Genomic DNA, 59,625 nt, shown 5'->3' with positions numbered 1-59,625 from the left:
AAGAAAAATAGATTTGGTAATATAAAGAGAGAATTCCAGCTTCACATAGCCTGCCTTTGGAGACACATTCTCTTGCATGGTTTGCCATACAGCCGTGACCACCCCCATCCCCCACCATTTGCCTCTTTTTCTCTGTACTCTAGAAGTGGGAGAGGGGTTTGGATTCAGACTACAGCTCTTGGATTTCAGAAGCTCTGGGAATTTTGGAAGAGGAAGCAGAGTAAAATTCCATTGACACCTCACTTGCAGGCAGCTAGGACAGTTAAATTCTGTGGGAGAGGGGAGCCTTTTGGGGGTTAGGGAGCTGAAGGATAGAAGGTGGGAGCAAAAGAGCCCCATGATTCTGCAGCACCTCTGAATTCAGAGGTGTGTGCATCTCCTTCCTAAAGCAGTGTATCTACTAAGCAAGAGTAGGCTCCTATTTGTGTTACTAACTCCTCTTAATTTTCCACTTTGCAGGCCATACATCAGATCCAAGGGCCGCAAGTTTGAGCGGGCTCGAGGTCGCCGTGCCAGTCGAGGCTACAAAAACTAGATTGGATTATTTGAAGGCTGTGGTGTGCTGGATTAAATTTGCTATTCTGAATATAGATTAAAAACCCCATGTCGTGTCATTTGTTAAGACAGTCAAGCGTAGGAAGATTGTAAAGGCAGGTTGTAGACCAAACGACGTCTGGTTTGCCCAAACATCAGTCTTTCTCAGGATGTCTCTCCCCTCCCAACCTGCTTTGAATCTTCCCACAGTCTTTACTGAACATGGGTGGATGAGATGACCCAGTAATTATACGTTGTTTTCTTAAAACTTGAGAGCAAACATAGCATAGCGAAATTAGTGGTGCGGCTATCCCGGTGATGATAAAGAAGTGTTTTGGAAATGTCAGGCATAAAAGAAAAATGTCAGGGAAGGAGAGAAGACTTCTTAAAGAGAGGTATTTGCAGGAGCTGGAGAGGGGAGACATGTTGGTTGAAAAAAGCACCCCTGCTGATGCCTATCAGTTACTGAACTAGAATTTTAAAATACAGTTTAGAGAAGACAACTTTTTTAAGATAAAAGTATTGATGATAAATGTTGGGTCTGGGGGTGCTCAACCAAGATATCAAATGAATTTTGGATTAGTTTCCTGGTTACTATCTCTGGTGGTCAAGGAAAGCAGAAACACAGGTGTCCTAAAATGTGTATTCATTCTGCAGCACAGATTCTGACATACCAAGTAGGGTCCAGCAATAAAATTACAATGCAGATGTGGAAATGGGAGCAGCGGTCAATGGAGGTGACAGAAGTGTGAGACTGTTGGAGGCGCAGGACTCCTTTGCCCTAGCCTAGCCCCATGGGGTCGTGCAGCAGGCAAGCCAGGTAGCAGGAAATGGCCCACGCCCTGCCCACTTGGTCCTCCATGTTCTGCGGGTGAACCACACGCAGGAAGCGGTAGCCGAAAGCCTTGTCCGTCAGGCTCCGCAAGCTCAGCACTTGCCTCTTGGCCGTCTCCTGCTGGGCTGTCAGCTCCACAGGCCCTGCCTGCAAGAACGGTGGCAACACAGGCAATTCTTCGCCAGTCCCAGCACTGAACGTCAGGAAGCCGCTGGGAGCTGCCAGAGCGTAGCCGTGCACCGAGTACCGAGCCCTGGGAACCTGAGAGGCATCTCCTCCTCTGCCTCTTGACCGCCCCTGGGCTTCGAACAACAGTTCTGCACAGTCCAGAGCCACCAGTGGCACGTCATGGTGCCTGAGTGGCTGCTGTGGCTTGAAAGCATCTATGTAGCGCTGGCTGCAAGCGATGGGGATCTGGAGGGAGGAGAAGGCATATGTAAGAATGGCCTGTCCTGTCCAGCATCCTGTTCTCACAGTGGCCCACCAGGAGCCTGTGGGAAGCCTGCAAGCAGGATCTGAGCATAACTGCACCCTCTCCCTGCTACCTGACTTTCAGAAAGGTGCTGTATTCAGAAGCATGACTGACAAAAGGCATTACTAGGTTAAAACATGAATGGGGAACCTCAGACTCTGGGACGAATCTGGCCCTCTATGCTACTCTTACCTGGCCCTTGGGACTCTCCCCAGGCCACACCCCTCTCCCTAAGCCACACTCCTCACTGGCCCTGCTTTGTTCCTTAACTGCTTTTGCCTGCCTGAATTCTCGATCTTTGATGAGACCTCTTGCTTGCCTGGACAGGAGATAGAGGGTATGCAGAAAAACTAGCCTGCTGTACAAAGGTAAACTATCTTTGCTCCCCTACCCACCTTTAGCACATGGCCCCCACAGAAAGAAATGTGGCCCTCGTGCTGCAAAAGATTCATGCAAACAGGCCAAATTGCTGGATGGCTGGGGGCTCTCCTCTGGATTGCGAGTTCCAAGGAATGAGGAGAGGGTCAACAGGAAAGGGTGCAGTAGTTCTGCCTTCTGTTTTGGTTTGAGAACTGACGGGGGGAAAAAGAAATTGGAAAGCAAGGACACACATGCCGCGGTCCAAATCCACAGAAAAGTTGTGAAGTCCCTTTGAAACCAATAGGACCAGTTTGTTGTGGCTAACGTGCACCACTTAATTTTAATGGGGACTTCACAGCGTGGTTAATTTTCATTGGGATTTGTGCTCTTGAATACCATTTTTACTACTGAATTCAAGAAAGTTGGGAGGGGCTACAGCCTAAAAATTAGGTGGTGAGGGGGCGGGATGGGTGCATGTGCTTCTACAGCATACTTATTGGGGGAGAGGGCTGGGAGAACAGTGTGAACTCTGGACTTCATTCACCAGGGGGCAGTGCAGGACTGGCAGAAGAGGCCCTTCTCAACCAGCCTTGTGCCCTCCAACTCCCTGGGGCTGATGGGAATTGCACCTCAAAACCTCAGAAAAGGTTTTTGGGTGAAGGCTGCGACCATGCACCATTTGAAAGCTCTTTAGTCCCCCATCCTGTTATTCTGTTATTCTATGCTCCTTTCACAAACACCATTGCACCTCTTGTTAACTCTGTGGTGTTGTTTTTCCGGGGTGTGTAGAAAGGAGGAACTCTTGCCCCGCTTTACTCACTTGTCTCAACCTCCGCTCCATGAGCTCCGTCCAGCTGGCCCAGTAGCGGGAGGCCGTGGATTCAGAGATGTGGAACCGGAAGGCCAAGTCCTGAAGCAGCAGGCCCAGGCGCAGGCGGACGAGCACCAAGAAGAGCTGGTTGTCAGGGCTGAGGGCGCTGTGGGGGCTGCCTTCCGGGCTCCCCACCTCCCCATGCTTGCCCTCGAGGAGGAAGTCCAGAAAGGCCGCCAGGCGGGGGTATCTGTCAAAGCCCGTGTAGAACCTCAGCCGCTTGCCGTCGCCCTTGACGCTCTCGAGGGAGAAGGCCCCGTGGTGCGCCTGCACCTCACGCTGCCCCCTCAGCTGCCTGCTCAGCGAGAGGACGGTGGCGCCGCTGGCATCCAGCTCCTTGCGCATGCGATGCCCTGCAGACTCCAGCTGCTCCCGTTCCCAGCGCAGGTTCCGGTTCTCTTCCTCCAGCTGTGAGACGCGCTCTCCGAGGTGGGAAAGGAGAGCCCAGTTCTCGCCGTCCGCGCTCTCCTGTGTGTGGCGAAGGAAAAAATGGCGGCGTTGGCATGGCTTTCCGTAAAGTTGCCCCCATCCAACTCTGCTCCCTGCCCACCTAGTCAGCCTGGAGACTGAGGTCCAGCTCTGAGGGCCTTCTGCCACTTCTCTCATGGCAAGGAGTGACAGGGAAACAGGCAGAGGGCCTTCTCAGCAGTGGCACCCGCCCTCTGGAATGCCTTCCTGTCAGATGCCAAGGAAATAAACAATCTGACTTTTAGGAGACATCTGAAGGCAGCCCTGCATAAGGACGTTTGTATGTTTTATTGTGTTTTTATATTTTGCTGGACGACTCCCAGGGTGGCTGGGACAACCCAGTCAAGATGGGCAGCATATAAATAATAGAAATTATTATTATTAGTCACTGGTCACCCTCACCTCCAGCTCTTGGTGTTCCTTCTGGTTGGCTTCCACCGCTCCCTGCAGGCTAAGAAGGTGCTCGCTCTGGCGGTGGGCTGTGTCCTGCAACTCCCTCACAAGCCTCTTCAGCGCATGTCCTCCTTCTGGTATGCAGTATGCGCCATGGTCATGCAATGCAGCCATGTCCTTGCAACAGGGTGACGTGCTGGTGTTTTTCACCTGCTCAGCTCCCACAACCAGGTCACCACCAGGACCAGAGGGAAGAAGGCCTACTGGACAAAGATCAGCTTATTGGTATTTCAACAGCGTGGTTGACAGACTGCATTTGCTTCAAGGGTCATCCTTATTCCTGGCCCTTGGTGCCACTTTGCCCCCTTCCCAAGAAGTTCTGGGAAATGTAGTGGCCTGAAAGGCTAAGGGCACAGTAACAAATTTGCTCACCTGTGTCATCTCTACCCTCCACCCTCCCCATGCCAAACTGTTTTATCCTGAAAGACCTACAGTGGCTCCCAGTACGTTTCCAGGCACAATTCAAAGTGTTGGTGCTGACCTTTAAAGCCCTAAACGGCCTCGGTCCTGTATACCTGAAGGAGCGTCTCCACCCCCATCGTTCTGCCTGGACACTGAGATCCAGCTCCGAGGGCCTTCTGGCGGTTCCCTCGCTGCGAGAAGCCGAGGTTACAGGGAACCAGGCAGAGGGCCTTCTTGGTAGTGGCGTCCACCCTGTGGAACGCCCTCCCATCAGATGTCAAGGAAATAAACAACTACAGTATCTGACTTTTAGAAGACATCTGAAGCCAGCCCTGTTTAGGGAGGTTTTTAATGTTTGATGTTTAATCATGTTTTTAATATTCTGCTGCCCAAAGTGGGTGGGGTATAAATTTTATTATTTATTTATTTATTTATTTATTTATTTTTTATTTATTTATTTACCTGAATCTAGTTACAGGTAGGTAGCCGTGTTGGTCTGAGTCAAAGCAAAATAAAAAAATTCCTTCAGTAGCACCTTAAAGACCAACTAAGTTTTTATTTTGGTATGAGCTTTGGTATGAGTCTTTAAGGTGCTACTGAAGGAATTTTTTTGTTTTACCTGAATCTGTTAGCTTCAACACTGGGATTTTTATTCACCGAACTGCTTCACTGTGTGGCTGTATTACATTATTATTGCTGGATTTATTTGTGGGGTGTGGGTTTCTTAACTGTGTAAGTGGCTTTGGGAACCTATCGAAGAGCTGGGGGCCAAGGAAGAAGTTTAATTACTTGGGCAGGTGTATCTTTGGTATCTTGAAGTAGGAGTGATTCGATTTATTAAATATGCCAGTATTTTTATCCCATTCTTCAAGCAACCCTCAACCCCCCCCCCAACAACAAGCCAAACCAATAAAGAATTAAGTACAGGCATAGTGGCAGGCAGTGTGTGTCTAAAGCTGGGACAGAGAGTATTGGGCTCAAGGACCAAACACCCTCTGTACTTGGCCCTTGAGACTCTCCCCCACTCCTTGGCTCTGCCTCTGCCTGTGAATGGTTGCTTTAAATCTGCGCTTAATGATTTCTTGTGACATGCAAGTTACTCTGCTGCAGTCATGTAAAACTGGAATCCCAACCTCTGGCTGTTGACTGGAGCTGGTTATCTGCACTGGCTGCTAATGTGCTACTGGGCCAGATTGAAGGTGTCGAGTGGCCTTGGGACCACCTTTCCCTATGTATTCTGTTATTCTGTTATGTTCTGCAGCAGCGTTGCTAACCGGTCCCTTGTGCCACATGGAATTGAGCACAGGAGACTCTATACTGTGGAATTCAGTTTGTTGATTCGCTTTTTACTCTAGCTTAAAAACCTTTTTTAAGTGGACCCAGGTGGCGCTGTGGGTTAATCCACAGAGTCTAGGGCTTGCTGATCAGAAGGTCGGCGGTTCGAATCCCTGCAACGGGGTGAGCTCCTGTTGCTCGGTCCCAGCTCCTGCCAACCTAGCAGTTCGAAAGCACATCAAAGTGCAAGTAGATAAATAGGGACCACTCCGGCGGGAAGGTAAACGGCGTTTCCGTGCGCTGCTCTGGTTCGCCAGAAGCAGCTTTGTCATGCTGGCCACATGACCCGGAAGCTGTCTGCAGACAAACGCCGGCTCCCTTGGCCTATAGAGCGAGATGAGCGCCGCAACCCCAGAGTCGGACACGACTGGACCTGATGGTCAGGGGGCCCTTTACCTTTAAAAACCTTTTTATTTTTGCAAAGTTACCCTGCCATGTGGGCAGTTTTACATTCTTCTGATCTTTGCTTTCACCTTTAATTTTATGTACACCACACTGAGAAGATCTCCCCTTTTTCATTTAAAGGTATAGAAATTTCTGTACATATAAATACCGATAGATAAGCCTTGAAAAGTCCAAGCTTGCCTCTTTGTCATCCCAAAGAAACAAGGGATTCTGTGTTTCCAAGAAGCCTACACGCCTCCCCCTGCCAGCAAACCAGTGAGGCTCCTTTTCTGATTTTACACTGCACAAGCGCCCTGTGCTCTCCCAGAAATCTCTGCTTCTCATGTCCAAGAAGGAGATCCTGAGGCATTGTTGCTGTGTCAGCTGCAAGCTACCGGTATGTTTGTGCTCTTTCTTCCTGGCTCCTGCCTCCATCTCTGGCCCACAAGGGGGCAGCACACACCCATACTGGCTCATGCCATATCTGTTAGGAGGAGGATTACAGTACGTACTGTACTGTATATTTTGTGGGCCTCTCCAGACTGATGTTCTATTCTATTGCAAGTTTCATCCGCAACATGTTCTTTGACACAAAAATAGTGGTGGCCTTATTCTGCTTTAGCTTGCGATGCTTCCCTGATACTACCACATGATTGTTTTGTAGAGCACCAAAAATGGGGCAAAATTAAACCGGAACATGTGTGGCATGAAAATGATAGAATTATCAGCAGGAATCTGCAAGATAGGTGCACCCGATTGGAAACGGAGGAATGTGACTACCCCACAAACAGGATGGAAAGCGGGATCCTGTCTGACCACTTCGATAGCATCATGAACCTAGATCATCATGAATGTGCAGTAAGAAGAATATCTGGAGGAGTCCCTGTTTAGTAGTACCATGTCTTTAATGTACATAAGAATCACCACAACCCCTCTCCTGATTTGGGGTTAACTCACCATGACTTCAACCTGACTTTGTGATTATCTTTCATAAGCAAGCAAGACAGACCATACAAATTTTTTAAAACCTGCACACATCACTGCGACTAACATAACAGACATTAAATTTTTACAGCAAACTGTTTCTGCTTCTGCCTCGGTTGGTCTTATGTGACACACAAGATATCAGAGCATTACAGAAACCTTTTGCTATGTGAATTTAAGATGATCTCTGTTTTGTTAGCCGCTGTTACAATATATAGTTTTCGTCAAAAGTGACTAACTGCATCCTTCCAGGATCCAGACTATTTTTCATATATAGGTACATATAAAGAAAATATGCTGCAGAAATACTTTGATCCTATTAAAATGTACGAGGAAAAAAGATACAGACGTAATACTCTCTCTCCCCCGCCCCTCTTTCTCTGAGAAGCTATGAAGCAATAAAGTACAGATGCCTATATGAAGCATAACAGGGAGGGATTGTTGTCCGAATTTGTGGAGCATCAATACTGAGGAGAAGGGGAGCCCTGAGATAGGCTGAAAGCGGCAGGTTTGGGGATGGCGATGCACCCCTGTTGCTCAGTACCTGGGAGGGACCGCAGCTGAACTCCATCGCGCTCGCTCTCCCAGCCTCGTTTCCGATCCAAAATGGCCGCCGCAGTGAATCAGCCCTATCTGACTCTACTACCGCGAAAGGCGCTGTCTGGTTTTCCCTCAACCAAGATGGCAGCATCAGACTCGAAAGGAATGAATGAAGTGCGCCAGGAGTTGGGTCCTAGTTGCTGCGTATATGGTGGATTCCCTCATTAACTTCCCCCCTCCCCGAGGGAAGAGAGAAGCACAAAAAGTAAACACACACACACACACACACACACACACACACACACACACACACACACGTGTTTCGTGACGCCTTAAAAACTAAACACTGATTATGGCATAAACTCCCGTAGATTATAGTCCATTTCATCAGATGCATTAAGTTTCACCCATCCTTGCAGGTTTATATGGACACATGGATGCAAGGAACGGGGGGGGGGGGCTGTAATCACTGGGGTCAGAGGCAAATGGAAATAAGGAATACTGTATGAGGAAGGGTAGAGCACCCACCGCTTTGCATGCAGAAGGTGCCAGCTTCAATCCATAGCATCACCTGGCAAGGCTGGAAGAGACGCCTGGCTGCTGCCAGTCAGTGGAGAGAATACTGAGCCAGATGGACCAATGGCCTTTTGTTCCTGTAATTACAGATAGCGACATTTCAATCATAGCTAGACTGTCTGCAAAATAACCCAGCAACTGGAGAATTAGAATTATAGAGTTGGACGGGACCTCAGGGGTCATCTAGTCCAACCCCTGCAATGCAGGAATCTTTTTTGCTCAACGTGGGGCTCGAACCCACAATCCTGAGATTAAGTGTCTCGAGCTCTACCGACTGAGCTATCCCACACAAGATTACATGTCATGCATCTAACGAAATGGAGTCATGTAGTTCCTAAAAGCTTTTAAAAAAGGTAAAGGACCCCTGACAGTTAAGTCCAGTCGCAGATGACTGGGGTTGCGGTGCTCACCTTGCTTTACAGGCCGAGGGACCCAGTGTTTGTCCGCAGACAGTTTTTCCAGGTCATGTGGCCAGCATGACTAAGTCGCTTCTGGCACAATGGAACACCGAAACTGGAGCAGCGCACAGAAATGCCGTTTACCTTCCCGCCGGAGGGGTACCTATTTATCTACTTGCACTTGGTGTGCTTTCGAACTGCTAGGTGGGCAGGAGCAGGGACTGAGCAATGGGAGCTCACCCCGTCGCGGGGATTCGAACCGCCGACCTTCTGATCGGCAAACCCAAGAGGCTCAGTGGTTTAGACCACAGCGTCACCTGCGTCCCTCCTAAAAAGCTTAGGCCACAATAAAATTGATTAGCCTTTAAGTGCCACAAGACTTGGTTCTTTTTGTTGCGACTAGCATGGCTGCTTCTCTGGAAAAAGCACAAACAGGTATTTCCTTAATCAGTGGCATTATTTCCCCTTATGCTGTGGCAGCAACGGGAGCAGGAGCTGCTTGGTCATGTGGGCAGTTGGTGAACCTAACACAGCCTTTGCTAACATTTTGGAGTACAGCTGCATGCGCACCATGCCTGTAAAGCACAGGAGGAAGCCCTAGGGTGGTAAGGCAAAGGTGTCCATTTGAAATACATAGATTGTGGAGGCACTGCGCACAGCTGCAGGGGTTTTCCTTCACCATTCCAGAAAGAGCATCATTCTAGCACCAACTGCTTCTAGCCCGGAGCTGAAGGGAGGCACACTCTTCCCTCTGCCACTGGCCAAGAGCCTCGGGTACACTGCAAGAGCTGAACCCAGTGCCACTCAAGAGGAACATCATGCCAAGAGAAATAAACTGTGCCCAGGAGTGATGCAGTCAGTGCTATTTATGCATAAAGTTCAGATGCAGAAGCGGCAAGCTCTGTTATTAATTCACAGGAGTGCTAATTGATGGCAACACAACCTTTCTAACTTTGCTATGCTAATTTAACACCTGGAAAGGGATGGGGGGGGGAACAAACTTGGTCTCTGCTGAGTCCTAAATGAATAGGAATCCAAAGACATAAATTCTTGTTCAACAATTCCACTCTCTTGACATCTTTTAAAGTTCCTTTGTTGAAGAATGGCAACATTCTAGTCTGCAGCAGAATGTCCTTGGAGAGTGAAATGTTCTCCCACTGGTTTCTGAAATGTTGCCATTTTTTAATGTTGAATTTGTGTCCATCTATTATTCTTTTGCCTAGAGACAGACCTGCTAGTCCTCTGCAGGAGAGGCTGGAATAAATGAAAATTCTGGTCCTGTGAGGGGGCTAGGAATTTTGGGGTGCCTTTCGGCAGATCCTCTGATCCTCTTGACTTTCTTCACCATCTGGCAAGCAGTTTTATTTCCACGTGAAGACTTGAAGCCCCACATACAACTTTTGAGAACTGAGGAGCAATGAAATAATGCTGCTAAAAGGGCAGGCGCAGTAGGATCTTTTTTGCTGAATTAAAGGTGAGTCTTAGAATAAGGCACTCTTTAAAAAACAGAAACAAAACGCTGTTCACAGTGTTCACATCTTGTGACAGTTCCAGATTCAACCATCTATATTATACCTCATAGAATCATAGAATTGTAGCGTTGGAATGGAATGAATGTTATCGGGGATCTGAGGGTGGCCTTGAAACTAGAAGAAGGTTTGTGTTTGACCAGGTGTAATCCGGAGTGTGTCACATAGCAATGGAGAGTCATCAAAGATGGATTTGAGAATTGAATCTGATGTTGGCTTCTCAAAAAAAACCCACCTTATTTGGTCTGAGGTGGCCACCCTAAGTCAGTACTCCAGAATTCTAGGTCTCCTGGATCCTGCTGCTTGTTCCCCATCTAAAATGATAGGTGAAAACAAAACAAAAACTTGTCTTGAGCTGCATTTATACAGTCATTTCTTTTTTTCTTTTTCTCCCCCTGCTCTGGCAATACAGTGGTATCTTGGGCTACAAACGCTTCAGGTTGCAAACGCTTCAGGTTACAAACTCGGCTAACCCAGAAATAGTACCTCAGGTTAAGAACTTTGCTTCAGGATGAGAACAGAAATTGTGCTCTGGCGGCGCGGCTAAAGTGGTGCTTCAGGTTAAGAACAATTTCAGGTTAATAACGGACCTCCGGAACAAATTAAGTTCTTAACCAGAGGTACCTACCACTGTACAGATTTTGCCTGCGAGCTCAGCAGAGTATGTCTCCTTCCCTTTCTGACTTTTGTTGTTGTTGTGTGCATTTTATCTCTAATACACATTTCCTTCAAAGAGTTGCCCCTCACAGCATCTTCGGACCAGACTAGACAATACACTTGTCGCTGTGTCCTTTTTAAAATAATTATAAAAACAGCAGCAGCAGCAGCAACAACAGCAACAGAATAATTTTATGTATGGGGAACCTGATTTTCATTGGGCCTGTAGTGGAGTTAAACCCTATGTGCCCTAATAAGCCCCATGCCATACATTTAAGGCACACGACTCCCCCCAAAGCATCCTGGGAACTGTAGTTTTGTCAAAGGGCTGGGAATTGTTGCTCTGTGAGGGGTAACCCACGGTTCCCAGGATTCTTTGTGGAGGGGGAAAATGCTTTAAATGTATGGTGTGTGCACATTTACTAGAGCAGCGTTTGACAACCTAGTGCTGTTCAGAAAGAATCATAGAACTGTCGAGCCCAGGGATCATCTAGTCCAACCCCCTACAATGCAATATTGTACTACAGCTCCCATCAGCATGGTGGACTTGCCAAGACTGATGGGAGTCGTGGTCCAGCGACTTCCGGAGGGCGCCAGGTTGGTGAAGGTGAGTAAACTCCACTGAGCACTGTGAGGCCTAGTTCTGAGTAGAGATGCAGAGGGTTGCATTAAAAGCCTCACAGCTTCTCTGCAATGGGCTCCATTATTTTCCCTCTCCCATCTGGTTTTCCGGTCTCCATCTCAAGCGTCAGTCAGCGCTCAATGGTCACTCCGCATGCTCAGTCCTCCTTGGACTTTTTTGGAGGTTTCCCACCTACCACTTCCGCTTTAGGAACATCGCACATGCCACCCCCCAAAAAACACGCCTGCTTGATCCCTTCTTATAATGCAGGTGTGAGAGAACATGTGTCTCTCCAGATGTGGCTGAGCTACAACTCCCATCATCCCTTGCCATGGACCAGGCTTGCTAGCATTAATGGAAGCTAGAGTCCAGCCCAAAGATTCCCCATTTCTGTTTTAGAGAGCGGATAGGGCTATTTTGGCAGCGTAAAAATCCACACGTTGGCCTCTGAACTTAGAAATGGAGGGAATAATTTTGTAAGGAGGACACCATGAGATTTTCCTAAGAGAGAGATAATGGGGGAGCTTGTGAAAGTATAGAAACCTTTCACACAGGGTCTGGGTATTTGTAGGGTACATCTTCCTTGTTCCAGTTACCATCCCTTTAAAACGTTAGATTGAGGTCCACAAGGAGGATTTTTTATGTGTGGCACCCCCCTGAGCTATGGAATTCTCTTTCTCATAAAGACAGAGCCAGTTTCTCTTTCCTCTCTTTTTCCAGCACAGGTGAGAATGTGATTATTCCTCTGAGCTTTCGGACACTGTTTTCATTGTCACTGGCTTTTAAATGTTAAATATATATTCCTTTCAATACTGTTTTTTTAAAAAATACTTTTCGCCACACTGTGGTTTCTAAAAAAACGAGGTCATCCTGCCCGAAAGGCAGTATGTGGACATTGTTCATATATTATCATTATTTGGAGCTTGCCAAGGAACAGACAGAGAGGTATTTTAAAAGTGTTACTTTGCACAACAGACAAACAGCATGTGGTAGATGCCGGTCATATAATGTCTGTCAGTATCCTCTTCTGCAGGCCTCCTAAATAGAGAGGAGTGGAGCTTGATTTGTAATGCAAATGTAGCCTTTCAGCATTACAGATCAAAACTAGCTCACTCTCCTCAGAGGAATCCTGAAGAGATCTGCTATCAGAGTGCCAAGTTTGCCTGTTGAAGCAAAAACAACAACAAAGCATCTTGTTGAGACTCCTAAAAAGATGAACACGTTTATTATGGTACAAGCTTTCATAGATAACAGCTGGGCTTCCCAAACTGATGCGTGCTTCGTTCAGGTGGCTTGCGGTGTGTCTGCGGATTCTTGGTCGAAGATGGGAGACGGCACATCCGTCACATTAAATATTCATATTTATTTTTAATTGCATTTTAACGGCTTCTTTTATTTCATGGATTTTATTGCATTACAATTTGAAGTCTTTGGAATGTAATAAAATACAGCGCATACAAAACAAAAAGCCTTTAGAAGTCACACAGCATCTAGCACAGCACATTGCAGTTGCTGCAACAGGCAGAAAAATCATGCAGTGCTTCACCAAGATCCTCAGCAATTTTCAAGTGGTCCATAGCAGAAGAAACTCGGGGGACCTAGAGAGCCCACTTCATTGTGCAGAAAAAAATATCTGTGTAGGTACTTTAAAGCACATTCTCTCCCCCCCCCAAATAATTAGGGACACTGTAATTTCTTAAGGGATTCTAGGAATTGTAACTCTCTGATAGGGGCTAAACTACAGTGCCCAGAGTTCTTTGAAGGAAGGCATCTTCTTCAAATGTGCTATAAAGGTATAGGATGTATACACAGCCTTAGGCATAAAGGAGGTTTCTGGTTGCACTGAGGACCCCAGAGGAAAGATTCCACCATGGCTGTTATGCCATGAGAAATGACCATGTTTTCCTTCATGCCTGCTTTGTGCCTCACAATAGGAACATTGTTCCATTTAATTTAATATTGTCTACACTGGGTGGCAGCAGCTGTTCAGTGCAAGATCAGGCCTGGTATTTAAGACGTAAGGGAGGCAGAGGCGGTCAAAAGAGATTAACTGCAACCATGGTTCAAAGGCTCATGCTTGAGATAAATTCAAGATTGATTCATTGTTGTTGTTGTTTTTTTAAAAGCAAGCGATGTATTCTAGGGGCATGTAAGATGTGGTTCCTAAAACCCTTAATTCTGCTCCTTAAAATTCAATCTGAACAAAATTGGTGAAGCAGGAAAGAGTTTATTGAATACTGTACAATATGTTCTTGCAAGAGTGGGTATCCAAAGTAGGTGTACCCCAGCTTTGGCAAAGCGTAAGTATATACGTGTTCCCTATACTAGAACTGCAGGTTCCCTCCCCTGTCTCCCCATTGGCTGGGTACTACAAGGTTTACAGCAGGCATCGGCAAACTCAGCCCTCCCGATGTTTTGGGACTACAATCCCCATCATCCCCGACCACTGGTCCTGTTAGCTAGGGATGATGGGAGTTGTAGTCCTAAAACATCTGGAGAGCCGAGTTTGCTATGCCTGGTTTACATCCTATCATGACCACCTAATTATCCTACCAACATTCCTGCCTCTGTTCACTCTGATTTCGGCGACCCTCTACATTTCTTTATCATTCCTCTTATTTGGTCTATGTTCCTATGCAGTTACTTGCTAAGCTAAGCCAAGCAAAAAATATCACCTTCTGACCACAAGCTCTAACTAACATCTCCAGTTAACAAGTGTGAGTCGATCTGGACTGCTGACACTTGTCTGCTTATTGCAACCACATCCTGACCACAAGCTCTAAATATCTCTTAAGTTGTCTGGACTGCTGACATTTGTCTAACTGTTACATTTATATGTGAAAAAGCAACATCCTCATTCATCACAGGGCATTTGTTGTAGTTACGGTATTTATTTATACCTCATAATAACCGGCAACATTAACAACGCAGGTCAAACATTCATTTCTGAGGAAAAATGATGTGGGCATTGGAGTGAATGGGTTGGCATCAGTTTTCATGGGCCTCTCAGTATGTTGCCACCCAGTGCCCCACCGACACACACAACCTATTTCGCCATTTACAGTAGTCACTGAGCACCCCCCCCCTTTCGCCACAGTCGCCAAGGCCCTCACCAAGGCAGCAACACCACTCACTGGTGCCCTGCAGTGTTTTCGTGCTGCTGCTTTTGAGTGAGAGCCAAAGCTCGATTCCCAACTGCCACGGCTGCTCGCCATCTTAATTTAACCAAATCCAGTGCCCTGACCTACTACAGACCTAATGGAAGTGATCGTTTTCTATAGCTGCACAGCGCACATCTTTATAAATGTCAGCCAGGGCATTGCATTCTGGGTAAATTAAATGGGTGGGTGGCTTCTGTGAATGAAACCAAGCTTGGCTCCCACCCAAAAGCGGCACCGCCACCCACCTACTGCTCAAAAAGCTGTCTGGGGGCCTGGCAAGAGGGCAGTGAGCCACACTGGGGCAGTGAGGAGCCCTTCAGAGTCCCTGGGACCCTCAACCAGAACCTGACCTGGCTGACCATTGGCACCAGGCCTGGACATGAATATAACGATACAAGTGTTTGTTTCTACCTGCAGCAAACACCCACCACCACCAGTTCTCAGTTGTTTCCCCCCAGGGGGGTGGGAAATAGCTAGTCAACCCCTTCCCAGTGCCAATACTACCATCAAAATGTCTCCCCCCCCCAAACTGCAATTCCCTTAAAAAAAAACAAAAAACCGCTGTGTATCACAACATTGGACTACACTACAGGGTTTTTATGAGCCCAAATGGCTACCCAGAATTGTCAATAAATTATTGCTCACGAATTTTGCACCCACCCCTGGCAACTCCACTTTCGACGTCTTTCGTTAAAGAATGACAGCCTTGAGGTTTGCAGCAGAATGTCCTTGGAAACAGAAAGTTTATCCCGCTGGCTGCTGAATGTTACATTTTTAAATTTTCCCCAGAGACTGACCAATTTATGCAATGTGGAGCATAGTTCCATGATAGGGGCTAGGAATTTCGAGGTGCCTTTCAGCGCATACACTGACTTCCTTTGTCAGCTGGGCCAATTGGTTTCCTGTGTGCTGGAGGCACCCAAGTCCTGAAGTCCCAGAAGTCCCAGGTACACATTTCTTCAAGGAACCACAGGGTGCACTTGAACTACCAACCTTCTGGCTAACAGCCAGATGCGTTGACCCATTGCCCCACCTGAGGATATGATGCCGAAAGGATGTGAGTGTTATATGAGCTATGATCTAAACCTGAGGTAGAAACTGGATCAGTCCAAGCGGCCAGATTATTATCTCCCTCACCTGCTGTGGGTCAAAATTGTCAGGAGGGTGGTGTCACGCACTTATCAACCATCAATTTCACCATCCGGTTTGAAATCAAACTACCGGTATGTGAGATACATGGGTGGAGGGGGTGATGCTGAAATCAGAAAGGAGTTTGACTGTGTACATATTAACAGCTTAAAATGCAACTAGCCTGCTCTTTTTCTGAATTCGGATCAAAGCTGGTTCAGATCAAACCTTGTGTATACCACTTCCAAAATCAGTGGTGGAAGTGTACTGGATGTGGAATAAACATGAGCGTGGACAAAGCTTTAAACTATCAGTAGGTCGCCTGGGACGTGGGTGGCGCTGTCTGGGACGCGGGTGGCGCTGTGGGTTAAACCACTGAGCCTAGGGCTTGCCAATCAGGTTGGCGGTTCAAATCCCTGCAACAGGATGAGCTCCTGTTGCTTGGTCCCAGCTCCTGCCCACCTAGCAGTTCGAAAGCACATCAAAGTGCAAGTAGATAAATAGGTACCACTACAGCGGGAAGGTAAACGGCGTTTCCATGTGCTGCTCTGGTTCATCAGAAGCGGCTTTGTCATGCTGGCCCCATGACCTGGAAGCTATACGCCGGCTCCCTCAGCCAATAAAGCGAGATGAGCGCCGCAACCCCAGAGTCGGTCACGACTGGACCTAATGGTCAGGGGTCCCTTTACCTTTACCTTAGATCGCCATAGTTTCTCTTACACACCTCTGACAATAAACATTTATCATTTGATATCCTGTTCTTGCAATTAGTTAAATTCTGTGTGGCATATATGTTGGCCTCTGGGATGAAGCGAAGGACTTGATGCGTTTGGATCCATATATGAGATAGTCCTCTTAAGTTTTTTTTTAAAACAACAAATCTTTTACAAGTGTGGTATTTCCATATGAGCCAAAAATTATGTTGAAACCAATTGTTTCCCATTGTTTCAATTGTCAACAATTGTCCTGGTTATAAAAAATGGGAATGATATAAGAAAGGAATAAGCAAGGAGATGGGTTTGTGTGCATGCAATTTTTTATACCACCTTGTCCAGATTTTTTCAATTGCCAATAGGCAGGGGTTATCTAATTTTTCATTTGCCTTTGGATTATGCATCAGAAATGCGATACTTTCCCATTTTATGGCCCCAGTCTGGCGAGTGTTCAATTTTTTATCCATATCCAAGCTTTATTGCCTTGAGCAATGGCAATTAGATTCTTAATGTGTGCTACATCATGGCAATATGTAATATTTGGGACACTCGGAGCCCCTTAAGATGTATCACTCTATAACATGGAAAGCCGGATTCTGGCTTTCTCCCCACCTCAATGGATAAATGTGATCATTAACTTTTCCTAGGTTTTTCTTCTGATATCATGGCTGGAATGACTTCAAAATTTTGTAATCGTTTTGGGAGAATTATGATTCTTGTTGCGGCATTCTCCCCCCCCCCCCCCGGAGCCATATAAGTTTCAATTTGTCCCAGTTTATCAGTGTTTGTTTTACAGTTTTGATAAGGGGTTAATACTTTATTGTGATAAGCCAATTCCAGATTTTTGGGGGGGGAATTAATTTTCCTAAATATTTTAAAGATGTTGAATGAACTTTTAAGCCTATAGTTTGATGGATCTTATTCTGTATAGCTGGTGAGTGTGAGACATTTATACATACCATTTCTAATTTTTGATAACTGATTTGCAGTCCAGCAAATGGACCAAAAATGTAAGGTATTGATTCCTCTGGGTTGGTGATCATAATGGCAGTGCGAGCTCTTCAGTTCACGGTTATATACCCTTGATGTCACTTTTTTTTTTTAAAAAAAAAGGATATGGCACTGAACCCATTTGCAATCAGGATTTATTACAGTTTATTTCCTGCTGCGAAAAGAAGAAACCGATATTGCAACACATTGCAATCAAGTGTGGCTCCAGATTAATCCCAGTGGAAGCGACCAGGAGCCAAAATCTATTCCCCTCTCTAATATATTTATTCAAAGAAAGGAAGAGAATTTGGCACAGGCCCAGCATAATTAGGAGCTCTACACAATTAATCCCGGAAGAAAGAACTGAGCCTCTTCTTATTTCACAAACGGGAGGTTCGCTTCTCTGCCTTACAAATAAATAAATAAAAATGACTCCTATTCAGTCTCCCCACGGCTGGATTCTGGAGTGTGGAAAGAACAGCTAGATCTCCCGTGTGCAGTCTCTGGCGTGGGTAGTTTTCTGATCTCTCAATAAGATGCTAAGATGCCCAGCCCTGCATCAGACTCACATTTTGCAACACCCTTTGGGGTGAGTCAACAGGCCACAACCCCTTAGGGACAACCCTGGAACTGTGACAACCCTGGGGATGAGATGCAGGAACAGTTGTGCGCAGTCCAGGTGAGAGGAGAGAAGAGGTGACACAGAAGCGCGTGCAACCATGAGGGAGGGCAGGTTTGCCAGTGCATGAGGAGGAGAATAAAAGCCAAAGGAGAGGCCCTGCTGCTTAACCCTGCGGCTCCTGGGAAGAAGCAGAGAAACGAAGAAGCAGAGAAAGGAGAGATTGGGAAGGTGCGTAACCTTAAGGAAGCGGGAGAAGGTTGGGGAGCGGATGTGCAGAAATTTAGGCAGAAATTAGGATATGCACGAGAGAGGGAAGGGCAGGTGTAAGCAAGCAGCAGACACCTGCCCCGGGGTCGCCCTTTGTGATATGCCTGCCTTGTCTTGCTCCTGTTCATCTCTTGCTGGTTAGTATAGATACAGTATAGGTAAGAAGTTTGCAAGGTAATATGTGAGTTTGTATGTTTGCAGGCTGGAGGAGTGTCAAGCAGGAGGGGAAAGGAAGCGAGATGGGGGGGAGGCATGAAAGGGGGAAGAAGACAAGAATGTGTGAAGGAACTATGAGAGACAATGGGGTTCAGTGGTTAGAGTGTTGGCTCTGCCCTGACGAGCTGGGCTGTTGAGTAGTCTCTCACCCCAGAATTTTCCTTAAAAGGAGCTTCCTCCATTCCTATCTGTGGCCTTCCAGATGGGGCAGGATTGCAGCTCCCACCCTTCCTGCCCATTGGCAACATTGGCTGCGGGGTTGGAAGTCCATCAACACCTGGAGGGCCACCTCTGGCTTAGTGCACACCTGCTGGGTTGATGAAGAGGGATGTCAATAAGGACAACGGAACAATTAGTTAAGGAAATTGACACACTTGTCCTCTCAACTGTAAACAAATGAGGCGTCCCTTCCTCGCCCAGCGACCCCTACAGTTTAACTGGGACCCTGTCATCACATTGGGTGGAGCTTTCACCTACTTTCTTCCAAAACATTGCCGGTGCTATTTATTTGGTATGCTGCCTTGGGCACCTCAGTGTCACGTCTGTGCAATGGGCGCCTGGTCTGCTTTGAGCAAGGGGTGTTTGTGCACCACTGGGTTCAGACTCCGGACTATTGAAAAGGGCCAACCGTTACCTGTGTAACTGTCCAGCCCCTGGGGCTAGGAGAAGAAGCTAACAAATCTAGGCATCTTGCAGTCTCCTTGAGTTTAATTATCTTTTTTTCCTCAAGCAAGTTTGAGAGCTGTGCTCTGGAGCCGGCAAAGACAAAAATAGAGCTGGCGTGTTTATTTTGACTACTGTAGGTTAGCTCCTAATTTCTCCAGGGAGCAACGTTCAGGGAGACCAAGTTACCTGGTTGCTTTAGATGTGCAGTGTTTTATAATTGGAGAAGTAGATGGCTTTGTGCGAAAAATTCTCCCTTCCCCTCTCTACCCTGCAGACCTAGAACTTTCTGCAAATCCCCAAATCTGTAGCAAAAGAAAACTGCTCCTCGCCCAAAGGTGCAGATGGATTAGTTGCCATTAAATCACCGCCGTCGCCGCCACCACTATTTGGAAAGGAATCTAGAGAAGAATACTTTTGAATTAAAATTAAGGGCACATGTCCCCCTTATATCCATCAAAGGCAAAAGAATACACATTACCTGCCCTTAGAGGAGCTCTGTGTTTCTATGTGAATTACTGGCCTGGGTGTGGAAGAAGGCAAGATCAGAACAGTGACTCATACAGAGACACAATAGCAACCTCCCTCTCTGGGCAAGTGGCTTTTGTTGGGAGTCAATGAATGATCCAATCGCATCTGGTGCAACAACCCAACAATATTACTCCAACTAGAGACAGATTGGAAGAAGGCATGGCTGGAGTAGGGAACGGTGTCAACTGTGTTGTTTGTTGGTCATTAGCTAGTGAGCTACTACTGTGGTGTAACGCTCAGTGTGTCAGACTAGGATTGGGACCACTCTAGTTCCAATCCCTGTTCAAGCATGAAACTCACTAGGTCACCTCCAAGGCTTCCTGTGGGGACAAAAAGATTTCGAAGTGTGGAAACAGGGCATGGCTAATGCTTTGTGCCCAGCCTGCAAACTGCTCAAGGCTCGTCACATACAGGTAGATGGACCTAGACTGGTCATATCCACACCATGTACCGGTATTTAAAGGCCTCTTGTACCACATGGGAGAACTGTTTATCAAACATGCTGAAAGTTGTAGGTCAGCACTTACAACTACAGTTCTAATGGTTCTTTTGGAGGAAGCCATGACTATTAAAGTGGTATAAATGGGTTTTAAATGTATGGATGTGGTGGATGTAGCCTCTTAAACTCCCCCCCCCCCGCGACCTTCTGTATGGGGTTAGACAAATGTAGCAAATACATTTATTTAATTTCCACAAGTTTTGTTTTACTTTAAATAATGAAATGCCCTTTGTCTGTTATGTATTATTCATTTTGAAATAATAATAAAGAAATACTGGTAAATATAACATGTTTATGCAGACGAATGTTACCCTGAGGTAAGAGCCAACCAATAACTTGGTTGTTGCATCTCTCAGCCTAACCTGCCCCGTAAAGTTGTTCTGAAGGTACACTAGAGGCAGAGAGAGAGAGAGAGAGAGCACTTTGGATGCTAGCCTAAGCTCCGTGGAGGAAGAGTGGGATTGAGATATACTGTAATAGACAATATCAGTCTTTTACACAAAATTTGACATTTATTCAACTCACTTTCAATATAATAATTTCTTACATTTTGACTTCCCATCTTTACGCCCCTAATGTTCCTGTTCTATTCCTTTATCTGCTGCCATAACTTCAGCAGATAAACTGCCATTTATTTCCTAATGTATTGTAACTTAGATTACAATCGTTTCTTTATTCTCCTTCCCTTGCCTATTATTCAAATCCCGCTCGTGATTTCAATTGAAGCAGGGGGTGGCGCCCAAGGGGAATGCGCTCCTCAAGGAAGTTCTCCTCTTTTTGATCTTTTATTGTTCCTGTCAACTTCGCCATTTCTGCATAGTCCATTCACTTTAAAATCCATTCTTCTTTTGTTGGGACTTCTTATTCTATCCACACCTGCACATACAGGATTCTGTTTTTTTAAAAAATAATTTTTATTAGTTTTCAAGAAATAACACCAAAAAACAAAACAACAAATAATACAACAAACAATAAGAGAAGAAAAGAAAAAGACAAGATATAACACATAAACAAGAAAAACCTCATTTTTCATTCACATTATCTATTGGGACCCCCTCGGGCTCCCATCCACTGCGGTTCTTTAACAAATTAAACTTTAGCAATTTCTAATACATTTTCCTAACATCTTCTAAACTTATTTTATTCTTCTACTTAACATACTTCTTCCTTCCATAGCTTCTTTCTAACCTAATTCTATTCTTAATATGTAACTTTAGCATATTTTTTCAAATATAATTTAAAGTCTTTCCAGTCTTCTTCAGTCGCTTCTTCTCCCTGGTTGCGGATTCTTCTGGCTACGGTAACAGCATACATAAAGGACCGTCTCTTTTAGAACCTCTGCTCCTATGAATTATTGTTCTTAGCTACTGTAAAAATGCAACAGAAATCTCTCTCTCTCTCTCTCTCTCTCTCTCTCTCTCTCTCTCTCTCTCTCTCTCTCTCTCTCTCCATAGCTGCCAAGTTATCCCTTTTTTAAAGGGATTTTCCCTTATGCTGAATAGGCTTCCTCGCGAGAAAAGGGAAAACTTGGCAGCTATGCTCTCTCTCTCTCTCTCTCTCTCTCTCTCTCTCTCTCACACACACACACACACACACACACACACACACAGCAGAGGTGCATTGGAAGCAACCAAGCCTGGCTGGCCTGATGCAACAAAGAGAAGAGCTCCTGCACCTTTAGGGATTGCGTACAAGAGGGGCTTGCATCATTTCAAGCCACACCCGAAGCCCCCTTCTCTTGCACAACTATTAACGGTGCCGGAGCCTTGTTCTCTTCTGAATTATGGCAAAGCCAAATCAGTAAATCACACAGCAAGACCTGTGGGCAGGTGTTTGGGACTCATGGATGCATTAACTTCAATTGTCACAAGTACGCGTGAGTCATTTTCGTTTGGCACACGGTGTGCCTCAGAACCCAGTTCTACTACAAACACTGAGGAGCCTTTCACTCCTGGGGTGTTGCTTATTATGTCAAGTGTGGGAGGAGGCCTCTGGTCAGGTCCAACTGGCATTGCTTGTTTCTCTGAGCCCTGTGGTATTATTAACTCCCGGTGTTGCCAATATGCCCATACACCTATGACGCCTGAGAGGGGTGGGGAGCTGCTCTTGACTTGAGGAGAACTTGCAGTGGAAAGGGAGCTGGGCAATGCGGTCGCAAATGTCTTTAGAAGACACAGTAAAACTTAACCATGAAGGAGATATCTTCCTATACACATAAAAACATAAGGCTGTCATCATGCAGTCTCCATTGGAGGATTTGTAGTGCCGTGTTACAATCCTGAATTGTCATAAAGTCAGGAAAGGGGACAGAAGTGAAAGAGGAGGCAGCATTAAACAACAGCAGATGTTCGAATAAAGCAGGGATGGAGAGACACAAAGGAGCATTGAAGGAGTTGTGAGGAAACAGGGAGAATGGGGGCCTGCCTGGGTGAGGTGTAATGGGAAGAAGTTGAGGGTAGGCAGGATTAGTGAGCACCACAAGGAGGGGCAGCCATGTGTGTGTGTGTGTGTGTGTGTGTGTGTGTGTGTGTGTGTGTGATCTTGTGATCACATCCACACCAAGGGTGATACTGTATTCAACTGGGTTTTACTCAGAGTAGACCTATTGAAAACAATGGCCCTAACTTAGGCTGCATAAATACTGCAGTATACCTTTAAATAATAATAATAATAATTTATTATTTATACCCCGCCCATCTGGCTGGGTTTCCCCAGCTACTCTGGGCGGCTTCCAACAGAAGAATAAAATAATCGATTAAAGATTAAAAGCCTCCCTAAACAGGGCTGCCTTCAGATGTCTTCTAAAAATCTGGTAGCTGTTTTTCTCTTTGACATTTGAAGCTCATTCTTTCCCTCAAAGAATTCTGAGCACTGTTGTCGACCCCTCACAAATCCCATCAATCCTTAACAAACTTACTGCGTCCATAATTATTTGAGGGTAGGGGGAATGGGATTTGAATGTGCTTTAAAGCTGTAGTATCTATGCAGCCATAGTCATGCTTATTAATTTCAGTGGTTCTGCACTGTGTAAAACCATATGGTAGCTGTCAAGTTCTCCCTTTTTTAAAGGGAAATTCCCTTATGTTGAATAGGCTTCCTCGCAAGAAAAGGGAAAAAAACTTGACAGCTATGTGTAAAAACGTAGACTTCATTCACACCCAGGGCCGCTTAAGCATATCCGGTGCTGTGGTGCAAAGCTCCCTCCAGCGCCCCGCCCCGTTTTTTTAGGGAGGACGGCGCTGCCGGCGGGGCTGGAGGAGGCGGGCACATAACTGTCAAGTTTTCCCTTTTCTCGTGAGGAAGCCTGTTCAGCATAAGGGAATTTCCCTTAAAAAAGGGAGAACTTGACAGCTATGGGCGGGCAGCGGCTGGAGGGCAGCTCCTCCGGTGGGGAAGAGGCGGAGGTTGGATGTGGTGCCTCCCGGCTCAGCTGGTCGCCCCGCACCACTAGGCTCTATAGGTAAGATGACGCCCCTGTCCGCACTATACATTTAAAGCAGGATCACTCCTGACTGCTCAGGGCGCTGAGTGTTGTTACGAGACCTTCATTCCCCTCACAGAGCTCAAGTTCCCACAATTCCCTGGGAAGGGGGATTGATCATTAAACTACCCTGAGAGCTGTAGCCCAGTGAGGGGAATAGGAGTCTCCTAACAACACTCAGCACTCTTAACAAACTAGAGTTCCCTCTTCCCCACCTCAATCTCTGAGCGGTGTGAGATTCCTGGGGTGCCAGGAATTCTTTGGAATGAGGCACAGCAGAGACTGTGGTGTCTTTAGGAAATGTGGTTTATTTACACATATATTCAACCTGAGCCTATGATGGAGGGGTTCACAGCTTTAACCCCCCCAAGAGGGCTCTGCATCTCCCATAGCCACAGCTTTGGATTCAAATATCTCTCTCCCTCTTTCTTTTCCCAGCTTGCTGCTTTGCTTCTAGTTCACCTCGCTGCACTCTGCCCTTTTGTCTTTCTAACTAACCATGAGTTGAAGAAGCCCCCCCCCCATTTGCTATCCCCCCATTTGCTATCTCGCACAGAGCCCCTTCCTTTGTTCCCTGAATGGCTCATCACCCAGGCTACCACCTGAACAGGAAGCTAGCCTGGCTTTTCCAAGAGTTTCCAAGGTGGCCCAGATATTTGGCCTAAACCTTTCCCCAAACTCATAACAGTATGTTAATCCTAATAGATATGGGTGGAGCAGAGGGTTTAAGGCAGATGTGGGAAGCTGATTGGCAGATTGCTATCAATGAAGAGATGTGGACCTCAGTGGAGGAAATTTCCATTTAAATTGGTCTCTGTCTCTGCAAGAGAGATAACAAAAGAGTGCAAGACTGGCACCTCACGCTTATAAGGTTAACCTCAGACACGCCTATTTAGTTATACATACTGTATAGCTAACCAATATGGTAGTTCCTAGTACTGTACACATCAAACTGTTGGAGAGGTTGCCAAATGTGGGAAAGTGGCTCATTTCTGGGGGGAAGAATTTTTCCAAATAAAAGCAATTACTGCACAAAATGTCTCTAAATGTCCAGAGTTGGCGCTCCTCAGTCTTTACACGGGAGGTAATATTAACTTAACAGCTCAAACCTCTAATAAGTTCTCTACTGCTAGCAGCCATGCTCATGATAAAGAGATGCTTAGAGGGCGTCTCTGACAAATTGGTACAACAAAGTATAGCCAATAGTTGTTGTTTAGTCGTTTAGTCGTGTCCGACTCTTCGTGACCTCATGGACCAGAGCACGCCAGGCACTCCTGTCTTCCACTGCCTCCCTCAGTTTGGCCAGACTCATGTTGGTACGGTAGCTTCGAGAACACTGTCCAACCATCTCGTCCTCTGTCATCCCCTTCTCCTAGTGCCCTCAATCTTTCCCAAGATCAGGGTCTTTTCCAGGGAGTCATCTCTTCTCATGAGGTGGCCAAAGTATTGGAGCCTCAGCTTCAGGATCTGTCCTTCCAGTGAGCACTCAGGGCTGATTTCCTTCAGAATGAATAGGTTTGATCTTCTTGCAGTCCACGGGACTCTCAAGAGCAGGCACCCACAAACTGCGGCCCTCCAGATGTTTTGGCCTACAAGTCCCATGATCCCTAGCTAACAGGACTAGTGGTCAGGGAAGATGGGAATTGTAGTCCAAAACATATGGAGGGCCAAAGTTTGGGGATGCCTGCTCAAGAGTCTCCTCCAGCACCATAATTCAAAACCATCAATTCTTCGGCGATCAGCTTTCTTTATGGTCCAGCTCTCACTTCCATACATAAAAAAAAATACTCTTTGGTATCGGATTGGCACAGGTTTTTTTGTTATGTACAGGGCTAAAAAAAATGAAAATAAATGACTCCACTTACGTTATAAAACTTTTTGGTTAACATAAATGGTTTACTGCCATCTTTAAAAATAGTAGTGTGTTATAAGAACCTATTACGTTATTTGGTCGTTATTGTGCATGTGTTATTTAAGCACGAGCTTCTGTGTTAGGCTGGTATATTTAATCACTTATTGGTATGATGTTGCTGCATGTTGAAATGATTTAATAACAAAATAGAAAATAAATTTACGAATTAAAAACAAAGCAAGCTACAGTTCCCAGGATTCTTTGAAGGGAGCCGTTGACTGTTTAAAGTGGTATAATACTGCTTTAAATGTGCAGATAGGGCCATACGTTTAGAGCACATGGCTTGGCCCAAGGAATCCTAGAACCTGAAGTTTACCCCTCACAGAGCTACATTTTCCAGGACTCCTAACAAATGACAGCTCCCAGGATCCTTCAGGTGAATTCATACGCAGCGAATGTGCTTTAAATGGTGTGGAGGTGACTTTTCTGTCACAATCCTAGAAAGCAAGAGGGTGGGGTGTCACCTCATGAAACGTCTTCACACAATGCATAATTATCTTGTAGAATTCACTAAGAAGGCTTTTTTTTTTAAAGAGAGAATTAGGATGCTTCCAGACTGTCACCTCATTCTGAGTACAATCACATCCTGGCAAGTTCAGGATGCGAAATTAGAATTGATTGGGTGGTCTTGCGATGATGCAGACCCGCTTCCCCAAAATAATCAGTCTTTTTGCAATCTTTAATGAAAGGGATGGGGTGGGGAATGCAGCGCAATGTCCTCTAATTCTCCCCATGAACAAATGTGGCTCATGAAACAGGTTGCCCGGAAGCGACCTGAGGCAAAATCATGGAGGTCGCTCAGCAACTGTTGGCCACAGTGGAATGATCTCCATGTTCAGAGGCCATGTCCTTTGCAGCACCAGATGCTGCTGACAAACAAGGAGAGCGATCCGTTGCCTTTCTGATTCTTGCCTGTGTGCTTCTCAGAAGCAGCCACTGGAGCAGAATGCCAGATGGGACTTTTGATACGAAGCAACAGGCTCCTCCGCTGCTCTTGCAAACCTCCAAGGCACTTCAATTGATCGTAGGGGAGCTGAAATCTAAGTGCACTATAATTTATTGTCTCTCTCTCCCCCCCCCGGCTCCTCCTCTATGCCAGAAGGAGGGAATAACTTATGCCAGGGCATTGTGGGATCTGGGGGTGTTTGCAGATGACCTGTTTTATTGAGCATTCATCCTGATTTGTCTGCCGGGAGATTAGATGGTGTTGGCTGTTTAAGGAGCATTTCTTTTTACTGTGCTTTCTTTGTTGAGGTGGTTCAATATCAGTTGCATCAAATTAAGTCCTGCTTCACACCTTCCTCTGCATTCCCTGTCACTTACCTTATTGCAAAAGTCTGGTCTTTTGGGGAAGCAGATTTGTTGTGCAAGAGCTCCCAACCAGTTTTAACGGTGCAACTGGAGCTTGCCAGTAAGCGATTGAATTCCACCTGGAAATAACATGAATCTGGAAGCACCCTGGGCTCTAAACTCTAAGGGCCTGCCCACACTGTGGTTTAATGTGGGTTGTGAACCCCTTGTGACCCCTTTAAAACAGGAGTTCCTCTCATCCATTTGGCATTCTTCCCCCAGCTACTGGTGTCTCACATTTTCTCCCCTCCCCACTAAATCTGGGGGTTCCCTATGCTTTGAAAATCTGAGCTACATCAGTTGCATAGGGAATCTCCAGATTTGGGGAGGATAAAGTGTGGCAGAGCCATAATTGGAGAACACCAGTCACAGCGAGGGTGAATTAAAGGAGGCACAAACTGAGTTGTGGATAGGCCCTAATTCTTTTTCACCAGGTCCAATTTACTGCTCCACGCTATTGTATTCTCTCACTACCACACCTGATATTTCATAAATCTTTCCCTCTCTTTTAGAAGCTCCATCGCCACCTCCCAGCCACATAATTTCTTCACTTGGGCATCATCCTTTTCCAGCCAACTTCTGCCTCCAGTCAACGCCCTTCCTGTTATCTGCGGAGTCCCAGGATGTTCAAGGAATATTTCCAGTACAAGGGGATCAGTTTTCCTCAAATTATCTACTCGGGACAGGTGCTGCAGATGGTGGAAAACAACTTCCAAGTTCGGGACGACGATATTTTCAATGTCACCTACCAAAAATCAGGTACAGGGGAAATGTCCTGATTGTCTTTGAAATTCTCCCAACAGGTCGTGCTCAGTTTCCCTAGTAAGAGCCGGGCACCAAGGGATCTTTATTAATGATGCAGAAACTCAGACAAGCCGGTTGTAAAGTAATGACACACTTTTATTCTAATCTCACCCAACAAGCTTGGCATGTGGTTAGTTCAGCTACGCTTTGTACACACAAAAAAGGGATCAAGTGAGAGCTGAGATTAAACTTCTTAACAAGTTATTCTTTCTGAGATCATTCTTCCACATATCCCTAATAAAAAAAGGCCGCTTTGCAGAGGTGAATATTTTCCACCACCTATATTGGCACAATGCCTCACCCAGTGCACACACAATGGCTCACGTGTGAGGTGCAGGGTATTGTGAAGGGTGTATTCCGTTTACTTATCTGTCCAGACCTGCAAATCCAAAACAACCTCACCCAGCCCTTAGCTTCTCTTGTTCCGAGCCCTTCTGGAAGTCACAGAAGGGAAGATGAACTACCTGCCCCCTCTTCAAGGTCAAGTGGGTTCAGATAGCTAAGTTCATTATTTCTGGGGTCAAGGGATAGACAGCCGCAGGCTGTGTTTTAATATGGAACAAGAAGACTCCTCTACAGCAGTGTGGGTAAATGTTATTAAGCACAGCTTCTTCTTCTTTCATAATGTTTAGATTGAATTTTACATATGTACTGCAAACTTGGAGGCAGAGCCAGTGTGGTGTAGTGGTTAAGAGCAGTGGATTCGTAATCTGGGGAACCGGGTTCACGTCCCCTCTCCTCCACATGTAGCTGCTGGGTGACTGTGGGCTAGTCACACTTCTCTCTGAAGTCTCTCAGCCCCACTCCCCTCACAGAGTGTTTGTTGTGGGGGAGGAAGGGAAAGGAGAATGTTAGCCGCTTTGAGACTCCTTCGGGTAGTGATAAAGCAGGATATCAAATCCAAACTCCTCCTCCTCTTCCTCCTCTTCCTCCTCCTCTTCCTCCTCCTCTTCCTCCTCCTCCTCCTCTTCCCGGGCAACATGTCTTATTCAGCATTCATCCTGACTTGTTTGCAGGGACATTAGATGACATTAGCGATAAGCATTCACTCTGATTCGTTGTGGAGAGGCTAGATGACTTTGGGCAGTGGCGCCAACTTGAATGAAATTTGGGGGAGGGGTGCCACTCTGCCCCCCCCCCCAGAAGGTCGACAGGATGGAGGGATAGAGGCTGAAGCCAAATGAGCAGATCCCAGGCTGAGTCCCCTCCCCCACCCCCAGGCCCAGCAGAGGCTGCACTGCCTTGCTCCCTCACCTGGCGATTCTGAGGCTGTGGCAGCTGGGCTCTGGGCCAGATGCTGAACTATGGAGCTCACTGGTGGAAGACAGCAGTCCTAGCCTGCACACTGCTCCCTCCTCTCACTGCCCCAGGGGCGCCATCTAGGGAAGGCCTGGGGGAGCAAGCCCTTCAATGTTTTCAAGGCCCCCCAAATTCTGTGGCAATCCTCAAAAGCACATACCAGGGCGAAGCATCCCTTTGACGATCGCCTTCCAGGAAAGCATTGTATTGGTAGGGCACAGCCCAGGAGGGAACCGTTGCCTGTGGGCAGGCTGGAGCTAGGCACTTGCGTACTAACCTGTGCTTCTTTTGGGATGTTTCCGGGGCTCCTTCTTAGGGACTGTGTGGATGCTGGAGATTTTAAGCCTCATCCGTAGCAATGGTGACCCCAGCTGGTGCCGGACAGTCCCCAACTGGGACCGGGGCCCTTGGTATGAGACCGTGATAGGATACAGAATAGCTCTGACCAACAAGTCACCTCGCATTATCAGCTCCCACCTGCCGGCACAGCTCTTCGCAAAGTCCTTCTTCAAATCCAAAGCCAAGGTAAGACAGAAGAAGACCTTACTGAGACACACTCCCAGAGATTTTCATAGCCCCCCAATGATATCCCCACCTTTTCTGCCAACAGGTCATCTACACAGTCAGGAATCCCAAAGATGTATTGGTATCCCTCTACCATTTTGCCTCCATGTTTCGTCCCTATAAAGACCCCGGCACCTTGGACCAATTTCTGGAGGGCTTCCTAAAGGGAGACGGTGAGCGAACTGAGGGGGTGGGAGGCGGGGGCAATGTTCTCCCCCCCTTTAGTTTAGAGGGTCATGCCTTCTCCTAGCCCCTTACCATCCACCCTTGGTATTCCTCATGCCCCACACGGTTCCTGCCTAACACCTATTGTGTGGTTCCAGTGCCTTTCGGATCCTGGTTTGACCACGTTAAAGGCTGGCTGAACTTGAAGGACAAGGACAACTTCTTCTTCATCACATACGAGGAGCTGCAAGAGGTTGTTATTATGTTATTTTGCTAGTAAAATACAGCTTTGCGTTTTTGCAAGCACGGATACATCCTGCCGAGGCACCAGGAGCAGAATGTATCCAGGCTTGTTAAGATAGCTTGAACCTGAAGGTCGCGAAAAGTGTGAGAATTCCCACACTCTCTCTCTCTCTCTCCATGCTGTGGCAGGCCGGATTGTGTGTGTATGTGGATTTCTTGGCTTCAGATCTGACCGGCACATCTTTTCCCCCTGTCCCCAGCCCCTCCACGTTCAAATGTGTGGGCCGCAATGCATTTAAAGCACAAGGCAGATCCTGGGAACTGCAGACTTTCCTTCTCAGAGCTACAATTCCCAGCACCCTTAACAAAATGCAGTCCCTGGGATTCTTTGGAGGAAGGTTTGTGCCTTAAATATGCGGTGTGGATGTGGTTCCTGCCTTTCTGTGCTCTGCAGGGCCAGCCCTACCATGAGGTGGAGCGAAGCAACTGCCTTGGGCAGCAGCAGCAATAGTCCATTCCTTCCCCTGAGTCCCCAAACCTAGCCTGCTCTGTATTCCCTAAGGTAGCCTGCTGTCCTTAGATACACATTGAGGGATGTTGTCCCATTGCCAGCACTGAACTGTGGCTTCATACAAACTATACATTTCAAGCACATTCAAAGTACGTTCTCTCCCTCAAAGAATTCTGAGCACTGCAGCTGACCCCTCACAGAGTTACAGTTGCCAGCAACCCTTAACAAACTACAGCACCCAGAATTCTTTGAGGGGCAAAAGGTGTTTCAAAGGTGCTTAAAAGGTACAGCCGCTCGACACATTTACACCATACATTTAGAGTACATTCATTGCACATTCATTGTGCATTACTTCCCCCAAAAGAATCCTGGGAATTGAAGTTTGTTAAACCACTCTGGAAAGTGTACCTCTGTAACGGGGAAACTGCCGTTTCTAGGATTATTTGGGGGAAAGTCATGTGCTTTAAATGTCTGTCAGCTGTGCTTTAAATGCATTGTGTGGATCTACCTTAAGATTCAGCTGGTAGTCTGGTCAGATTCTGTACAGGTAATTAGAGTGGGCATGAGGGATGCTAGTTAGATCACTGGAGAAATTATGAGGTAGAGGATAACCGTCTATGTTTCCAGCAAGGGACATAAAAACGTCCAGGTTAAAGACCTTTCCAGCAATCTGGGTGCCTTTGACTGTGCATTTAAAACAAAACAAAAAAAGACAAACTTTCTACCTGTTTAATTATTTTGATCCAGCCCTGTCGATAAATGAGTGAGTTGAGAGCATAGGGGGAGACCCAGATCTTCTCTATCTCTACCAGGGCTTCTCGAACTTCTCAGTTCATTGACCTCTTGATGGTCTCCCAAATTCTTAGGAATGCAAATTCCTTAAAGTGTAAAGACATGCTCTGGTGTTCCTAGCTACCTGGTGAGCCCGTTCCACTTTTAAGCTGAGGGCTCTTCTTGTCACCCTTAGCTTCCTTCCTTTATACTCCTGACATTTTGCCTGCCACCTTGCCGCCCCAGACTTAGCAAACCGCCTTCCTCTCTTCGTCTCCTCCATCCTTCCAAGGCAACATTTGGCACCCCTTTTTATCCAGCTGCAAGTGCCCTTCTCTTAATGATGCTCTTTGCCCTTATCCCTGCCTCAGTCAGAATATTGCTCTCGTTATCTTCAATTCTTTGTCTGTTTTCTGTCCGACTTTCTGCTTGGTCCTTTTCCGTTCCACGCATTCATGCTCTCTTCCAGTCTCTCGCCTTCCTGCCAGGCTCCTGTCCTACTTTCACTCCTGCACTTTAGAGTAGGACAACTCTTCCCTTCACCCAGAGTCTCTCTGCTGCTACACCTTTTGGTCCTGCCTCCCTTCCTGTACACAGGTTCCTCAGCTGTTTCCCCTTTCTCAGTGGCTGAGGCCCACACCTGAGGTGCCTCTCCTCTCCCTTTGTCCTCTGCCAGGCTGGGCAGCGCTGCATCTTCACCCCTGCAAATGTCACTTCCAATCTGACCAGTTCACCTTCTGGTTTGACAACTGCCAACACTTCAGCGCACCAGAGATGCAGCCCCCCCCCCCGGCCTGTTCCTCACAGTAATTTTGGCCCCCCCTTCCTCAAACTGCGATTGCCGAATTTGTTGCTTTGGAATTGCCACAACAGCTCAGTTAGCTTTGAAACTCTTTCCATGTGTGGTGTCAATGTGCTTAAGTGTGTTTATCTCAGGTGTGCAGATGCTTACAATTCCCGCCGTCATTCTCTAGGACCTGCGGGGAAGCGTAGTCCGTATTTGCCAGTTCCTGGGCAAGGACTTAGACGACGCAGCCATAGACTCAGTGGTGGCGAATGCCTCCTTCGAGGCCATGAAAAGCAACAAGATGTCGAATTTCTCCCTCTCGCCCCGTTTCCTCATGAACCAGAAGAAAAGTGCTTTCCTCCGCAAAGGTGACAGTAGGATGGGTTGGGAGCGATCTCTCTGCAGTGTGTGCCTCAATTAGGGGTGGCAGCCATTGGGAATCCCCAACAAATAGTCTGGTGGCAAATTTATTATGCCGTAAGTTTCCATGGACTTTATAAGATGCATGGAGCGTGATCCTTCTATTCCAGGTGCATATAGAATCATAGAATCACAGAGTTGGAAGAGACCACAAGGGCCATCCAGTCCAACCCCCTGCCAAGCAGGAAACACCATAATAATGCATGTGGGTGTAAAGCTCAGGGGAATGTTAAAGCTGAGGTCCAATGGCAATTAAATGCAAAAGGTGCAGTCTGGCAATTAAATCAGAGCTCCTTAAATGTATGGAATCACCGGTGATCTTATGAAGTGGACTTTCAAACACAAAGGCTTGTGCTATAACAAATGAGCTAGGTTTCAAAGTGCCACAAGGTGCTTAATTTTTTATTTTTATTTTTTGCTACGACAGACCACCCCCTAGGTATGTGTACTAGCCTCAGCTCCGAAGCAGTACCAGAGAGAACCTCCCCCCAGCACTATACTTGTTGGTTCTGTGTTAGGCTCCTAGAGGGTTATCCTCTGTCTTCCCAATTCCTACAGTTCCCTCCTGGGATCTCCAGCTCACCCCAGTTAATTTGTGTGTGCATGTGCCCTCATACACCTCCCCCCCTTATGCTTATGTGTGCCTTGATAAAACACTGCAACAAAACGATCTTGATGTGATCTTATTTATGGCGAGGGCTGGGCAAACCTATCAATTTCGGTTCCCCCCAGTTCTTCATTTTCCCAGTCTTCATTTCAGTTCCCCGCATTTCAACCTGCAATGAAAAACAAAAAATTCTTGAAGATTCATCAAAATTTCAGTGCAAACTTCTCAGAGTATAAACATGGCTATTTTGCAATTTGTATACAATTTTGTCTAATATGCACATGTTTTTTGCAAAGCAGTTTCTCCCAAAATAATGTGTTTTTGCATGTTACTTTCATGACTATATGGGGCTAGCTTTGAAGGTGACCCGGAAACTACAACTAATCCAGAATGCGGCAGCTAGACTGGTGACTGGGAGTGGCCGCCGAGACCACATAACACCGGTCTTGAAAGATCTACATTGGCTCCCAGTACGTTTCCGAGCACAGTTCAAAGTGTTGGTGCTGACCTTTAAAGCCCTTAATGGCCTCGGTCCAGTATACCTGAAGGAGCGTCTCCACCTCCATCGTTCTGCCCGGACATTAAGGTCCAGTACCGAGGGCCTTCTGACGGTTCCCTCGTTGCAAGAAGCCAAGTTGCGGGGAACCAGGCAGAGGGCCTTCTCAGTGGTGGTGTCTACCCTGTGGAATGCCCTCCCATCAGATGTCAAAGAGAAATACAGCTACCAGATTTTTAGAGGACATCTGAAAGCAGCCCTGTTTAGGGAGGCTTTTAATGTTTAATTATTTCATTTCATTTTTCTGTTGTAAGCCGCCCAGAGTGGCTGGGGAAACCCAGCCAGATGGGCGGGGTGTAAATAATAAATTATTATTATTATTATTATTATTATTATTATTATTATTATTATTATTATTATTTCTATCAGTGCTTTACCCCAATATATGCATTATTGTACATTAGTTGGCTTGCAAACTGCACCGAAAAAGTTGTAGAAGTGCAAACTGGAGAAGAGCGAATTTCTGACGATGGCTGTGTTTTGTTTCTTGCATTGTTTTGGAAAGAGATAATTAGGTAGGTTCATCTTTAAACGTGAACTGAATCAAATTTCTCCCCCATCTCTACTTATGACTTCATCAAGTTTTATGTAACTGATCTTTTACTGCACATATAACCCCATGCACTGGTGAAACAGTGCACCAAAAGGATATTGATCCAACGATGTGTTCTGTCCCACCAAGATTGCCTTTTTTGCAGTGTTTTCTCAAGACACATGCCTGGATCCACAATGCACAGAGTGAAGGCAGAATATGCCACGAAGGAACTAAAATCTATGGCAACCACCACAGGCCACAACACTACACAAAATTTGGGGCAGGGAACAAATTCCTAATGCATTGGTTTGACTTGGAAAGTGGAAAAAAGGGTAATTTACAATCTAGGAAATGAGAATTTTGGAAGCATCCTTATTTCTTCCTCAGTAACTTGCAGGTGTCAGGTATGATGTAAATCAGCTCTGCTCAAAAACATTTTTAATTAAGGTGAGGTGGTTGCAAAAGCTCACTTTCCAGTGTTGGCCTGATCTCCAGTTGCTGGGTGTCTGTGAATGCAGGATGCTCAGTGAGTTTATTCAGGATGGGAGGAGGAAGATGCTGCTCCCCTGTATTGTTACGCAATTCCCCAATCTCTCAGCGGTGAGAGGTTTCAAGGGTGCAGCACCTTCGGCTTCCTTTGGAATGAGGTCACGGGAAGCTTACTGGCATTTTGTAATATTTGTGCTTGTTTGCAAATGCAGAGGTTGAACGTAGGTGCAGGCACAACATTAGACACCCCAACAGACCCCTGAGAAGTTCACTGGCACCCACATCTAGCAGAACGGGCAGTGCCTTCCGGGCTCCAAAAATGCTAGCTCCGTGTCTTTCTTTAGCCTCCCAGCAACTCTTCCAGTCTATTTTTGTCTCCTGGCTGCATGCACCCAGCTGGGAGTGGAGAGAGACAGCAGCATCCCATTCAGATCTTTGCCGCCCATTAAAAAGGGCAGCCTTTAAGAGACATCAGCCTACAATTTCCCTAACAGCGGGGGAAGCTGGCAGACCCAAACTTGCCCAACTGGTTTGATCTACTCCTTTTTACAATCATAGAATCATGGGATTGGAGGGGATCCTGACAGGTCACCCAGCTCAGCCTCCAATCCCATCATTACACCTGGCTTGGACTCCTTGCCAATTGCCAGCAGCCCCTCCCCAATGGCCCTATGGCCTGGCCATTTCCTGCCGTCACCTAATTTAGAGCCTTCCCATATACCAATCTGAAAATGTTCCTGCTGTCCTTGCACCCCCAGGGTCAGAGTCAGGATGCTTCTGAATACCAGTTGCTTTGAAGCCCTGCTGGTGGGCTTCCCAGAGTCATGTGGCTGGTCCCTGTGAGAGCAGGAAGCTGGGCCAAATGGGCCATTGGCCTGATCCAGCAGGGTTCTTGTGTGTAGCCATCATAGGAATCTGGCTGGGTTGTCGTCTCTCCCCGTTATGGTTCATTATAGTATTAGAAGTTTTGATGCGAAATATCAGAGCAGATGAGAACATTAGAGGAATAAAGGTAGGAAGTAAGGAATTTAAATTGAAAGCATTTGCAGATGATTTAGTGATCACTGTAGATGACCCAACAATCTCACTTGAACAGGTTATTTATAAGAGACAGGGGTTTGGACAAGTTGCTGGTTTCAAACTTAATAAAAAATAAAATGAAATTATTAGGTCCCGAAACAGGATAAAGAAAAAATTCAACAAGAAATAGGGATAAATATTCACAACAAAGTGAAATACTTAGGGATATGGCTAACACCAAGGAATATATATATATATATATATATATATATATATATATATATATATATAATTATGAAAAAGTTTGGAAAGAAATAAAAAGGAAATTAGAAATCTGGAACAGAATGAACTTGTCATTATTAGGGAGAATTTCAGTAATCAAGATGAATGTCTTGAAAAAAATGTTGTTTTTATTCCAATCAATTCCAGTGATAAGTAATATGGCATTTTTAAAGATTGGCAAAAGGATATTTCAAAATTTAAATGGCAGGGCAAGAAGCCGAGAATAAAATATAAACTATTAACAGATGCTAAAGAAAGAGGAGGCTTCTCACTGCCGGACATGAAATGATACTACCGGTATGAAACTTTATGTATTTGTTGGATCCGAGAAGGGATCAAATAAAAAAATACAGATCTATTGGATTTGGAAGGGCGTGATAATAGATTTGGCTGACACCCCTACCTATGGTATGAAAAAGCTAGAATACATCAAAGTTTCCGAAATCATATAATTAGGAAAGCGATATTTAAAGTTGGGGAAAGTATAAAGATTTATTGCAGGCATGTCCAACAGGTAGATCGTGATCTACCAGTAGATCACTGGATGTCTGTGATAAATCACTGGTAGATCCCCCCAAGAAGCTAAAAAACTTTGTCTCCCCTAAAAAAAACTCAACACCTTTGTTCTGTACCCCTAAAATGACCTGAACCACCAAAACCAGGGCTTTCCTTCCTAAAAAAAAAGCTCAATGTCGCTTTCCTCCTTCCTAAAGAAGCTCAACAACTTTTACGTGAACCCAAAAAAACAGGGCTTTCCTGCCTAAAAACACCTCAACAACTTTGACCTGAACCCCCCAAAAGGGGGTAGATCACTGCCAGTTTTTAACTCTGTGAGTAGATCGCAGTCTCTTGGAAGTTGGCCACCCCTGATTTATTGGAACAAAAAACACAATGGTGGCCTAAGAATCTGACCAATGGTCCCTCCAGTCCAGCACTGGACCCAACCAGTGAGATGGTCTTAGGGAGCTCATAAAGGCCATGCGGTATAATGGTTAGAAGGCCTGGAATAAAACCTGACAGACCAGGGTTCACATCCCAACAGGGTCATGAAGCTCACTGTATGACCTTGGGTCAGTAATAGTCTTGCAGCCTAACCCTACCTTATAGAGTTGTTGAAAGGATGAAATGGAGGAGGGGAGAACCATGTACATCCCAGTGAGCTCATTGAAAGAAAGGGGGTGCTTGATGGAGAAAGCCGTCCTTAGCTGTGTTGCCTCTAATTTCAGTAACCACAGTTCCTTGCTTTGTTAACACAACAAAGCAAGGCTATTCTCACGTTCTTATACTACCTCTGAATGCACCTCTATTTTTAGCTGATACTGATAAGAATCACTGATAGGAAGACACACTTGCCCTGACTCTGCCTGTTCCTCATCAGACAACGGGCAACATCATAGCCCCTGGCATAGCCACACAGTGGTCATCACGTGTGTGTAGAAATACCGGTATTTCCTCCACCATGTCTGTCCTGAGCATAACTGGCAATTACTTTCTGTTACTGGTTTCCAGGGATATCCGGTGACTGGAAGAACCATTTGACCACCACACAGAGTGAATGTTTTGACCGGGTCTACCAGGAACGCCTACGAGACTTAAACGTCACGTTTCCATGGGACAAAGAATGAATCTGGCTTTCTCCGCTGACTCTACCCAACACCGGACTGATTTAATAACTCAATGGGATACCAACGGTGTCTCAGCACAACACGCTGTAGATTAGTGGGGACATCTGGGGTGGGCCAGAACTCCTGGAACCGGGGGAGGAGAATGGGGTGTAGTAAGAACTGGAGTCAGGGCTCCAGGAAGGGATTAGATTCCAGAGGTCACCCAACTATGGCTCTTAAGCCCTGAGCAATCAGGGCACATGACCATGAAGGCGCATGATGCAGCAACCTTGCTGAAGCTAAGCAGGTCTGGGTGTGGTCAGCAGAAGACCACCTGAATAGCCCTTTGTACGATGTCTTGAGTTCCATGATGGGAGAAAGGATGTATTGTAATAAAATAAACCAGTATCCAATGGTTTCAAAGTCCAGTGGTTTAAAGAAGGCGACATGCATTAACAAGAGCTCTCCTGACAGCCTTTTTCTACAGGGGGCTTCAGTGCCGGCCTGTTGCAGCGAAACAGGCTACAGCCAAGGCCCAAGAGTCTGCTGGTGGCACCTTAAAGGTTAGCAGATATTTTGTGGCATGAGCTTTTGTGGACTTCTTCTTCTTCTTCTTCTTCTTCTTCTTCTTCGGCGATCACTTGTAGCCGAGTAAGATTGTCTTCCATAAACACGATTTAACAATAGGTCCGTATGTGATTGTGGAGACCAATTCTGGATCCACATGTCCTTCCACAGTGGGGACATTGGTTTTCAGGCGGGAGTTGATCATGGTGTGGATTTGCCAAGCGTGCCTTCCTCTTAGCACATTTCTCCCTTGCGTCCTGAGATCGAGTTTCTTCAAACCCCTGACACCTTTGGTAAAGGCTGTTCTCCGATTGGAGCGCTCGCAGGCCAGTGTTCCCCAGTTGTCAGTGTTTATAACTACATTTTTTAAGATTTGCCTTGAGACAGTCTTTAAACCTCTTTTGTTGACCACCAGCATTACACTTTCCATTTTTAAGTTCGGAATAGAGTACGTAGTTGCTTTGGAAGACGATCATCAGGCATCCGCACAACATGACCAGTGGACTACGGGCAAACACAGCATATACACACACGTGTGGCTGCACTGCAAACAGTGTGGAAATAAAAAAAATTCCTTCAGTAGCACCTTAAAGGAATTTTTTTTATTTTACTTCGATCCAGACCAACACGGCTACCTACCTGTAACCAGTGTGGAAATGTGCAGGTAGTGGTGATTTCTCTGTCAGGGACTGCTCCCAGCTGGTTACGGGGAGCCGATTGCCCAGCGCCACAAATCAAGTGTGCCAGTCATTTGCTTGGCACACCAGGCCCCAGCCGGAAGGTTTGCCTTGTCATGAAAAGCCAGAGGAAGCAGGCAACAACAAAGCTTTGTCAAAGCAGGTGCTTCTCCTGGCTTTGCCCCAACAGGAAACCACAAGGGAGGCGGGACAGGAAGTAGGAAGATGCAAGGCTTGCCTGCAAGTATTTAAAGGCTTGTAAGAGGCGGCTGAGGAGGATTCCTGCGGGAGGCTTCTGGTGTGCTTAAAGTGGAGCACAGAGAGAGGAGGAGGGACTGGAAAAGCCAAGGATCCTAATAACCTGGAATTCCCTCCCCTCCAAAATCAAGAATTTGGGGAAGATTTCCACCAGGGGGCAGTAGAATATCTACCATCTATCTCAACACCCAGTGCAAGGCCCATTCACACTTAATTCTGCCTGCTTTCCTCCCCCCACCCCCGGTAACTCAAGTAATTGCGTTTACATGGTTACAACTTTTGCACATAGTAATTATTTCTGATGCCCCAGTTTCTCTGCTCACCGGCTTTTGTGTTGGGAATGGCTATCCCCAAGGGAGCTGTATTTGATAAGGTCACTCTCTAGCCATCTATTTCTGTCTCCAAAGCACTGAAATCTTAAAGGTGTCCGTGCTGCGTCTTTGCAGTGTTGGCTTCCAGTGGTAATTAAAAGACGGAAGTGCCGCTGGGAGAGTGGAAAACTCTACAAGGGGGGGGGGCACATATGAAACAACCACGGCACCATTTTTCATCTTTGTCCTCTTATCCGGCCTCCTCTTTACGTTGCGTGTAAATTGTTCCACAATTGAGCCCTGGAAACCTAAGAAGCTGTTTTCTTGTATGGAAGAGGCTAATTAGCAATTGAGAACCCTTGTTTCTTGTGGGGCATTTGGTCAGTCTCACAGACAAAGCTGCTTTCTACTGAGTCAGGCTTTTGACCCATCTAGCCCAATAATCTCTAATGCAATAGGCAATGGACCTCCAAAGTTGTGTGGCCTTCCCATACTGAAGGATGAATCAGTCAATTCTGGTTACTCTGTTTCTGCCGCCCCCCCCCCCCCCCCAATTCTTAAACCCAGTTCTCCATATTTCCACCTCAGTTTAGTGTTCATGAAGAGCCATGAATTCATCGACATTTTAGTGTGAATGCAAACTGAATCGAATTTCTCCCCGTCCCTCTCCCACTTCTGCAACCCAATACCCTTTTAAGTCAGGATTTGGGAAATTGAACCTTCCTATTTGCAAAGCTAGCACCCTGCCTTTGCGCTTTTATCCTATCCATCCTTAGAATCTGCTTCAAATTCCTCCCAGATAAACTTGCTTTTGCGTAGAAATACAGAGTTGGAAAGAACCATGAGGGTTGTCTAGTCCAACCCCCTGAAATGCAAGAATCTTTTGTCCAACGTGGGGGTCGACCCCACAACCCTGAGATTCAGAGTCACATGCTCTACCGACTGAGCTATCCCAGCTATGCATGTGTAGGTAAAGGTAAAGGTAAAGGGACCCCTGACCATTAGGTCCAGTCGTGACCGACTCTGGGGTTGTGCGCTCATCTCGCATTATTGGCCGAGGGAGCCGGCGTATAGCTTCCAGGTCATGTGGCCAGCATGACAAAGCCACTTCTGGCGAACCAGAGCAGCACACAGAAACACCGTTTACCTTCCCGCTGTAGCGGTTCCTATTTATCTACTTGCATTTTGACGTGCTTTCAAACTACTAGGTTGGCAGGAGCTGGGACCGAGCAACGGGAGCTCAACCCGTCACAGGGATTCGAACTGCTGACCTTCTGATCAGCAAGCCCTAGGCTCAGTGGTTTAACCCACAGCGCCACCTGGGCCTCTCATCTTACAGGATCCCCAGCTGTGCAGGCAGTTCATGAGCTACACTCGTGTAGCTGACATCTGAATGGTGGAGGGCGAGGGGGTCCAGGAACAGTGGGGACAATCCCCACAAGTGTCTTCAGCCCATGCAAAAGTTAACATCTGCTCAGCTCAACAGATGCAACCACTTCTAACTTGGGGAAGGAAAAGGGCTGTCATCTACAGTCAAAGTACAACCCTGTTACTGACGACTGCCTTGAGAGCAGCCTTCTATCAAGCAAGGCTATGCAAGGTGGGGCTGATGGGAGTTGTAGTCCAAAACATCTGGGGAGCACCAGGTTGGCAAAGCTTCACCCGTAAACAAAGAGGAATTGCATGCAGGTATCGTAAGTGAGCAGGTAGTGGAGGGGTGGGCTTTGTGCATGTCTCTATGGGTGTCCAAAGGAATTTTGGAGGGTGGGAAGTAAGACGTTGAAAGGGGATAGCAAGCTGATTTTACACACACACACACACACACACACACACACACACACACACACACACTGAGAATAGTGTCTGTACATTTTGTCTTGTACCTCAGGTTCTACAAATGCTAAAAATTTACTCTCTTTGTAAAATAAAATAAATAGAAGTTTGGGATCTGGGGGTGATGGTCCATCCCGGGAAAGGAACTCTCCTCCCCACCCCCACCCCTACTGTACACCTACCGGTATGTCAGTCTCTCTTCTTCATCTAGCCTGGTAAACAAGTGGAATGGGGGATTAAAAAAAAAACACAAGTGGAATGTGAGCTTTGGGAAACCCCAGTCATCCACACCCTGCAGGGCTCTCTATCCATTTCTGCTAGCCCACAACGCGCTGGTAAAAATAATAATTTCAGGCTAGTAACTTTGGCAGGCTTATTTGCAAGGCTGCTTTAAAGCAATCCTCACAGGGAGGAAAAACAGCTGGGGATGATTTGGTTTGGAGAGGAAAGTGCCGGTATACATGTGTGTCTGAAAGGTTCAGCTCCTCATCCCACCTCCCACTTAAAATTTTCTTTCTCCCCCTCCGCCCAATATCACTTTACATGGCCTGAGTATTGGAAAATAATATATATATGATAAGAATAATATTGGAGAAAACTGGATATTGAAACCTGCTTAACCTAAATCATATATCCCAGTTTTACAGCGGCCCTTTAAAGTACACTTCACACAGAGTATACACAGTCAGAAGTTGACCTGGCTAAGAATACACCACCAAGAGCGTAGGGAATTATCTCCCTTATATGAAACCCCTTAGTAGCTGCACACTTGTAAAAGTATGCAGATGAAAATACAAACGGTTGGGTCTCTTTAACTGAAAAACAAACTGACTCTAAAGAGACTTTAAACTAAAGATAAATGCTTTCTCTCTTAGCAATGTTATCTACCCACTTTCCAAACCTCCCACAAAACTCCCATTAAACTATCCAAGAATTAACAGCAAACTAGCATTATAACTAAGCAACTCTCATACTAAGATTCAACTAAGGAATCTCTTAAACTGAGAACAACTGAGAGAGTGGTCTACTAAGAGATGAATCAAACTGAAAGATCTAACCAAGAGATGCAGAAGGCCTTATATACAAGAGCCTTATATACAAGAAGCAGAGCCCACGCCTGTGAGCAATTAACAGAAACACCGGCACCTGTTTCTCTTAAACAGACAGTATTTACATTACACCGGCCAAAGTGCCAAAGTAACTTGACTATTCAAAAAATCCAACACTGAGTTGGGTCACGATGACATGCCGTTTGCCCCTGATCTAGCTGAAAAAAAGATTACTGCAAAGAAATCAAAGCTTGTTTTGAAAATTGTTCTTTAATTAATAATTAATCTGTATTCAAAAGGTGGATTCTTTTGGCAACAAAATTCCCCCCTCTCCCTGCTCCCCAGCTAAGGTTATTGAAAGCCATCTGGAAACGATGGTCGCCTTGGTGTGTGTTTTCTGTTCTCTTAAACATCCCAAGATATGCTGAGGATTTGGGAGGGGGCTCAGTTTGTATTTTCCACCCCAGAATTCCTCAGATTGGCACAGAAAGTGGGGTGGAGTTTCATGTGTACATCTCTGCCCCAAATAATGAAAGCAGCTCAGGATTTGTGAGGTTGTTCCTGGGTATCTTTTGTGTTATCCTGTCCCACACCCTGACTTCCTGAGGTTCAGAACATTAATACAGGAAACAACCCTGCTTGAATTTTTGTGGCTGGTGGCTCCTGAAGCTCACAGAATGTCCCTCAAATATCTTGGGAGTGTCCTTATACATTATGGGGGAATAGTCTCCAACATTTATATGCCCAACCAAACCTTCTGAGGTGTTTGTAACATCTGGGGAACAGTTGTCTGCCTAATGCAGTTTGGCTGTGCTGCCCCAAATTTGGGTTACATTCTCTCACCCTCATGTTTTGGATTCACGGAGATTTTGAGTGTGTTTGAACAAAAAGCCGATTGCTTTTGGGTTGGGAATAAGCAGGGAGGCAATGTCAAGAGGACAAGACTCTAGTCCTCAAGCGTCTGGGGAAGGCCCAATCCCTTTTAAGATATGGCTGTTCAATTGAGTATGCCACGTTCTGTTGATAAATACCATTGGCCTCGTTTTTAGAAACCTCTGGAAGCCATATTGTGTGGGTGTGCATGTGTGTCCCAAACACCCCCGAGGCATACATTCCATTGTTGTTCACAGGCATCCTGTTATTCCCCTTTCGCATGGTGGAAAGCAGTCTGGTCACCCAGAAGTGGGAGGTTGCAACTTCCTCAGTTAGACATCAAATTCTGAAGGAGCCACAGCCACCCTTAAACATTCAACTGGCTGCAGCACATCTCAGCTACATGACAGTTTTCGGAGGACGTGTACCATCCACTGGAAGAGAGAAGGGGGGGAAATGCAGGTTATGGAAAGGGATTTGTTTTTAAACAGATCCTGCCTTAGTGTCAAATGCTCCAACTGACCCTGTTTGCCAGGGATAGTCCCTGTTTTCTGGTAGCTCACTGTCCTGCTTTTTTTGAGGAACCAAGCCTATCCTTTAATCCCCACCCCCCCACTTTATTTTACTTAAAAATCCAAGGCAACTAAATAATAGCACTAGTAGACAGGAATCCTATACTGCCTAACCTGGTAGTAAAAGGTAAAGGTAAAGGGACCCCTGACCATTAGGTCCAGTCGTGACCGACTCTGGGGTTGCGGCGCTCATCTCGCGTTGTTGGCCGAGGGAGCCGGCGTACAGCTTCCAGGTCATGTGGCCAGCATGACAAAGCCGCTTCTGGCAAACCAGAGCAGCACACGGAAACGCCGTTTACCTTCCCGCTGTAGCAGTTCCTATTTATCTACTTGCATTTTGAGGTGCTTTCGAACTGCTAAGTTGGCAGGAGCTGGGACCAAGAAACGGGAGCTCATCCCGTCACAGGGATTCGAACCGCTGACCTTCTGATCAGCAAGCCCTAGGCTCAGTGGTTTAACCCACAGCGCCACCTGGGTCCCCCAACCTGGTAGTAAGCCCTGCTAAATTCCATAAGACTTGCTTCTGAGTAGATGCATATAGGATTGCACTGATTAACAAAGAGACAGTCTACAGTTCCCATAATCTCTGCTTGTTGGCCATGCTGGGGCTGATAGGATTTGGAGTTCAACAGCGTCTGGAGGGAAAGCAAGGTTCTTCATCTCCTTTTTCAGTCATTTTTTAAGATTGTCATTAGTCTTTTTTTTTAAATCAACATGCATTGCTTTATTTTGATGGCAAGTCACCTTGAATGTCTGATAGAAAGGCAGGCTGCACATACTGTAAATAAACAGATAGATAGATAGATAGATAGATAGATAGATAGATAGATAGATAGATAGAAAGTGGAATGAGAGTAAAACCTAGCATGAAAGAACAGAGCTCAAATTCCTGGTCTGCATACCATGGAGCCTGTAGTTGCCCCCCTTGCAACGTCGAGTGGGGCGCCGTGGGTCTCGGTTGCCCCGAAGGCTTCGATGGAGGAGGGGCTGGAGGGGTCTCGAATTGTCACTCATGCTCCGAAAAATTTGGGAAGGGAGGTTCTGGCTGAGAAGACGAAGGGAGTGTATCTGCAGAAGAAAGAGAAGTGGGGAAAGGAGGTCAAGAAGGAAGTTGAGGATCAGGACTCCTAGGTTTTTGGGAAGGGCTGGGTGGGGGGGGGGCAGGTGAATCTAATGGGGAGGGTGGGGTAAGGAACTTTTCTTGATGCTTGGAGTAACGTTTGGAAATCCAGAGACTCCACTGCCCCAGGGAGGAACCTACTTGTACAGAGGTCATGTTGATGGGTCGGTCAATTAGGATCCAAGTGGCTGTTTCGTAGCACGGAGGGGTCGACATGGATCCTTGGTAAGTAATGAAGCCAAAAGTATCTGGGTAGAGATCTTCCAGACTCAGGTCATGTAGAAGATAAGCATCATCTGTCATAAGAGAGAGAGAGAGAGAGAGAGAGAGAGAGAGAGAGAGAGAGAGAGAGAGAGAGAGAGAGAGAGAGAGATGCACACACAGACGAGCATCAGAAGAAGGACCCTATGGGATTGGATCAAAGGTTCGCCTAGTCCAGAACTTTGACCCCCAAACTGGCTCCGGCAGGTCCTTCTGGGAAACTTAAGGTAACACCCCTCCCCTGTTGTTTGTGTGCAGGACACACGACTGAAGACATCTGCACAGGTGAGATTCCACATAGTCGAGTCACAGAGCTAGAGACCTGCTGTTCCTGAACGTTGGTTAAAACCACCTAGGCTAGTGGCCATTCCATTGTTATGAGACAGGACAAAAAAGGTATACAGTCATACCTCGGTTTAAGTACGCCTCAGTTTGAGTATTTTCAGTTTAAGTACTCTGCGGACCTGTCTGGAACGGATTAATCCACTTTCCATTACTTTCAATGGGAAAGTTCGCTTCAGGTTAAGTACGCTTCAGGTTAAGTACGGACTTCCGGAACCAACTACACTCATACCGCGGTTTAAGTACGCTTCAGGTTGAATACTCCGCGGACCTGTCTGGAACAGATTAATCCACTTTCCATTACTTTCAATGGGAAAGTTCGCTTCAGGTTAAGTACAGACTTCCGGAACCAATTATATTTGTAAACCGAGGTACCACTGTACAGTATTTTTATTTACTCTCTCCACACACCATTCTCCTGTCATGTCCTCTCCCGCAACCACCACCTCTCTGGTTAGCTTTCCCAGTCCTGACCATCTTTGCCAAAGGACCTTTAACGCAGTCCTCTTCCCACTTACTCTTATAGGAGATGCGAGTGATGGTCTCTCTGTTTAACAGCCTGGTTAGGAATGGGTTGGGGCTTGGTCCAATCTGCAAAGAGAAATAAAACAAAGGCCTTGCATTTTGTCCTCTGATCTCCTGGCCCGACTTTGAGTCGGCTAAGGACCCATCTGGCACTCCCTAGATTTTTAATTTTTTTTCTTGCGGGGTTGGAAGGGAGAGACTCACGTCAGCAAAGATCGAAATGACAGCCAAACCATTGGGATTGCGTGACGCCTCTGAGATATTGGGGTAGAGTTCTTGGTTGTAGTGGATCAGCTGCACCTAGAGGTGGGAACGAAAAAGAAAAAGGCATATGCACACGTAAATAAAGCTTGCATTTTGCAGATGTAGAATGACTGATATACTTATTACATTTACATCCTGCCTTTCCTCTCAGGACCGTAAAGCAGAATACATGGATCTCCCCCCCCCCCCGTTTTTTTGTCCTCCTCCTCCCTCTTTTATCCTCCCAACAGCCCTGTAAGGTAGGCTAAGCTGAGAGGTAATCATCCAGTGGCTCAGTGGGGATTTGAACCTGGGTGTCCTCAATCCTAATGCAACAACTCTGAGCTCTGAAGAACATTACTATTTACTTAAAGCCTTCGTGTGCTGTGCGTTTTATTGGTATTGGTTTTTTAGGGCTGCAATCTAACACAGCTGGTGTAGAAACGCTTTAAACAAATGTGAGGTTGATTTGAGGAAAAGTTTTAATGGCACTCGATTTTTCTGCATGTATAGATCGGCCCCTGAGCTAAGAGTATCCACAAAATGCACCAGTCTGAGTGGGGCCTGAGATCACCTCGGCAGAGAAGCTCTCGCCGTCTATCCGATGCTCGGAGCCAAACCCGTCTTCGCTGCCAAAGTGCAGGCGCAGCTCCTGGAGGCGGTGACTGTACAGCAGAGGCCCTCCAGAAACATTAACCAGCTGCAGTGGGTCTGGGCGGAAGGAGACATGCCGTCCCGTGTTGTACATGGTCCCACTGATCTGCGGGGTGAGATGATTAACAGGGAAAGGAGATGGGGGACAGGGAAAAATCCAGTGGCACGAGTATTATTTACACCCTTTGTTTATTTACACCCAGCCACATTTCCTTCTCGGTGGTGGCACACAAACCATGGAACACTCTGCCCCAGTTGGCGTTCTTGGCACTTTTCCTCGTTTCTCCAGGTAAAATGCCTACACTGTTACAGTGAGCTTGTAGCATGATTGATGACCAAGCTACTGTTTTGTTTCCCTTTGGTAATGCTAAGGAGATTTTAAGCTGCTGTGCTTCTTTAAAATTCATGTTTATAATATTTTATTACTCTGGTTTTAAGCTTGGTTTGGTCACAGCCTTCAGGGCCCTGGTGGTGGGACAGAAAAGTGGAGTTAAACTATGTCAGTATACGGGGCTGGATTATGGCAAAGCAACTTTCCTTTTGAAATCAATGTGAAAAGATTCGGTGTGACTCCTTCATGCTGTGCACACACTCCTGTTTACTCTGCATACAATATGTTCCCACCACTGGTTTGGAAAGTGATGTACCCACAATCCATATCTATCCTGTCGATTCTTATGAAATGCTACATTCAGAGGCAGGCGTAGCAAGCCCAGGTGGCACCTGGTGCGGAAATTTTTTTTGGTCAACCCCCCCCCCCCAACGCGGCTCTGGCGAAAAGTGAATAACATGAATTGCAAAAAAAAAAACCTAGAGCTTACAGAACAAAACCGACTTCAGATATGAAATCAGCATTGAAAGAGCATATAAGAACAGTTGAAAAATCTCATGCAACAGAAAGAAAAAAAAATGTTCCCCAGTGGGGGGGGGGCGCCGAGTTGTTCCCCTCCAGGGTGGCACCTGGGGCGACGTGCCCCCATCGCCCCCCTGCTACGCCACTGGCTACATTTTGATATGTTTTTGCAAAACGTGCTTTGATCCAAGTTGGAAGGGAGAAGAAGGGAGCTAGCAGTGTTTTAAGCTGATAATAAACACGCAGCCTTAGGCTGGATCCATTCTGATGCTGGTTATTACTGCAAGCCTAGGCACAGTAACCGGGAAGTAAATTCAATGAACCTTACAAACACTTTGTGCATGGCATTCCATGCACGGGCACACACCTTTTTTCCACCTGTGCTTAGTCGAAGTGGAGGGAGGAAAGGGTCAAACACCATTTGGCTTGTGTTGACATCCACGGGCGACTGCCGCTTGCCAATGGCGCAGAGACTCCAAGCCGAATTCACAAGACCCCAGAATGGAGGACCTGCAAGTGAAAAACAAGGAGCCCTGTGGAATCCCTGCGCAAGAGCCGGGGAAATGTTTCACTTTCATCTGCTTGCCCATGGGGTCGCAGATGGAGAGTTGGAAAGAGAGGGAGATGGTACCTGGGGAGTGTTTCAGCGAGACCATGTAGGGAGGATGCGGGTGTGTGTGTGTGTGTGTGTGGGTGTGTGTGTGTGTGTAGGCAGAGCACACAATGGGGTTTGTGTTCAACAGCTTCCATTGTTACTTTTTTAAATGCATAGATACAGGGCGCCTCCAGATGTCCTTTTTATTGTGCATTCATCATGATTGCACTTTTGATGCCTTCAGGGTGGTTAGTTTCAATACTGTTGGTGCCTGCAAAAGTTGGTGGGGGACGGGGACTTTTGTCTTTGTGCCATTACATTTCTGTTTCACTGCTATGCAGGGATGCCCCACCAGACAGCAATTATGCAGTAACATTGGGGGAGCGTCACAGATGTGTGAGCAGCCCAGTATAACTCTACCAGTAATGCACAATTTATTGTGTCAAGGGCACGTTGTGAGGAACATCCACATGCAAAAACCCACCCCACCCATCTGGATGGAACAATAGATGTTGAGGACCATTTTCACACAAAAGGCTTGAAAGCCCCCACTTTGCTGCTAGCTGCTAAGGGCTGCATGGATTTCGTGTGAAGGTATATATGCCTGTTACTAGTTGTTTATTGAATCTATAACCTTGCCCTTTCTCAAGGATACACAATTTAGAAACAAAAGCAAAAAGCATTCTAAAACAGCCACAACATTCCAAAAACAACTACAACTAAAAACATCCAAAAACACTTTCAGTTACAAAGTACTCTAAAAGCAATTCTGGTAAGAACAGACTTCCATCCAATGATCACAAGAGTTGCCAGGAACAGCCACCAAATGCCCGGAGAAACAAGCATGTTTCATATTCTTCCTTCAGGTTAATAATGATGGAGACACACCTAGGGAGGGCATTACACAACAGGGGAACCACCACTGAAAAGGCCCTGCTATGGATCAGTGGAAGCTGGCGAATCAGGCGCTAACCAGAGGAACCTTCATCTGTCACCAGCCAACCAACCCCCCTACCTGTCTTCTTATTTACAGCCAATCCAGGGAGTGGCCCTGCCTGTCACCTTCCTCCTCCTTAGTCTCTGTGTTGCCCTTATGGAACTCAGCAGGGAGAAGGAATTAGTGTTGCCCTTTTCTGTGATTGCTCTGGCTCCCCCTGTTGCTGGTCTCTCTACCTTCTGCCCTATCACTCCCAGCAGGCAACAAACAGCCAGACCTGAACATTACCATCGACAGTAAGCCAACTTGAAGGTCTTTGCTCAAAAAGTGGCGTGTAAAACTTCTACATGAATAAGCTGGTGGTAGATGTGTCTGTTAACTAAGCATGTAATGTATTTTCACAAGAGCTAAGAGTGCAAGCAAGAGAAAAGAGAGGGGCCAGGTGAGAGTTATTCTGTATGCATGTATATTTTTAACCAGGAACGGATGTGGCTGTGCAATTTATTTCGGGATAAAAGAAATCAGGTGGAGTGTCTGTGTTACCCGGATGTTATGTTACATTACTGCTTAATTTATATGCCCCCAAGGCAAAGCCATACACATCACAGCTGTCAGCATAAGGGAATTTCCCTTTAAAAAAAGGGAGAACTTGACAGCTATGATACACATATACACCATAGAATCATAGAATTGTATAGTTGGAAAGGACCTCAATGCATAAATCTCAACAAAAGCATCCGTGACAGATGGCCATCCAACCTCTGCTAAACAAAAAACCAAGGAAGGAGAGTCCACCACCTCTCCTGGGAGTCTGTTCCGCTGTTGAACAGCTCTTACTGTCAGAAAGTTGTTCCTGATATTTAGTCGGAATCTACTTTCTTGTAACTTGAAGCCATTGGTTTGGGTCCTAGCCTCCAGAGCAGCAGAAAACAAGCACACTCCATCTTCCATGTGACAGCCCTTTAGATATTTGAAGTTCGCTATCATATCTCCTCTCCGTCTCCTCTTTCCCAGACTAAACATACCCAGCTCCTTCAACCATTCCTCATAAGGCATGGTTTCCAGACCCTTGATCATCTTGGTCCCCCTCCTCTGCTGCACATGTTCCAGCTCGTCAAGATACATCTACAAGTGTGTAGGTATATCTGACGAGTGCAGCCACTGCCAACTTGATGCCCTCCAGGTGGTGTTGGACTACAGTTCCCATCAGCCCCAGCCGGCGCACCTGATGGGAATCGTAGTACGCCAACATCTGGAGGGCACCAACTTGGTGAAGACTGTGTGTGACTGTGTACACTGGGTATTTGAATATGGGAAAGAGTCGTACACATGAATTTCAGCAAAGCAATGCATCTGGTTCTGTTCTCTCTCTCTGTGTCTCTCTCTCTCTCTCTGTGCGCCCAGGCTTCCTTCATTCCTGATTCCTTCTGTGGTTCCTGTATGCTGCCTTTTTTTTTTTGGTGCATTCTAATGTCTGTGTGTATATACTTAATTGTTTTTTCTCCTCTCAGCGTAGGGGGAAGGGGGAGGTAGACACATTCTTTGCCCTTTCCCTTTTCACACTCCTGGGGTCCTGGGGAGTAGGGTGGTGGTGGTGATAATATTGTGGCGTCCTTCCCAATCCTATCATGCCCCCTTGATCCCCCTCCTGCCTGCCCGCCCGCCCACCCCCCAACGCTGTGGTCCCATTTCTCTTTGCCTGCTGCTCGCTGCATCACTGGAGCGGGCGAGGGAGATATTAAATATTAATGCAGCCTCTTGCAGTTGCCGAGCCCAGCCCCCCCACCCCGGCTCTCGGCACTGCGCACAGGCACGGCGCAGCAGCCGCCGCCACCTCCAGCGTGGGCATTCGTCTTCCTCCTCTCGCGGCAAGGCGATGGAGGAGACACCCTCCCCCTGGGACACCACGAGTCATCCCCAACCTTCGACGCAGGGGGTCACGAGTGAGGCATATGTCTCTCTCTCTGTGTGTGTGTATGTTCATTCCCCATCTGGCATCCAAGACCTAATTGGCTGTCTGGCATCGGTGCCAACATTCCGCGCCGAGGAAACCCATATCCTGAGCTCAGAATTAATCATGCAAATTAAGCCCGCTGACAAGGCATCTGCTTCAATGGCTGAGCTTCTTATACCGAGGGCAAAGCTGGGAGTCAGGTGCGCCCCCCCACACACACAACAGGCACAGGCAAACTCACGTACATGGCATTTCGGAAGTTTCGAAGGAGCCACAGTCCAGGGGGGGTGGGAGGGAGAAATGGAAAGATGAAATACTGTACGGGGTTTGTGGTGGTGGTGGGGAAACGGAGAGGAGGGATGGAAGTGAGAGGAGGGATGGAAGCAGGTTCTTCCTAACGGTTATTCGGAATCTCCTTTCTTGTAATGGATTCGAATGACGAGGAAAGAGATTCCAACTAAGCGTCAGGAATGTTTGACGGGGGGGGGGGAATGGGCTACCGCGGAAGGTGGTGGACTCCCCTTCATCAAAGGTCTTTAAGCAGAGGTTGGATGGTCATCTGTCAGGGATTTTTGAGTTGTGAATCCTGCGTTGCAGGGGGCTGGACTAGATGACCCTCAGGGTTCCTTATAACTCTACAATTCTATGATTCTAGGTGGGCAAAGCTCCAAGGGCTCAGATGCTCCACCTGAGGAAGGAACTAAACTGTTCGCCCTTTATGCTTTCTCAGCTTATTGCCCCCAGTATGATGAGGACTGGGGAAGTGGGTGGTGCTGTGGGTTAAACCACAGAGCCTAGGGCGGTGGTTTAACCCACAGAAGGTCGGTGGTTCGAATCCCCGCGACGGGGTGAGCTCCCGTTGCTCGGTCCCAGCTCCTGCCAACCTAGCAGTTCGAAAGCACATAAACGGCATTTCCGTGCGCTGCTCTGGTTCGCCAGAAGCTGGCTTAGTCATGCTGGCCACATGACCTGGAAGACCTGGCCAATAATGCAAGATGAGCATGCAACCCCAGAGTCGGTCACGACTGGACCTAATGGTCAGGGGTCCCTTTACCTTTTATGATGAGGACTAGACCCATGTCTTACCTTTAAATGAAGGATGTGTGTATTTTTTTATTATTTCTTTTAATGGTGACAAAGATATATGGCCTCAATTTGTACCAATCAACATGTGGAAAGCAGGAGGACAGATTTTTTTAATCTTTAAAAAGATGAGATGTCTTCCCTTATGGCTGTTTCCAAACTTTGGGCTATAGCTAACCCCGCAGCTCTGAAGGCACAATGGACTTCCAGGCATGCCACAGAGCAACTAGATTGCTAGATTAGGCTAAGCTCACACCCATATTTTTGAAACGCTCTTACACTATTTTAAGAGTAATGGCTTCCACTCCCCCCCCCCACACAAAAAAAATAAATAAATCCTAGGAACTGTAGTTTATGGAAGGGTGCTGACCTCACAGAGCTATAATCTTGAGCCCCTTTCACAAACTACAGTTCCCAGGATTCTCTGTGAGTGCTTAAGTGGCATAGAAGTGCCTTTGCCCATCTAACCCAGTACTGTATTGTTTGCCATTACTGCCAGATAATCTCCACTTGCTTCCTGATTCTATTAAACTGGTCATGCTGACATAGCTGCCAAGTTTTCCCTTTTCTCACGAGGAAGCCTATTCAGCATAATGGAATTTCCCTTAAAAAAAAGGGAGAACTTGGCAGCTATGCATGCTGGGGAATTGAACCTGGGCTTGTCTGCCTGAAAAGCATGTGCTCTTCCGCTAAGCCACAGCCCCTGCAAGTTCCCCCAATCCTGAGCGAGAAGGCTGACCGGGACCCAGCTAGTCTACTGATTTTCATGACATCATGTGGCTGAGAGTTCCACAGGGCACCAGCCAACTGAATGTTTGTGCTGCAGCTCATTACAGGATCTGCTCACAAGAACAGTCAACACTAGAGGGATTTCCGGCACACGTACGCCGCTTGGCCACAGGCCACCTGACCTAGGAGAGTTGTCTGCATTGGGCATGTTAAGAAGGCAAGCGAGAAAGGAAGGAGCCTACCCTCCCACCTCACCCACCAGTGGTCATTTTGTACCTGGCACGAAGCTACCATGAAGTGTCTCCTTGTATGCCCACCAGTCCTCGTAGGTCTTTGCAGGAACAAACTGCACTGCAGGGATAAAAGGGGGAGGGGAGGGTTAATTAGTGGGGCAACTGAAAGGGGAGACAAAAGTATGGAAGCTTAATCGCAACACTGACTTATACTGAATCACACCACTGGTCCATTTGTTCAGTACTGTCTATATACTGATAGGCGGCAGTTCTCCAAGATTTCAGGCAGGGGTCCTTCGCAGCCCTAACTGGAGATGCCAGGAATTGAACCATGCTCTACCACTGAGCCACTGGACCCAGGTGGCGCTGTGGGCTAAACCACTGAGCCTAGGGCTTGCTGATCAGAAGGTCGGCGGTTCGAATCCCTGTGACGGGGTGAGCTCCAGTTGCTCAGTCCCAGCTCCTGCCAACCTAGCAGTTCGAAAGCACATAAAAATGCAACTAGATAAATAGTAACCGCTACAGCGGGAAGGTAAACGGCGTTTCCGTGTGCTGCTCCGGTTTGCCAGAAGCGGCTTTGTCATGCTGGCCACATGACCTGGAAGCTATACGCCGGCTCCCTCGGCCAATAATGCGAGATGAGTGCGCAACCCCAGAGTCGGTCACGACTGGACCTAATGGTCAGGGGTCCCTTTACCTTTACCTACCACTGAGCTATATGCTACCTGGCTACACCTCTGCTTCTTCCTCTCTCTCTCTCTCTCTCCTCCTGCCCCATCAATGGATGGCAGGAATGTCAATGGATTGCACAGAAAACACATGAATGAACAAGGGAGTGCTGAGGTTCTTGGAATGGGGGTGGGGGGAGATACTGGAGCTCAAGGAAAAGTAGCTGCATCCCCTGCCTTGGGAAGCCTCCGGGAGGAGGAGAGTGCTCTGCACATGCTCAGAGACACCTTTGGCCCTCTACTTCTTTTTAAAAATTACTTTGTGGAATGTTTTTGATGGAAAGGAATATATGAGGGGTTTGAGCCCTGTGGTAAAAAATTAAGAAAGTGCAGGGAGAGAAAATACAAATGGAGATATGGAGGGGGGGCGGAAGAGAGAGAGACAAAAGGGAGGGGGAGAGACTGAGGAAAGAGATGAGAATGGATAGATCAAGAAAGGAAAGGCTACAAAGGAAACCTGATGGGTGGGTGGATCTGATAAAGATTAGCTAGTGAACATAAATTAGATGGGTGATCTGTATGTGTTTATAAATAGCATATATTGAGAGGGGGGAGGAAATGGAAAGAGGGGGATAGAGATAGGTAGGTAGGTAGGTAGCTAGACAGATAGATAGATAGATGAATGAATGATAGAGATGATAAGATAAGATAAGATGATAAGATAAGATAAGATAAGACAAGATAGTCAGACTGGTCGCTAGCTCCATTGCCCTTATCTTTTTCTTTCAGGGAATTCCCGTTCTCTTTGCATGCACCAACTCAATTCCCCCACCCCACCCCAGATCCCAAGCTAATATTTTCTCTCGCTCTCACCCCGCGCCCCACTTTCCCCATTCATCTCTCTCTCTCTTACCAGCCATACAAGTTGCCGTCAGGACTCCCAACAGGCAAAGCCCCCCCAAGCTGGTGCCCATCGTGGTTTGGGAGTAGCAGGAAGAGGCTGCTGTGGGGCGGGGGTGTCTCAGACCTGGAGGAGGCGCCCCCTCCTCGGCATCCCGCGTGGAGGTGCCCCCCCTCCCGGTGCGCAGCCTCTGGAGGTGGTCCCCGCCACCCCCCGCGATCCACGTGTGGTCCGGTGAGTCCTGGGGATGGGGTGGGGGGGGCGCGCGTCAGACAACACCTCTCACCCCCGAAAGCCCTCTGCCCTCCCCATGCCCCCTCTCGCTTTCTAATCTTCTCGCCTCTCCCCCCCTTCCCTAGCTCTCTTTCCTCCCCCGTCCCTCCATCTTCCTCCCGCCCCTTCTCCAGGGGATGCCCCCCCGCCCCTCCTCTCGCAATGTTGATGAGATGGGGAAGATGGAGACGGCGTGGACGGGGAAGCGAGGAGGGGGAGGGAGGGCTTGGCCACTCGGGGTCGGATCACTCCGTGGGGCTGGACGGGCAGCACGAGAAACCCCGCTCCCCGACTCCCTTCCAAAAGGGGGTGAGGAGGAGCTGTGGGACTCCCTGCGACGTGGGGTTGTGACGGCGGCGGCTGGGGAATAAGGCGAAGGGAGGGTGGGAGTTGGATGGGGGAGGGAGAATGGCGGGAGGAGGAGAGCTTAGAAGTCCCTAACTTAACTTCTCCCTCTCTCCTCACCTCCTCTTCCCTGGCTCTCTCTCCTCTCTCTTTCTTCTCTGGTCCCCACTCCCCTTGCTTGCTGTGGGGTGCCCCCCTGGCTTCTCCTTGTTTTCCCACCTTCTCTTATTCACCTGCCTCCCCCCCACCTACCCTGGGCTTTCTTCCACTCCTTCTGGGTTTCCCCCTCTGGTCCGCAGACTACCTTCAACCTATCCTGTTTTCTTCCCCCTTTTATGTATGTGATCCCCCTCCCTCTTTTTTGGGGGGGGGGGCTTCCCTGGTCCTGAACTCTCCCTGCTCCCCTCTGTCCTCCCCCCCTACACTTCTCTCTCTCTCTCTCTCTCTCCTTTCCCTGCTTCCCCCTTCCCTTCTTCCCTGCCTCTTACAGCCTCGGCTTCCCTCCTCTCCCCCCCCCCTTCTCAAATGCACAGATCTTCTCTCTCACTTTCCCTTCCCCTCTCCCAAGGGACCCAAAGAGATGCAATTGAGGGAGAGGGAGAGGAGGAGGAGAAGAGAGAGATGTTTTAAGGTGGATCCGGAGGAAACCAGGGGATCCTCGGAAAGGTCTTGCGCTCACACGCCTGGATGTGGCTCAGGCAGCATCTGCTTTGCCCGCGAGATTATGTCATGCGGAGCCTGATCGGGTTCACACGTTCAGTTCCACGTGTTGGCATCGGCCAAGCACACTGCTGCCAAGCACAGGAGCGAGGACCACAGAGCGTGGCTTCATGCACCGTGGATGCTGGTGCCCCTTGAACTGATGGGGCAGAAGGCAAAGGAGGCCAACAGGAAGCAAAGACTCAGGACAGATAAAAAGAAAGTACTTCTCGGAATCATAGAACTGTGGAGTTGGAAGGGACCAGCCCCCTGAGATGCAGGAATCTTTTTGCCCAGTATGGGGCTTGAACCCATGAGGACCATGAGATTAAGAGTCTCATGCTCTACTGAGCTGTCCTTCTTCAAGCAGGGCATAGTTAAACTGTGGAACTCACTGCTGCAGGAGGCAAGGATGGCCACCAACTTGGATTGCTTTAGGAGTGGGCCAATTCATGGAGGAGAGGGCTATCGATGGCCACCATGGCTAAATGCTTCTGAATACCATTGGCTGGAAACCGCAGGCGGGGAGCGTGTTCTTTTGCTCAGGTCTTCCTTGAGGGTTTCCCCCTTGTGGCCTCTGATTGGCCACTTGTGGGAACAGGATGCTGGACTAGATGGGTCATCTTGTGTCCTTAAGACAGAACCAATCACCAGCAGAGTAAGCTGATTCCAGTTTTGTCCCCATCCTTCTGAGTTCTAGAAGGGCTACCCTGAGACTAAGGAGGAGGAAGGCGACAGCCAGAGCCACTGTGTGTTGGTAGAGGAAAGAAGGCAGGCAGGAGGCGGCTGACTGAGGCCAGACTGAGTTTGGTGGGGCAGCCTCCCAGTTGCCCCAACAGACCAGCTTCCAATGCACTTGCTTGCCGCTGTCTCTATGCATTTGTCTCCTTTTCAGACTATCAGTCAGCAGCTGGCAAACCCTGGGCCAAATCTGGCCTTGCTAGTTTCCCCACCCACTAGTTGACAACCTGGGACAGCTTCCCTAACCCTGGTGCCCTCCAGGTATTTTGGAGAGCAATTCCCCTCATCCCCAGCTGGCCAAGAGATGATAGGCTCCAGGTGGGACCCAGAGTCTGACCTAGAACAATCCAAAATTCTACCAGAATCCAAAATCCTTGTAGAAAGGGGCATCTGTAGGAAAAGGGACAACTGCAACAACAGAAGTTGCTGGCAAATCCATGTTTGCCGACAGAGGGTGAACAGCCAGCTCCCTGCTTCCTATGCTCTTCTCAAAATGGTCTGCCAGGAAATTGGCGGCTAAGCAAGATATTATATTCCCATAACACCATCAGCCTGGGCTGGGATTGAACCATCAAACCAGGAACCTCCTGCTGTAGAAAGCAGATCTGCCCTGCTGCTGAGCTATGGGTATTTCCCCCCTGGAAGTTTGCATATGACAACAGGCTTTGAGAGGCCATTCTCCAAGAGAACTTTTTTGCTTTGGATGGCTTGAAGCAAATCAGAAAACTGGGTCCACAGATTTGGGGCTGAGACATCACCCCACTAGCATTTAAAAAGAACAATCTGGTTCCGTGTGGCAGCATATGTGGAATCAGGCTAGCCATTGGAAAACATCAGGATTATCCACGAATGGTTGGTTAGACAAAATACGGGACGTGGTTCTGTCAGAAAGTTCGGTATAATAGTGCTGTGTAAGTACCAAGGTGAATTGCTAAAATAGGCAAAATCGAAAGTGCCGGTATATGGTGGCCTTTTCTGTTGTATGTAAGGAGAGATGGTTTTCTGATATGTCTGCTGTTGACTCAGATTGTTTTATGGAGCTGTTATATGCAGGTTCCGCCCTTTTAATTCTCCCTAGTAAAATGTGCTCTTAAATACTGTGAGGACACAAATGACACAACACATTTTGACGTAAATGTCTTTATTGTAGGAGGCTGATATGTCCGCCTTGAGTACCTCAAGGACTCTTGTTAACACACCACTGTTTACTGTATGTGTGTGTATTCTTTCCAAATTATTTTTATTAAGATCTCAAATTATAAAGGGGATGGATAAGATATAAAGAGGGGAAACGAAGAAACATAAATAACACGCAGCATCATTGCAGAGAGGATAAGAATGTTATTACAAGACTTCCTTGTGTAAACAATTAAACCGTCAAACTTAAATATATATGTGCATGTGCAGTCTTGACAGAGAAATAAAAATAAAGATAAAAGCATTGCTTCCTGTGCTCTCTCTTTTCTCAGTTTGTCATAATAAATGTGAAGATATATTCAGCCAGCTGTATGATTTTTTAAAAATTATGTTTTTAAAAATCATACACCTGACTGCATGGGCGTAGCCAGGGGGGGTGACAGCTGCCTCCCCTAAATCAATAAAAAACAATACAAATTTGAAGTCCGTCCATCCCCCAACAAAAATTCTGGCTACACCCATGCCTGACAATATATTTTCATAGAATCCAGACTGTGGAACTGCCCAACCATTTCATTTGTAAATGAAATAAAATCATACCATGTTGCAAAAAAATAACATATAACATGTCTCTTTTATTATGTCCCCTGGATACTTTTAATTGCTATATGTTTGTATTGACATTTTTTTAAGAAACCAAACCCAATAAAAATATTCAATAAGAGAAGAAAGAAGCATCTGTGAATCATTCAACAACAACAAAAGGATCAGGAGAGAGGAGACAAAATAGATGCTGTTTGATAGAAAGATGGCAGCTTAGAATCATAGAATCATAAAGTTGGAAGGGCACCTGAGGATCATCTAGTCCACCCCCTGCAATGCAGGAACATGCAGTTGTCTCTTATGGGTATCGAAACTGCAACCTTGGTGTTATCAGCACCATGTTTGTTCCAGCCAACCGAGCTTGCAGTGGACAAATTAGGTACAAGCAACTTTCCAGGGTCAGGGCATTTGATTTGCCCATGTTTGCCCCCCTCCCTGTACATGAAAGCTTAAATTAGACCCAATGGAGTTTCCTGATCAGGGATCATTCAAGCCTCCAATTCTGGGCCTGGAAGAAGGGAGAATCTGAACTCTGCCAGGATCCTAGCAACTATTTGCAACAATCAAGGAGGTTCATAAGCTGTCCTTGAACTGCCTCAGAGGCAATGAAGAGTCTGACATCAACTGACTGAACTCCGGCCCTCCAGCTGCTTTGGGACTACAACTCCCATCATCCCTAGCTAACAGGACCAGTGGTCAAGGATGATGGGAATTGTAGTCCCAGAACAGCTGGAGGGCCAAGTTTGGCCATGCCTGAAGGGAAGGCTGGGGTTCAGCCACAGGACGTGCAGAGCCCATCTCTGAGGAGATAAAAGAAAGCCCAGGACTGTGCAGAAGGCCAAAACAACCACAGATGGGCTGAAGAAAGAGGAGGGCGTAGTAGGCCAGGGAGTGAACATCAGTGGTTGGAGGAAAGGAAGGACACCAGTTAAGAAGGGTGAAACCTTTCCCACCACATAGTTCCATGTCAGGAAGAACT

The 59,625-nt window shown here is 46.9% G+C and overlaps 3 protein-coding genes and 1 pseudogene across 3 annotated transcripts in view; 2 read left to right on the top strand and 2 right to left on the bottom strand.

The window, feature by feature from the left end:
* RPL18 (ribosomal protein L18) overlaps positions 1-599 on the top strand; it is a 6,949-nt gene extending 6,350 nt beyond the window's left edge. Inside the window, 1 exon segment of the mRNA XM_060281646.1 lies at positions 460-599. Within this exon segment, the coding sequence (XP_060137629.1) occupies positions 460-535 (76 nt within the window). The 3' untranslated portion in view covers positions 536-599.
* Positions 600-1,377: 778 nt separating this feature from the next.
* On the bottom strand, positions 1,378-7,703 carry LOC118095168 (uncharacterized; annotated as a pseudogene).
* Positions 7,704-17,866: 10,163 nt separating this feature from the next.
* Positions 17,867-38,029, top strand: LOC118095366 (sulfotransferase 2B1). The gene is made up of 7 exons (XM_035136572.2): positions 17,867-18,262; positions 27,466-27,712; positions 29,373-29,581; positions 29,667-29,793; positions 29,944-30,038; positions 32,285-32,465; positions 37,516-38,029. Exons 2-7 carry the CDS (start codon positions 27,577-27,579, stop codon positions 37,629-37,631), a joined length of 864 nt encoding a protein of 287 aa, XP_034992463.1. The 5' UTR covers positions 17,867-18,262; positions 27,466-27,576; the 3' UTR covers positions 37,632-38,029.
* Positions 38,030-42,576: 4,547 nt separating this feature from the next.
* CA11 (carbonic anhydrase 11) lies at positions 42,577-55,875 on the bottom strand. Its single transcript, XM_035135793.2, has 9 exons — positions 54,861-55,875; positions 53,323-53,397; positions 48,116-48,258; positions 46,816-47,001; positions 46,203-46,298; positions 45,992-46,064; positions 45,012-45,166; positions 44,653-44,818; positions 42,577-43,612 (listed from the first exon to the last, which is right to left on the bottom strand). Exons 1-9 carry the CDS (start codon positions 54,919-54,921, stop codon positions 43,578-43,580), a joined length of 990 nt encoding a protein of 329 aa, XP_034991684.2. The 5' UTR covers positions 54,922-55,875; the 3' UTR covers positions 42,577-43,577.
* Positions 55,876-59,625: the final 3,750 nt, after the last annotated feature.

Source organism: Zootoca vivipara, chromosome 13 (assembly GCF_963506605.1).
Source record: "Zootoca vivipara chromosome 13, rZooViv1.1, whole genome shotgun sequence".
Lineage (NCBI taxonomy): Eukaryota > Metazoa > Chordata > Lepidosauria > Squamata > Lacertidae > Zootoca > Zootoca vivipara.
The sequence above is the reverse complement of the archived record's forward strand: the minus strand, read 5'-3'. Positions and strand labels throughout refer to the sequence as shown.

What these genes read in the sequence shown, in the direction of transcription:
- CA11 (XM_035135793.2), bottom strand. Translation starts at nt 54,921, where the DNA reads ATGGGCACCAGCTTGGGGGGGCTTTGCCTGTTGGGAGTCCTGACGGCA. An exon ending in TCAACATGACCTCTGTACAA is followed by an intron (nt 44,819 to 45,011) that starts GTAGGTTCCTCC and finishes TTTCTTCTGCAG; the next exon opens with ATACACTCCCTTCGTCTTCT. An exon ending in GGGCAACTACAGGCTCCATG is followed by an intron (nt 43,613 to 44,652) that starts GTATGCAGACCA and finishes TCTCTCTTCCAG; the next exon opens with TGGATGGTACACGTCCTCCG.
- LOC118095366 (XM_035136572.2), top strand. Translation starts at nt 27,577, where the DNA reads ATGTTCAAGGAATATTTCCAGTACAAGGGGATCAGTTTTCCTCAAATT. An exon ending in CATACGAGGAGCTGCAAGAG is followed by an intron (nt 30,039 to 32,284) that starts GTTGTTATTATG and finishes GTCATTCTCTAG; the next exon opens with GACCTGCGGGGAAGCGTAGT. An exon ending in AAGTGCTTTCCTCCGCAAAG is followed by an intron (nt 32,466 to 37,515) that starts GTGACAGTAGGA and finishes ACTGGTTTCCAG; the next exon opens with GGATATCCGGTGACTGGAAG.